Source organism: Monodon monoceros, unplaced genomic scaffold (assembly GCF_005190385.1).
Source record: "Monodon monoceros isolate NGI ecotype Baffin Bay Population unplaced genomic scaffold, NGI_Narwhal_1 Super_Scaffold_18, whole genome shotgun sequence".
Classification (NCBI taxonomy): domain Eukaryota; kingdom Metazoa; phylum Chordata; class Mammalia; order Artiodactyla; family Monodontidae; genus Monodon; species Monodon monoceros.
This window is the reverse complement of record NW_021703774.1, coordinates 32,664,217-32,733,860: the sequence shown is the minus strand read 5'-3', so window position 1 is coordinate 32,733,860 and position 69,644 is coordinate 32,664,217. Positions and strand designations below refer to the sequence as shown.

At 52.9% G+C, this 69,644-nt stretch overlaps 2 protein-coding genes and 1 pseudogene across 4 annotated transcripts in view; 2 read left to right on the top strand and 1 right to left on the bottom strand.

Moving 5' to 3' along the window:
• The window catches only part of NUAK2 (NUAK family kinase 2), a 17,951-nt gene extending 6,349 nt beyond the window's left edge, over nucleotides 1–11,602 (top strand). Inside the window, exons 2-7 of the mRNA XM_029229423.1 lie at nucleotides 2,717–2,837; nucleotides 5,457–5,608; nucleotides 5,963–6,028; nucleotides 7,941–8,060; nucleotides 8,616–8,748; nucleotides 9,438–11,602. Coding sequence (XP_029085256.1) covers nucleotides 2,717–2,837; nucleotides 5,457–5,608; nucleotides 5,963–6,028; nucleotides 7,941–8,060; nucleotides 8,616–8,748; nucleotides 9,438–10,501 — 1,656 coding nt within the window. The 3' untranslated portion in view covers nucleotides 10,502–11,602. The remainder of the gene's footprint in view (nucleotides 1–2,716; nucleotides 2,838–5,456; nucleotides 5,609–5,962; nucleotides 6,029–7,940; nucleotides 8,061–8,615; nucleotides 8,749–9,437) is intronic.
• A 3,075-nt stretch (nucleotides 11,603–14,677) lies between these two features.
• LOC114898023 lies at nucleotides 14,678–15,243 on the top strand (annotated as a pseudogene).
• Nucleotides 15,244–31,389: 16,146 nt separating this feature from the next.
• On the bottom strand, nucleotides 31,390–68,312 carry TMCC2 (transmembrane and coiled-coil domain family 2). Of its 3 annotated transcripts, none has more exons than XM_029230664.1 (5): nucleotides 67,630–68,312; nucleotides 55,385–55,915; nucleotides 34,461–35,401; nucleotides 33,118–33,253; nucleotides 31,390–32,856 (listed from the first exon to the last, which is right to left on the bottom strand). In XM_029230664.1, exons 1-5 carry the CDS (start codon nucleotides 67,834–67,836, stop codon nucleotides 32,545–32,547), a joined length of 2,127 nt encoding a protein of 708 aa, XP_029086497.1. In that variant the 5' UTR covers nucleotides 67,837–68,312; the 3' UTR covers nucleotides 31,390–32,544. The 3 variants fall into 3 exon arrangements, with proteins under 3 accessions (XP_029086497.1, XP_029086498.1, XP_029086499.1); XM_029230665.1 differs by lacking the exon at nucleotides 67,630–68,312 and adding an exon at nucleotides 66,557–66,596; XM_029230666.1 differs by lacking the exons at nucleotides 55,385–55,915; nucleotides 67,630–68,312 and adding an exon at nucleotides 43,502–43,660.
• Nucleotides 68,313–69,644: the final 1,332 nt, after the last annotated feature.

Below are 69,644 nucleotides of genomic sequence, written 5' to 3'. Positions count from 1 at the left end.
AACAATTCTGATTCTAAACAGTAGACTTCCAGAGTTGAAAGAAATAGATCTCAGGATTCAACTTGTACACCCTCTACCCATGCAGGGACTCCTTCTAGCACCCCTCAGAGCCCTTTATTTTTTTGAAACCTCATTTCTTTTAGGCCTTGTCTTCTTTAGAGCTCTGCTCCCTAGCCCACGATGATTTATCTCATTGTATATGTTTGTGTGTGTACAATTGTACATCCAAGATATGCCTAGTTTTTGCATATGTGTGTATCTTAAGCTCTCGGATATTTGTTTCATTATCTAGGTATGTGATTTACATGTGATTTTTTTTTTTTTTTGCTATCTGTTAATTCAGTTTTATGGGCCTTTATCTGAAGAGCTCATGGCATTTTATCTACTGTCTGTTGTTTTTTTTTAACAGGAGAAAAACAAATTTAATTTCACATGTACAGGAACCCCCCCCAAATATGTGGCTCCCCAACAGTCAGGCAACTGAGGCTTACCTGCCATCCTGAGCTAAGGAGAAGGGGGTAGGGGTCTGGCATTTGAAAGGGGAGGAAGGCAATTCACAGAACGATGGGAAGAGCGAATGCTTGGTAGATAAATGTTTGCTGGGCCATGCAGATAAGTCTTCCTGATGAAAAAAGTTATCTCTGCTAATAGCGCTCTCTCTGGTACAAGCCTCCTATCTAAATTCTTTAATGCAGTTAAGGGAGGGATAAAAAGCTCTCCTTGAGTCTGCTGAGCCTTCATTGTCTTCAGCTCAAAATCATCCACATGCCAAAGTGACAGTCTGGGGTAGCCTGTCCTGAGCCCCACCACCAAGTAATGCAATTACGTTTCAGTGCAGGCATTTATGTTCATATTTATAATCATCATAACCTTTAAAGTCTTGGCAAACATGTTGAGTTGCCACTGGATTGGTGTGTCCTCATGTACAAGTGACAACTCTCTTTCATTTGTACCTAGAGTTCATTTTTTGCAGTTATAAGACCATAATTCTTTTCTGCAGTGATAATTCATAACTGAAAAATTATTAGAACATTATGTGATATATCAAGACAGTTGCAGCTCTGGAGTTTCTATGTAGGAGAGACTTTAATGGCTCTAGTGGGTTGGAATTAGGAGCAACAAGAGTTGTCTTGAAGCTTCACTGTATTGTCTGATTTTTAAAACAAACAATTCAGAGAGAAAAGAACTAGTCCATAAAATCACCCCTTCAGGGAGAGAAAAAGGGTATGGAGAGGTGTTCAGGAACCAAGCTCCAGGCTGGTTGGAGGAGGATTTAAGCCCCTTCCCCCCATCCCCACCCCCTGGGCAATTCTAAGCCAGGGATTTTTCTGCTTAGCTCATTGGGGTGGTTTGGAGCAGAAGGGGTGGGGGGCGTGAAGAGAGCGCCTGAGGTGCAGCCCGGCCCCTGCAGCTGCAGCGTGGGCCCCTCTAGGGGCTTGGGCAGGAGACTCCATGGTGACCGTCCCTCCTGCTGCCATTGTCCTCCCTGCCCTGCTCTGGAAGGGCGAGAGAGCCGGGCCTCCCCTCTTTCATGGATGCAGCTCCAGGGGAGGAGCGGGGCGGAGGGCACGCCATCCCTGGCCTGTTGCCGGGGTGACCAGGCCCAGGGCATTGTGAGCTGCTCCTCTTACAGGATTACGGCTGTTCCGCATTCTTGTCTGAGGGGGACATAGGCCCGAGGCCCGCGGTCCGCAGCGGAGCCGGAAGCCTTTGTCTGCCTCCAGAGCCCTGTGAAAGGGGGATTAGAGGCCCCGCCCCTTGGGCTCTGGGTTCCCTTTTTTCCACCTCCTTTTGAACCTTGAGGGGAGGCGAACCCTCCTGGGAAATGAACGAAGAGCTGTTTTCCTCACCCTGTGCCTCGGGATTTCTCATAACTTGCCCGGCTCCTGTGAAGGGGAAGTCTTATATTTACCATTTGTGTCCTTGGACAGGACTTGTCAGGAACTGACCAGCCCTGTGACACCCCACCCCATACCCGCCCGGCACCTGATGCCAGCATTGTAGCCTCCGAGGGCCCCGGGGCATTTATATGGTCATTTCACAGAGTCAAAGCAGGAAAGCACCCCAGACATCTTAGTCCAGCCTGGGCCTTGCCCATGAGCACAGCAACAGAGCCTGGAGGGCCCAGGTCCCCTGACTCACCACGCGGTGTCTTCCCCACACGCTGCGTGCGCTGTTGGTACTCTGTCACCATCTCTGCTCAGTGCGGTAGAACGGAGAAGGGGGCAAGATGCCTCAGTCTCTAAGAGCTTTGCTTAAGCTGCTTCTTGGCAGTTCATTCTCCACTTCCTCCTGCCTCCCTCCACCCTTCCTGAACCCACCACATGTACCAGCCAGAGAGTTTAATCCTTAAATGGCATTTTCACCTTTACAGACAAGATAGCAAAGCCCAGAGGTCTCTGTTTAACTGTCTAGTTGTTTGTTTGTTGCTGGGGGAGAGACATTACTTACCTAGACCAAAGAGACTAGCATTTTTTTCATACCTTTTTTGGGTGATTTTTGTGTGTGTGTGGTAAAGCATATGTAACATAAAAGGTTCCCTCCAGCCTCTCTGCCGCCCGCCCCAGTGAAGGATGGAGAGGCTTCTCTGGGTGCACGCTGTGGCCTTTGTAGCAGCTGTAGGCAGATCACCAGGGTCAGGGCTCCCAGAGTGTCCTCAGGGACGCCTTTACCTGCCAGACCTTTCTCCTCACTCTCCTGCATTCTCTGCTCCCAGGTGGCCATCAAGTTGATCCAGAAAGACAAAATCAAAGACGAGCAAGATCTGATGCACATTCGGCGAGAGATTGAGATCATGTCATCACTCAACCACCCCCACGTCATTGCCATCCACGAAGGTACAGAGGCGGAGCATTTGAAGCTGTGTGTGTGTGTGTGTGTGTGTGTGTGTGTGTGTGTGTGTGTGTGTCCAGTTGGAACAGATGACACAGAGGTAAACAAGACACAGGCTTTAGGCTTGGGCAAAAGCTGGATTTGAAACCCAGCTATATGACTTTGGGCAACTAATTTAATTTAGTCTCTGGGCCTCAGTTCCTCATTTGTAAAATGGGATAATCCCACCTACATCACAGGGTTGTTGCAAAGATCAAATTAAATGTCACCAGGGAATTCCCTGGCGATCCAGTGGTTAGGACCCTGTGCTTCCACCTCAGAGGGCACGGGTTTGATCCCTGGTCAGGGAACTAAGATCCCGCATGCCCTGTGGCACTGCCAAAAAAAAAAATTCAAATTAAATGTCACCAAGTGCTCCGCTCATGGGAGGAACTCCACAGATTGTAGGCATTTTTGTTCTTAGGTTTTCCGTACTGGAACACTGTCTCCCCAGACCAATGAGATCCTTAGCAATCTGGGGGAGGCTGAAACATACGGGGACCTGCACGCGTCTCAGGTGTGTGGGTGCTGTTTTTCTTCATATACAGGAGCCAGACCTCCTGTCCTCTGAATCATTCCCGCCATGGGGCTGGCTTCTACTTCTCCTCGTCTCTTGAAGCCTCCTCTTGCTCTGACATCGGCGCTGGCTTTCCTCTCCAGCTGCCCTGTTCCCTGTGACCCAGACAACAAAGTGAGCAAGAGAGGGTGATGAGGGAAAGAGGGGGAGCAGCCTCCCACACACACCTGTCTGCTTCCAGCCTTTACATAATATCAGTTAGACAGGAAGCGAGGAATGGCAGGAACAGCAGGAAGGAGGAAAGGGAGCCTGTGGCTTTGCCCTCAGTCTGAATATTCCTGATAGGAAGAAAGAGAGGTCTCCTCTCTTAAGTTCTGTTTAGAGGAAGACTTAGGGCCTGAGCCCTAAGCCTGAGCCTTTCCCATGAGCCCTAGCAGGTGGCTGGAAGGCTACTTGTTTCTCTGTTTATCTCCCCCAGGGGGGAGTGGGCAGATGACAGAGCATTGGTTAGGCCAGGCTGAGCTTGGTGACTGGGCTGTGTGTGTGTGAATTCTTCCCCGCACCCATTATCTACAGCTATAGGTCTGGGAACTGAGCTCTGAAGCTTAGGATATAGCTGCTACTTACTGCACCTTCAGATTCAGCAAATGTTGGGGTGTCATAGTTACTGTGTATCTGGTAGACCTCCCCCAGATCCATCCCCATCCACAGACTTCAAGAGATATGGACTGGGGGGGGGGAAGGCTGCAGTCCTGGGAACTGACTTCTAACGTAGCTGCTCTCCAGAATGTGCCCTGGCTGGCTCCTGACCCCCAATTTTACGGCACAAAGTTTGCACACATCCTGCAGAGATGTGGAGAACCACAGGGGTGGAGCCTCAGCTAGGCACCCCCCAGCATTCTGGGCCACTGTGCTCCCCTAGGAAAAAGCACAGTCCTCCTGACCATGTATCCAACTGCCTGGGAGCTGGGACTCTTCTTGGGAGAAGCCTCCTCTCTTAGCTCCTTCTCACAGGCTAGACAGTAATCTCCCTGGGGCTGGCTGAGCAAGCCAAACTCATAGGACTCGTTTGACGCAAAGATGCAATATCACAGACACATGTTTTGACACACAGCCTGCTGAAGGGCCAGTTTGGTGAACCAGCCATTCCCTACTTTTCCAGGAGGCCAGACAAGGCCTGAAGTGGCAATAAGGCCCCTTCCTCACATGGAGATGAGCCAGCTGGAGTAGGCTGGCTGCCAGGAGCCCAGCCAGTCAATTAATTACCAAATATTTATTGATCGTTTCTATGTACAAAGCCCCAGCCTGGATATTCTGGACGGGAAGTCAAAGATGTTAAGGGTGATCAATATCTCAGCTCTCCATGGTACTTTACAGTTTACAAAGCACTTTCATACTTTTATTCCTCTTCTGATCCTCAAGTCAGGCATTATTATGGGCATTATTTTTCAAGTTTATGCATGAGGATGCTGATAATAAATATAACAGTAGGTACAGTCTATTGAGTGCTTACTTGTATGTCAGAGCCCACACCAGCTTGCCCCGCCAGCCTGAGAGCTGTGACTAACTTTTATCTATTCCTCGCCCCAGCTCTGTGACGTTGCTATCATTATCCCTCTTCAAATGAGGAAACTGAGGCACACTGATTGAATAAGTTGCCGTGGTCACCCAGCTAGTAAATGATGGGGCCAGGATTCAAATCCCAAACCTACGTTCTTACTGATGTATCTAGAAGAGATTTGCCCAAGGTCACGAGGCAAAAAAGTACTGAACCAGAGAGCCTGGTTTTTCATTCTCATCCAGTGATGTCTCAGAATTTGCAGGGTAGTGTTAAGAATCCTCGGAAGCCTGAACTTCCAAGGAAAGGGAGGGTGAGCCCGTTCCCTTGGCCTTAATCCGTTGCTACTGGAAGGTGTTGGGAGCATCAAAGGGCACTGTCCTGCCTCATTAGCAGATGTCTCTGGTGGGAGGTCCTGTCTGGTTTGGGGGCCTGGGAGTGATCCGTGTTCCCTAGCGGGGAGCAGTGCACTCTGGAGGGGCCTGACATTCCTGCCTTGCTCTGCCCCAGTGTTTGAGAACAGCAGCAAGATCGTGATCGTCATGGAGTACGCCAGCCGGGGTGACCTATACGACTACGTCAGTGAACGGCAGCGGCTCAGCGAGCGCGAAGCCCGGCATTTCTTCCGGCAGATTGTCTCCGCCGTGCACTACTGCCACCAGGTGAGCGGCACCTGCCTCAGCCCTGTGCTGAGGGGGTGGTTCCTGGGGCTCGGGGGCTGGTTTCACCAGAGAGATTCCATGACTGGTCCAGGATCACACAGGGAGATCGAAAGAGGCAAGACTCAATTCTGGACTCAGCCTAGGGAATGTTGGTGTCTCTGGCTTCAAGTCTCTTGGCTGGGCTTGGAAGGACCATGATTTGTTGTAGTATGTACCAGTAAAGATGGGCCTCCCAGCCTACCTGTGCTCACCCCGACGCGGCCCCCTTTGTGTTTCCCTCACTGTCCAGACCAGGTCCTCATGTCCTTCCCTCCCTGGTGGCCTTCCCCTGACCCTCCTCCCTCCCTCTTTCAGAACAAGGTTGTCCACCGGGATCTCAAGCTGGAGAACATCCTCTTAGATGCCAATGGAAATATCAAGGTGAGCCTCACTTCTTGTCTAAAGCTGCTTCCCTACCCCTCCCCAGCCTGTCTGCACTGTCCCTTGCCAAGCATCTCTAAGCCCCTAGGGGGTTCCAGAAGGAGTTGAGCAAAGCTCAGACTCTTATATGGGTACGATAAGGACCTTAGCCATCATCCGTTTCAGTACCTCATTCTATGGATTGAAAGCTGAGGCCTTACGATAAGCAGTGATTTGCATAAGGTCCCATGGCTAGCAGGTGGCTGAGCCTCAGCTAGAACCAGAGTCTTCTGACTCCCTGACCAGTGCTCTTGACGTCACAAGGCTGAAGGAGTCTAGATCTAAGGTTGGCTTCTGCTCACAGCCTTGGGACTGGCACGGAGAGGCCATGGCCTGAGTTCTCCCCACCTGCGTGCACGCACGTGCACGCGCGCATGCACACTTCAATCTGCCGCAGTTAGGCAGCCCTTTAGCACCTTTCACCACAGCAGGCACTCCAGAGCCAGCTTCCTGCTTTCTGCAGCTGCTCAATTCCCGTGTCTCAGTAGTTAAATTTAGGCCTGAGAAGTTCAGGTCGATGTGATAAACTCGGGTCTTGGGGCTGGAAGGGGAGACGGCAAGGGCTGGCCCCTGCAGATACCTGGAAGGGCTCTGACTCTGCAGTCGGACCCTCCTCAGAATCTTCCCGAACCCAGAGCATAGTCCTTTCCCCAGTGGCCCCTGACCTGTGCCCCGAGGCGCCCTGGCACTGAGTTCATTTTCCTTACCAGTTCCCGGAGTAGGTGGGGCTCTCTTTGATGCTGACCAGGGAGGGGGAAGCCAGAGCCAATAAATGCACACAACCCAGGCAGGCACGAACTGTCCCATCTGCCCCAATCACCTGCCTCGTTATAGGCTTCAACTGGTAACTGCTTGATAGGAGGCCAATAAAACCCACAGGTGAGGGAGCCAGAGTTCATAAACAGCTTCTCCCCACCCTGGGCACACGTGACCCTCTGCTGGGGATGAAGAGGTTGGGAGCAAAAGGGCATTGGCCTCAGCCTTTGCCTGAGGATAGCTGGCGGAAGGGTCTTTCTGAGGAATGAGAAGATGGGCTTGGGGCCCCTCAAACCCTCAATATCAGAGGGCTCAGGAAGTCCTGTAAGAAGATCCCTTCTACTGGGCTATAACCACGACCGTAATCTTTGTTCTTCCTTCAGTACTGCTTCTCAGCTATACTGGGCTGACCCCGGTCCCGCCACCACGTTCCTGCCCGGGTGTGGGCAGAGAGATGCATTCTTTGCTGGGAAGGGCAGCCCAAGCCCAAGTCATGGGGTAGCTTGCTTCTGAGGTTCATGGCATTGGCATGAGACATTGTCTGTCCCCCTCCAACTGGTAGACCCTTCCTTCAGTCAATAAGTGGCCATTAGTCCCACCCATGGGTCACAGCTGTGCTAGGAGTTGCAGGAGGGGTGGGGGCGGGAGGTCAACATGGGAAGCATATTGATGTGGCAGTATGAGGAGACGGAACTGACAAGCAGGGGCTACTGTGAGCCACTGCAAATTGTAGGGCTTCATGGGAGGAGGAGATCTCAGGGCAATGGAAGGCTTCCTGGAGGAGGTGGGCTTGCTGGGTCAGGAGGATGTGTGTAGGCAGAGAGAGCATCCCTGGAGTAGAGTACAGCGTGAGCAAAGGGGCCTGGGGAACAGTGAGGACCCTGGAGCTCCCCGACACCTCTACCTACACTTTCCTCATTGACACAACCTCCAAAGGGCTCTTTCTTCCAGGGTCTGAGCTGTGTTGGTGGTGCCCGGTATGGGGTAGGGGTCATGGGCACCCTTTCCTGCTGCTAGGGCCTGGGTTTCCCCGGGGTCTGGCGGGGGGCAGACCAGGAGCTATAGAACAACACAGGCCTTGGTGTGACCCCTGCCTGTGTTTGACCCAATTCTGCAGATCGCTGACTTTGGCCTCTCCAACCTCTACCACCAAGGCAAGTTCCTGCAGACATTCTGTGGGAGCCCCCTCTATGCCTCGCCTGAAATCGTCAACGGGAAGCCCTACACGGGCCCAGAGGTAAGTGTCTGGACTCCTCCGCCAGCCTGCCTCAGCTTAGATCCTGAGAGAGGGATGCGCTACTTTTCTAGTTATTCCCTTTCTCAGATCACAAAACTCACTTCCCCACCAAAGTAGTGTGTGGCCAGGTCTCTAGCGGGAGTGGCAAAACTGGAACAAGAGCTGAAGTCTTCTGACCCGCAGTCTGGTTCTGTGCCCCTCACCTTCCACATTCCCATTTCCTTTCCCAGCCCCCAGCCAGCCTCCCTGGAGGGATGGTATCTGTCACAACCACCACTCCTGGCCCAGAAGGGATGACCTCGTCACTGATCTTGTGTTTGTGGCTGCTCCTCCCAAGGGGAGGCAAATGACAGCAGCTCTCCGTGAACCTCAGTCCCTTCTGCAGCGTCACCCTCTCTGCCCCTGGGTACTAGAAGGAGGTGGTCCTCAGATACACTGGGCTCTGGGTTCTCCAACATGGGCTCCCTTTTCCCCATGGTACTGAATGAAGGTGAGGCTGGAAGCCCTCTAGCCTGTGGCATGAGGAGGTCCTGGCTGATCCTCTCTCTCCCTCAGGTGGACAGCTGGTCCCTCGGTGTTCTTCTGTACATCCTGGTGCATGGCTCCATGCCCTTTGATGGGCAGGACCATAAGACGCTGGTGAAACAGATCAGCAGTGGGGCCTACCGGCAGCCGCCTAAACCCTCTGGTGAGTGAGAGGTGTAGCTGTTCTCATCTAGGTGCTGGGTGTCCTTTGCTCATTCCTTAGGCAGCAATTAAACAGTGACAGTAAAGTGAAGAGGGCAGCCCACTGTAGATGGAGTGTACCTTCCACCTCAGCTCCTGCTGTCATCTCTTTGCCTCCTATGTCTGTGACCTCTGAGGAAGGAAGAGATAGCTCCTTCCTTCCTTTATGGGCAAGCTTTATCATATTTGGAAAGTGCTTCCTAAGGTCTAGCTTAGATCCTGTTTGCTACAATTGTCTCATTTCCTACTGCTTTTGTCCTTGTCCTTAGAAATCTTTTTGTCCTTTCACGTACGATGTGTAAGGCAAGAAGAAAGGTGTGAGGACCTTGGTTTACTCTTGAACAGTCCCTACCCTCAGAGGGTTGCGTGTCAGTGGAGCAAAGGAGGATACACACTAACACATAAACATGGCTGTGGTCCTGAGGGGTGGTGGGATGGAAGAGGAAATCCGACAGTCAATCCAGGGAAGCTGGAGACTGGGGGGCCGGCCCGGGCTGCAGCGTGTATGGAGCCCTAGGTGGGAGTGGCATATCTGACACAGGAGTGAGCAGTGTCTTAGCACAAATGGGGGGGGGGGTAAGCCAGTGAGGGGGACTGTGGGTGCCCATGCTCATGGCTATGGATCTGAAACCCTTCTCCTTCTTCTTTTAGATGCCTGTGGTCTGATCCGGTGGCTATTAATGGTGAACCCTACCCGCCGGGCCACCCTGGAGGATGTGGCCAGTCACTGGTGGGTAAACTGGGGCTATGCCACCCGTGTCGGGGAGCAGGAAGCTGTGCACGAGGGAAGGCGCACCGGCAGCGACTCTGGCCGGGCCTCCGTGGCTGACTGGCTCCGGCGGTCCTCCCGCCCCCTCCTGGAGAACGGGGCCAAGGTCTGCAGCTTCTTCAAGCAGCATGCTCCTGGAGGCGGGAGTCTCGCCCCTGGCCTGGAGCGCCAGCATTCGCTCAAGAAGTCCCGCAGAGAGAATGACATGGCCCAGACTCTCCAGGGGGACCCAGCTGCTGACGCCTCCCCTCGCCCTGGCAAGGGCAACCTCAAGCTGCCGAAAAGCATTCTCAAGAAGAAGGCATCGACCTCCTCGGAAGGGGCAAGGGAGGGCCCTGAGCTTGGCCCCGTCCCTGTGAGCCCAGGACAGGCTGCCCCCCCGCTCCCCAAGAAGGGCATCCTCAAGAAGTCTCGCCAGCGGGAATCCGGCTACTACTCCTCTCCTGAACCCAGTGAGTCTGGGGAGCTCTTGGATGCAGGGGACGTGTTTGTAAGTGGGGATGCCATGGGGCACACGCCCCCCCAGACCTCAGGGCCGCTGCTGCATCGCAAGGGCATCCTCAGACACAACAGCAAGTTCTCCCACGCAGGCCTGGAGCTCACAGCCCACACCGCTTTTGGCTCCTTGGATGAGCTGGCCCCGCCTCACCCCCCAGCCCGGGCCGGCCGCCCCACGGGGGCAGTGAGTGAGGATAGCATCCTGTCCTCTGAGTCCTTTGACCAGCTGCACTTGCCCGAACGGCTCCCTGAGCCCCCACTGCGGGGCTGCGTGTCTGTGCACAGCCTCGTGGGGCTTGAGGAGCCCCCCTCAGAGGGCCCTGGAAGCAGGGCCCTGAGGTGCTGGCGCCAGGACCCCCTGGGGGACAGCTGCTTTTCCCTGATGGACTGCCAGGAGGTGACAGAGGCCCACCAACAGGCACTGGGGGTCTGCTCAAAGCTCAGCTGAAGGTGGGGGGCGTTGCCCCATCCCGGCTGGCTCTAAGATGCAGCTGGCTGCACGCTGAGGGGAAACTGCCTTCTTCCCTGCCTCCCAGGACCAGCATCCCAGCCCAGAAGGCTGGGGTGGTTTGCCATTGAGCCCTGGGGAGGGCTGGATGTGGGAAGTGGGCAAGTGAAGTGTACTGAGGGTTCAATGTCTTCAGCCACATGGAACCAAGAAGGTAGTAGAAGGGAAATGAGTAGAGAAGTAGAGAGGAAGGCCCAAGGCTGAGTCCAGGTTGCCTGTTTCTTGTACACATAGTAGGGCCGCAGAGAGCTGGAAAGAGCGCTCCCAGCGCCCAGCTCCTATAAAGAGTAAGTTTTGTGCAGGGTGCCGTCCTGCCAAGGTGGGGATGGAAACTCTTTAAGTTCACATACACATTCCCATCTCCACCAACCACTCAAACTGGAGTGTGGCACCCCCCTAATGTGCCTGGGGTGTCCTGGGAATGGTCTTCTAGAGTGTGCCCTTCCTTATTTATCTGAGCAGCAAGAGAACACAGCCTCTGTTTCCTCAAAGGTTCTCTCCCCTTTCGCATCCTCCAAACCTGGCCCAAGCCTCCTGGAGTCGCTGCTATGAATCTAAAAGACTTGAAAAGGCTCGGGCTGCTATTGGACATCATCTCAAGGGGCCCGGATTCCCCTGGACCCCACCTTGGACCTCAAAGACTCTGAACTTCTCTAGCCTCCAAGCTGCTCCTGCTACTGAGAACGGATGTGTCTGTTTCTCTGGGCTTTCAGGGCCTAGAATGTTCTTATTTATTTTTATGTTTTCAGCTCTGCATTTTTAAAATAGTGAATCTTACTGTTTTCAATAATGTGAATACTATGTTCTGGGGAAATGCACTATGACATCTAAGTTTTGTGTACAGGGAGATATTTTTGCAATGATTCCCTACTGATCAAGGGGAAGCCAGGGGCCTTTTATAAATCTACATGTCCCATCGCTGTATCTGGAAGGGGTCTCTGGCTCCCTCACTCCACGCCCTGATTCTATCTACCTGATGGTCCCTCTTCCCTTCTGTGGTGGCTAGAAAGAGCCACCCCATTAAAAACCAGAACGATGATTGGAAAATAGCTTCTGTGGTTCTCTTTGGGGAAGTGGGGGCACAGGTCTTCGAGTTTTCTCTTAACACACACTCCCTTGGGCTCTCACAGATGGAAAAAAGAGAACCTGCTTCATAAAAACAGAACACACACCAAAAACCGAGCTCTTAGCTCCAAAGGACTCCCTGTTACACCTCCATCAGCGGTTCTGCCCTTGTAAACACCCAGCGGGGAGGGTGCCCTGGGCTAAGGGTCCCAATTTGCTCCTCCTGCCTTTAGCACTAAAGAACTGGGTTTGGCAGATTATACAGCCCTTCCCCCTCCTCTCCCATCCCTCCCCCATCTAGCTCCGTCCCCTGCTGCTTGTAGGCACCTCCACCGCCTTTATTCTCTCCCTCCAAAGAAATCCCTTTCCCTCCAGTGCAGGCAGCTGCTCCCCACTCCGCCCCCCAACCGCCTGACTCTTAGAGGAAGTAAAGAATGCTTGGAATGCCCCCCTCGTTGGCCGTCCCTCTCCACCCCCTGCAGAGCATTCCCCGGACTCCCGCTCCATTGAGAAACTCCCAGGCTCTGAGGGCTGGGATGAAAGAGAGGATAAGGACAAAGAGCAGGCAGGCAGCCGGCTGGCTCCAGCTTCAAGCAGGCTCCCTCCCCCTTACCTCACCCGGCTCTGGTGTTCGCAGGCCCCCAAACAGTCTGCTCCCCGTACACCTGCCCTCCTACCGGCCTTCGGTGCCTGCCGGTTTGGAGCATCTGCACTGCCCTCCCCCTCCCTGCATCTGGGGAGCTGGCAAAGTTGCTGAGTCTGGGGAAGAAGTGGGGAGGCCAGGCAACTATGGGATCAGGATGGGAGAGTAAACAAGAAACCGTTTAGGCTACAAATGGGGTATTTCAGTCTGATAATTTTGAAAAGGCTCCACGTCTCCTGGTGATGGGGTTCCCACTTCCAGCCTTTTCATGGAGACTTTTCAAAGCTCTTCCAGCCCCGAGGCTCCACCACTTGAAAACAAGGCAGGTCCAACTGAGTGCTGGAGCTCTGGGCTAGACTGTGGGTAGACACAGGAAAAATATAAGGGAGGGTCTTTACCCAAGAAGCATAGAGTTCAGATGTGGAGTTAACTGTGTTCATTTATTCATTGACTCAGGAATCAAGCCCTATTGTGTGCTAAGCTCCGTGGAAGATAGAGGTAATTGCTCTGTTCCTGGTGCAGCGCATAAGATCCTAACCTCAGAGAGGTTGCAGACTGAACAGCAAGCCAGCATGCATAAAAATAAGTAAAATTCAACAGAAAAATTTTTAGTTCAGAGAATGTTGAAGGGGAGTTGGGATGATGAGAGGGAAGAATTGCAACTTAGGAGGGCTACCATTTTTTAAGTGCTTATGTATCAAACACTTGATATGTTATGTAATGCCCAGGAAAGCCTTGTTAGTTCGGCACAATTTTTATCATTCTCGGGTCACAGAGGAAGAAACTGAGACTCAAAAACATAAAGTAACTTGCCTAGTTAGCAGGTGGGAAAACTCAACTCAAATCCAGGTCTGAGGGATGCCAAATCTTAGCGGAGTGGGTGACGGGGGTGGGGGGGGGGCTCATTTAAACTAGATTGGGTTTGGAGAGTTGGGAGAATATCAGTGAATGGAACTACAAATACTCATTGAGACACTATTACATGCCACACTCTTGTCCAGGCACAAGGAGAACGGCAATTCCTTCTGCCCCAGATGCCTTCCCCTTACCTCCAAAACCCCAAAAGGGAGCTGGGAAATAAAGGGTGAGTGAGAACACGGAGAAGCTAGAGTGGGGAGACAGGACAGGAGGAGAGAAGGGACGCCAAGCCCCTGCAGCCCATCCTACTAACACTGCTGGCGGGGCGGATTTCTAGGAAGAGGAGGGGACGCAAAGGTACCTGGTCCTGAGATCTTTGTCCTCTTTGAGGTCTGTTTGCTTAACCTCTTCCAAGCCAGGGGCTGGGAGGGGTGGGCAGGAGAGGGGATGGATGTGGCGGAAGCCCGCTGGGGAAAGAGACTCTGGGTGGGAAGAGAATGTCTATTACTCCAGCCCCTAGAGACCCAGGCTCGGGGATTCCATTTGCACGGAGCTTCCTTCCCCTCGCTTGCCAGGATGCTTCCCCTCACTTGCCAGGATGTTTCATACCAAAAACATTCCAGAAAGCAGGCTCAAAGAGGTGACTCTGGGCCCCAGGGGGGAAGGCTGAAGCCCTAGGAATATTTAGTGCCACATCAGTGCTTCTGGAATGTGAATAACCCAGACAACCACCTGGGGCAACTTTGGTAGACAGGAAAGGGCCTTCAGAAACCAAGGCAAGAAAGTCTTGGTCAGAATTCTCACCTTAGCCTCAGCCCTTTCCTGGGGCAAGTCCATCCAGGCTGTCCCTGAGTGGAAACCCCCTCACTGGGTAGTACCGAGGCTCCTCTGCGCAGAGCGGGGAGACCCCCACAGCAGGCTTGTCAGGAGGAGCCCTTCCCTTCTCCCCAGACCCCATCCCAGTCAGGCTGCCTTGGACCTTCTGATGGGCCGGTGGGAAGGGGAAATGGAAATGCAACAGTCCCCTGCATGGCACAGCGCCCACATCCCACTAGAGCTTCTGCTCAGCTCTGCAAGCCAGAATCCAGAGACTCACTGACAGCCAGAGCATGTCTGGACTGTGATGAAGCCAGGACAAAGGGCGAGCTGAGGAGCCTGGGCATTTTTAAGAGGAGACTGGGGTTGGGGGGATACATTCGTATACAAAACGGACAAAAATCTCTACCCTTACGGGGTTTCCATTCTAGTGGAGGAAGATAGACAACGCAATAGATATAATAAATAGGTGAATTATATAGTATATTAACAGGTAATAAGCATATGAGGAGAATGGGAAGGGGACAGGGAATAACGTTTTATATCGGGGTGATCAGAGAAGGGCTCATCGAGACGGTGGCATTCGTGCAAAGACCTGAAGGAGGGAGGTGCTAACCACATAGATATTTGGGGGAACAGTGTTCCAGGTGGAGGGAACAGACAATAGAAATGCCTTAAGTGGGAGCAGGTCAGGCTAGTTCTAAAACAGCCATTGAGGTTTTCGGGCGAGCAACATGGCACCTGCCATGCCTATGCTAATGGTTCCGCCGTGGCCCGCAGCCCAGGGACTCCTCCGGAACTGTTGGGAGCAACTGCAGCGGAAACTTCGGCAGAGCCGGCCAGGCTTTCCCAGTCCTCAATGGGGACCAGCATTAGCGGTCCAAGGTCCAGCTATATTTACAGAACCAGCAAATGATACCAATGGAAGGAAGGAGATTTCAGTTTTTTGGAGAGCATCTTTTGGATGGCATCTCCCAAAGACAGACGCAGCATTGAAGTTAACAGGTGTAGGAGAAGAAACCCTCATAAGCTTATTAAAGTTAAGAACAATATAGACGTTTGTCCTGAATGCGGTCACCTGAAACAGAAACACGTCCTCTGTGGCTATTGCTATGAGAAGGTGTGTAAAGAGACAGCGGAAATCAGACGACAGATAGGGAAGCAAGAGGGAGCCCCTTTCAAGGCTCCTACCGTGGAGATCATGGTGCTGTACTTGGGGGAGACACCCTCCGAGCAAGATCAGGATAAGAGGATCATTGAGAGAGAACGGAAGTGGCCATCCTGGTTTACCCAGAATTGACAACAAACATGTTTTGAGAGGATAACTTCACATAAGACGTTTCTCCTGAAAAAGAGGAAGATTCTTTGTTTTTATGTTGGTTGTGTGCTTGTTTTTAAATCATCAGCATAGCCTAAAGCTTTCTTTATAAGCAGTTAGTTTTTTTGCAGGTAATTTGAAGAATGCATCAGGAGTAAAGTCTGAAAATGTTCGTTTATGCAGAGGCTCAATGGATTTATGTGTCTGTTTCTATTATACTATGAAGTTTTAGTACACAGAATTTTCAGGACAGAAAAATAAAACCTAATTTAAAATTCATAGCCAGAATTATGCGTCTGGGCTCTGGTTTTGTTTGCCACTGGTTTTTCTTACAAGAATACTTACTCAAATGCTTTTGTTTAAGTAACACCTGAAAATAGGTTATTTAAATTCTGGGTATCGCTTTTTTAAGATGGTAGATGTAGCAGTAAGAAAAAGTTCGTTCTCTTTGGGTTTTTTGTTTGTTTGTTTTAGCAAATTAAAATTGCCTTTGTATGGCACTTTAAAACAAAAAAAGCCATTGAGGCTGGAACAGAGTGAGTGAAGGAGAAAGTAGCAGAGAGAGGGTCAAGATAGGTAGCAGGGGTCGAGCAGTAGAGCACCTAGGGCCTTGTGAGCCATTATACAGGTTATGGTTTTTTTCTGAGTGAAATGGGGAGCCAGTGGGAGGTTTTGAGCAAAAGGAATGGCGTAATCTGACTAAGGATTTTTTTTGTTAATTCCTCTGGCTGCTTGTTGAGAATAGCCAGGGGGTGGGGGTGGCTTGAAGGACTTGAGGGATGTTGCGTCCACTGTTCGAGAGTGGGAAAGGTGGCAGGTGGAGGGGGGTGGGGGAAGCTAGGGAGCACTTCGACCTCCAGCGGCGATAAGAGGTATAAGGAGTCTGGAATTTGGGAAAGAGATGTGAGTTGGAGATAGAGATTTAGGAGTTGTTGCTAGGAAAGAATTTCTGCTCTGGGTGGAAAATCACCTTAGTTGATCTCTGAAGTTCCTGAGTTCTAAAGGTTCTAGGATTTTATTGAATGGGAAAGCAGTTATTTGTATAGCTGATCAGTTGTTTGTGAAAGCTTGACAGCCTCGACAGCGGGGGAGGTGGGTGTTGCTGAGCTGGGGAGGCAGTTCTGCCTGATTGCAACTGGCTTTCTCGTCCTGAGGAACACAACGGGGCTTCTCCCATCCTTGGGAGAAGGCTGGGGGGCGGGTTGGGGGGGGGGGGAACGGTCCGTTGTAGAACCGAGTCTTCCTGTACGAGAGGGCTGTACTAAAAGATTTCTCAAGACCCTCCCGCTCTGAAACTTTACGGCTGTGCATCTTCTAAGGCTTTTACAGGTTTTATAAGAACATGGGAAATGTCACCCTTGGGCCAGGGCTCTGCCTCTGACACTGGCAGAGGGGATGGGAGTTGCCTTGTACAACCCAGGCCCCAGAGGAGAAGCGGGCTCCCGGATTCCCAGTTCTCTTCCTGTGTTTCAGAGCTTCCTGCTTCAGATCACTGGGGAGCTTGAGCGCAGTCCACAGGGGCCTGGGAATCTGCATTTTTAACAGGCCTGTTGATTGGTTCTGATGACACCAAAGTTTGAGAACTGACTCCAGGTGAGAGCCTTAACTTGCCTCTACAGAGCTGCTGCCTTTAGAGGAATTTTATGCCACTGGGCACACAGCTTCTCTCTGGGATACAAACCTCTTTCTCTTTCTCCCTCTCTCACTCTTATTCTGCCTCCTTTCGGCTCTAAAATGCTCCCATCACTGATTGTTTCTCGGAAGAATTCCCCATGCTTTTCAGGCTCTTCCCTCCTCACTCCAGGCACCAGTCCTCTCCCCCAGCTAATCCCACCTTCTCAATTTCACCTTTTCCCCTCTGGGGGCATTTAGGTCAAGTTGGGAGAATGAGTCATCCTAGGGTTGGGGAGGGGGGCTTTAAGTCCATAAATGGGCAAAAACTCTGATTTCAGGTCTCAGTCTCTAGGAAAGAGCCAATTTCTCCCCACTGTCCCCCGCCCCCAAAGGAATTCCCCAGAGAAAAGGAAGGCGTTGGGAGAGGTACTGACCAATGAAATTCTAGAAACAGCAGTTTTTTAGGAGATAGGAGACTGACTCAGCTTCCCTGATAAACAGACAGTGCCGGCCAGGATTTTCCCAGCCCAAGAGGCCAAAATCCCATTTCCGGGCGGAAACGAGGGCCCAGCCAACACCACCCCCTCCCTACTCCTCACTGCTTTCCCCTCCTAGAAGAATGCAGCTCCAGGCGGTGCTGACCCGGGCTCTGGACAGCACAGGCTCTCAGCTATCCCAGCAGGGCTGACCACATGCCTCACCCAGACCCCGGGGAAAGGGTGCTGTGACCTTTTAAAGTTCCCTGGCTGGATTCTGAATCACCCTCCAGCCTGGCCTGCGGTGTCTTCCTGATCTTTGGCTGTGCCCATCAAGCAGGTGGGCCCCTGGTTGGTAGCAGACCAGCCGCTGGCATGGAGCCCCCCTCTATTAAGGGACCCCTGGCTTGCTCTGCCTCCCAGCCCAGTGCTCAGTTCTCTGTGAATGGAAAAGCCATTGGCCAGGTGGCACCTGGGGAGAGCTGGCTGTCTCCTCCTCAGAACCTCACACAGTGGCCAGGTCTCCCTTGAGATCCTTTCACAATTCAGGGTCTGGGCCTCACGTGGCTGCTCTAGAAACCTTGCTTGCAACAGGCCCAGGAGACTAGGGGGCAGACTCACAAACCTCCAGGAGATGAACAGACACAGCCAGAATGCCAATTTGTTGATTTATAATGAAAAATAGAACTGCTGTGAAACCCACCAGACACTCGGGTTTGCCGATGAGCACGTTCGCTGTCTGTTGGCCATTTCACACGAGGGGAAGCCGAGATTCAGTGGGACGGTTACTCGGGCAGCACAAGAGCTGGGCAGGGAACGCTGTGGCCATGAATGGTCTTCGTGGAGTACCAGCCTCTCAGCCAGGACGCACCAGGTGGCCGTGTTCAGGACGCGCTTCCCCAGTACAGCTCTGGAGGACATCCCACACATGTATTTGTTGCCCCAGAGACAAGCTCCTGGCTTAGCACATTCCTCCTTTAGGTAGAACAGAGTGCAGTCACTTAGAGAGCCCCTTTCACAGTACGCTCACACCAGTCCTGTTGCCCCAAGGATTAAACTGGATGACTCATGAATGTGCTTTGTAAGCAACACCTCCCCAAAGAAACTAAGGAGTGGGAGAAGGTACTCAGTAAATGTTTAATAAAGGGCCTCCACCTGCTGTCCTGGCCCCAGCCCCTTAGAAATGGGAATCTGATAATTGAATCAGTGAAAAGCCATCCCCTAATAAACCCATCAACGTGTATTGAGACCTTACTGTGTTCTAGGTGCTGTGGAAATACGGAAGCAATAAAGGCATGGTTCCCTCCCTCAAGGAATTTGTATATAATAAAGTTGAAGCTATAAAATAACATCTACAGGATGATCGTGAACAGCCCAGAGGTGAGTGTGCTAAGGGTGTATGTCTGGTACAAAACATGTGTAGTATGCTCATGTTCTATTGGACTTGGTTGTAATGGGTCCACTCATGTGGATGAGGGATGGACCACTGGCTGTTTTGGGTCCCCACTCTTTTGTCACTAGATTGGTCAGTAAATGAATAAGGCCCCCACTAACTAAAGTCTCTAGGTGTCTAGGCCCCAAGGCAGGGTCTCACTTGAGTCCACTCAGTTGAAATGTGAGGGCCCAGCTGTCCTTCCTCACAACCACTAGCCGTGGCAGGAAATGAGAGAGAGGGTCAGAATGAGCAGATGAACACCAGGGAGGGACGGGGGCGTAAGGTGGTTAGCTCCCTCCTTGCCAGCTATGGCTGGGGCCGGTTGGGGCAGCGAGCACACTGGTTCTTTGACCCTGTCCCCAGCAGCCCATCCATTCTTTTCTCGCTGCCTGGAGGAGTTTACCTTCTTTAGAGCCTCTCAGAGCCTCAAGATGAGGCAGAATTGTAACTCTCTCTCTGAGTCAGCTTGGTCCACTTCATAACTTGTGTGCCACCCCTAGGGCCCTTGGGTCCGAGTCTTTCTAGACCCATTTTTTTTCATCCCTGCTAAGGCACTAGACGAGATCCGGCCTCAGCCTCCTCCCACCCCCACTACTTATCTCAGAAATAAGAACCAGCTTGGAGTCACATTAAATTATGTGTGCAGTGTGTCATATACCCACCCCAAATCAATGTCAGGGGCAAGGTGCTGACACTGATCAGCACTGAAGTCTCTGGTGTTGCTCTAGAGCACCAGCTCTCAAAGTGTGGTCAGGGACCCCTGGGGGTTCCCCAAGTCCTTTCAGAAGAAAACAAGGTCCAAACTGTTTTCATCATAATATGAAAACATCATTTGCCTTTTTACTTTCATTCTCTCATGAGTGCACAGTGGAATTTTCCAGAAGCTTCATGGTGTGTGATATTATAACAGACCGGATGCTGAAGGAGACATAAGAATCCAACTCTGCACGGCAATGTGAACATACTTAATACAATCAAACTACACACTTAAAACAGTTCGGATGGTAAATTTTATGTTATGTATCTTGTTACCACAATTAAATTTTTTAATTTTAAAGAAAAGAATCTGTCTCTTTTTCATTAAGCCAAACATTAAAAACATTTGCAAAACATGTAGAACAATGCCACTCTTCTCACTATTTTTTGTTTGTTTGTTTTGGAAAATATAGCAAGTTTTTGTAAAACTGTTTTATATATGTACATGTGTAATGAGTTATTACTGTCACTTTTTAAAACTTATTTTAAAATAAATTAATAAATATTTTTTAATTTATGTTTTAATTTCTAATATGATAAACACCAGTTCACCCACATAAATGCTCTTTGAGTGTCCTCAATAAGTTTTTAGAGTATAAAGGGATCCTGAGACCAAAACATTTAATAACTGCTGCTCTACTGAGAAGGAATACAGCAGGTAGGGTTGCCAGATAAAATGCAGGATTCCCAGTTAAATTTGAATTTCACATATACAACGAATAATTTTTTAGTGTAATATTACCTAAAACACGCTGAACTAAAAAATTATTTGTTGTTTATGTGAAATTCAAATTTAACTGGGTATTCTGTATTTTTATTTGCTAAATCTGGCAACCCTGACAGCGGGAAAGATTTAGGTTAGACTGAGAACTTGAGTCAGATGTTGGGATTCTGACCCAGGAAAGGATGGAGAATTTCTGACAGCTTTGAGAAAACCGAATGGTTCTGAGGGCCCTAAATGCTTAGGGCTAGGGGTTACAGCCAGGAGGTGGGGCGGGGACAAAGGGTCTTCCCTGAGCTGGGCCCAAGACTCACTCCAAGAAACCCAGGCAGCTGGAGGATTAGCAAAAGCAGTGGAAAGTGAAACCCAACGTTGGGAGGACTGAGGTCTCTGAAGGATGTCAAAAACATGAGGCAGTGAGGTCATTCGGCTGCCCCTGAGCTCTGCTAAAAATAGTTGTGGTTGCCATAGGGGTGAGAGCTATCAGGAAGCCAGGGGTGAATCTCCATGTCTGGTTGGGGCTGTGCAGAGATATAGCTGGGGCGGTTGGGCCGTCAGGCCAGGTGGCAGGAAACCTAAGACACACGTTTGGGGCTAGAAATAACAGAGACAAAGAATTAGTCTTAGGAGCAGCCCAGGGGAGAAGGGCCCACACCTCCAGCTAGAATGGAGGCCAATGACAGGTCCCTCCTCCCATCAGCATAGGGAAGCTCTAAGAAGCTCTTTCCTTTAAGAGAGGCAGGGGTGCCCCAGAAATAAGACTAGCAGGGAGGTTTTGGTGCTTTTTTAAAAAATTATTTTATTTTTTTGCCTTCAACATGTATTTAGCATTACTCTATACTTGGCATTGTACCCATCCCTGAGGATTCTGAATTGAATAAGTGTGGTTCCCACCCTCCAGAGTCCGGTGGAGGAGACAGATGCATAAAACCAACACAAATTTATGAATTCTTTTTGATAAGGGTTAATGATCAAAGGCCCGAGCAGCAACCCACCCGCTGCAAACCAGGCCCCTCCCTTTAGCAACCCCCAGCCCCAGCCCAGGCTGCAAACCAGCTGAGGGTGGAGAACCACCCAGATGCCTGCAGAGCGACACTCCAAGTTCCAGACCCTTTCTCTGCCCACACACCTCTGCCAACTGTTTGGAGCAAAGGAAAATAACCCAGTTTGGGGAAAGACATAAAAATGACAGTTTTCTGTCTTGAACCTTCTCCCTCACCCCATCCCAGCCTGGGAAAACCTGTTAGATGCTTCTTGAGAGGGTTTCTAAAGGCCATTATTGGCTTCCAGTTAAAGTGGGTGAGCGTGTGTATGAGGCAGGCTGGCCTTCGTTGACCATGGAGGTTTGCGACCCAGTTCGAAGTGACAGAACAGGTAGAGACAAAAGACAGCCTCATTTCTGGTGTCTAGCACTTACTGAACAAACATGGATTGAGCCCCTATTGCCAGGGACCAGGGTGGGATGTCGAGTCCAGAGCTCCAGCCTGCTAGAGGCACCGTCATTACACAGCACACTGGGGAAAGCTTCATGGAGGGAGTGAGCTGCGTGCTGCAGGCTGAGTTTCCCGGGTCAAGTAGAGGGTTTTAAGGAGCAAGAATTCCTTGAAAACTTAAACACTGACTTCAGACAGTCAAGTCTGGTGCCTGTACGTAAACCTCATCCACTCAGTTGTGCTCCATATCCCAACTGCCACCCCCTCTACAGCCCCATTTTATCCTCGGATATGCTCCTGCCAAGTAAGGTGTCTGCTCTGTAGGGAGAGGCAGGTCCAGGGGCTCTTTCTCTGTCCCCTGGGTTCCTGGGGTTCAGGATCCAGGCCTGGTTTCTGCCCTTGTCTCTCCTCTCTCACAAGCTGCAGCCTGGTAGCTTGGCCCCTCACTGCTGTGCCAGGAGGGAGGCTGTTAGAAGCACAGCTCAGCACGGGGGCAGGCTGGGTGTGTCTCTCTGGAGCTGCAGCAGGACGCCGCTGGGCACGGTCAGGAGCGGTCAGGACCAATCTCCCCTGCAGCCAAGTGCAGCCGTTTCTCTGTTGTGCCTTCCCCACCGTCAGACAGACTGTGTTGGCTCCTCTGAGGCCCCACGTGAGAAGGAGAGTGTTGGCTCTGCCCAGATTGGCTGTGTGACCTTGGGCAAGTCAGTGGACGTTGACCTCCTATTTGTTCAAGTATAATCTGTACTCTAGGGTCTGCCCGAGGCAATATGTGTGAACACACTTTGTGAGCTGTAAAGCACAGCACTGGTGTGAAAGGCTGTTACTTTGTGGGAGTCCAGAGCCCCCCATGGTTAGAACAGGGAGGCTGTCTCAGAGTTTACTTTTCAGGCATCATCTTCCACATGGGGATTCCTAACCTGGGGTCTTTTGGTCTTTTGGAAGGGAATAAATTACAGCGTCTAAGCTCTATCCCAGAAGAAGAGGAAGAAGAGACAATGACCATTCCTCCCCTGGGACTCAGGGAGAATGGGTGTTGCCTTGTAGAGGGGAGAAGGGGCAGGGCAGGGAACAGCAAGCCAGATCTGGGCCCCTGTGGCCTCTGCCTGCTTTCACAAAGGAGTCTTCTCTGACTGCCTGGATCAACTGTGGTCAAATCCCTTCCTCCATGGACCCTGCTGTCTTGCACACAGCTTGCACACAGGTTTCCCACTCCTGTCCTCACAGCTCTCGGGGCCCTCCTGGCCCACCACCCAGCAGGGCAGGTCCCGTGAGTTGGCCTTGGATGGATGTTGAGGGGAGTTCGTCCACCTCCGCTCACACTTCACGAAGGATGGGGGTCCCACAGAGGAGCCCAGAGACGTGGTCTGAGGGGGAAGCTGCCCGGCCCTGTCTGGCACAGCCGAGGAGGCTGGCAGGCGTGCCCCCTCTCTAGTGACCTCACCTGAGCCTGCCAGGCGCACCCTCCCTGCCACACCCTTCCTAAACCTCCTTCCAAACCTGCCCTCACCCAGCAGGCCTGTTGAGCACCGCGCCCCATCTCAGGGCCCCAGGGGATCCTAGGGAGAGTGAGGTAACTGTGGGTCAGCCCCTCACCAGGGCCTGGTCTGGTCTGAGGGGCAGGGCTGGCCTCCTGCCTCCAGTCGATTCTGGGTCCCTGATGACTTCCGGGGTTGGGGGTCACAGAAGTGCAAAATGACAGACTGTCAGGGTTGTTATATACATGGGGAAACTGAGGTCTGCAGAGAGCAGACACAAGCAGCAGGACACCCAGTCTGCAGTGGGAAGCTGGGGGACTGCATGGCAGGGGACTGCTGCCCTCCTGGCCCCGGCAGGCCTCTGACTTGGGAAAAGTCTGAGGTTTAGAGCCACCTGACAGTTCTCCTGCTGCCTCCCTTGCTTCTTTGCTTTTTTGGACCCATATGAAGGTGTTCTGGAGCGTAGGAGCGAGGTTAGGAAAGGGATGACCCTGTGGGGTCAGCAACGTGGGCTTTGGAGCCAGACAGGCATAGGTTAGAACCCTGGTTCCTGCCACCTCCTGCCAGCAGGACCTTGAGAAGTACCTAGGTCTCGCTGAGCCTCAGTTTTCTCATCTGCAAAATGACAATAATTACTATCTAGAAATGCAGAATGTGTTACATCTATTATCTCATTTAACTCTCACAGCAAACAGTTTGAGGCAGATATTATCTCCAACGTTCAGATGAGAAAACTGAGGCTCAGATACATCGTGCGGGATCTCGGGAATCCTGATGAGTGGTAGAGCTGGGACATAACCTGTGACTGTCTGATCCCAGGGCCCGTGCTCTGGACCACTCTGCCATTCTGCCGTGGCCTTGGAGGATGGCTGGGAGAAATGACGGGGGTGAAGTAACAGGATATAGCGCCCCTTCCCCAGGCCCTGATGAGGTGTCGCAGGGAGCAGGGCTGGGTGAGGGAAGAGGAGAGAGGGGTTTCTGGGTCCAAAGCAGAGGCCACTGCGAGGGTCCCGGGCCTGTGGCACTTCGGGTTAGTGGAAGGGGAGGGACCGGAAGTCTTCTCGAAGGTGGATGAGGGCAGAGCCAGTGAAATAGAGATTCTGTGGTTAAAGCAGCCCCTCAGTGTTCCTGAGACCGTGGGGCTGAGGGAAACGCAGACTCAGGAGGAACACGTGCCAAGCTGCTGACAGTGCTTTCCCCTGCGGAGGGACAACATTTTTACTCTCTAGCCCCCATATTGTTTGCATTTTTTACACCGGCTGTGCATTATTTGAATTTTCTTGTAAAGGAAAAATAAAGGCTAGAAAGATGTATGTCAAATGCTAATAGTGGGTGGAGGGCATCATCTGTGACTGAAGTTCCCTCAAATTTTCTACGACAAACATGTATTAATCACTCTGAGAAAATATTATTTAAATGAGATTATACATGTAAAGTGTCTAGAACAGCACTTCTGCCATGATGGAAACGTGTTCTGTCTGTGCCGTCCAGTACAGCAGACACCGGCCGCACGTAGCTCCTGAAAGGTAGCTAGTGCAGCCGAGGAAATGAATTTTTAATTTTATTGAATTTTAATTAACTTACATTTAATTTTAAGTAGGCCTGGCCTTTGAGGATTCAATAAGACAGACTGTGGATGACGGTGCTGGGCTTTATTTATTTATTTTGGCCGCGCCACGCGGCTTTCGGGATCTCAGTTCCCTGACTAGGGATTGACTGAACCCGGGCTGCGGCAGTGAAAGCCTGGAATCCTAACCACTAGGCCACCAGGGAACTCCCGATGCTGGCCTCTAGAAGAAAGTTTGCTGCCCTGTCACCATCTGAACCCTTCCTGATGAGTGCCCTCTTCCCTGCCCTCTCTTTCCTCCCCGGCTTCAGAGCTTCCTCTACCTTCCGCTACTGCCTCCCCCTCAGCCACCTTACCTTCCTTCTCTGACCCTGTACAGAGCGCAGGGGTTCCTCGGTCAAACCCCTCCAGCTGTGCTTGTCGTGATGTGCACATCTGCAGGTGAGAGCCCAGGCTCAGCACCGCCTCACTGTAGCAATCTCGAGAAAGTCACTGCCTCTATCTGGGCCTCAGTTTCCTCATATGTATAATGGGAGTCTTGGCCAGAGATTCCATAAAGGCCTCACGGCCCTTTACCTAGCTGCTGAGGTCACAGGCTGGGATCACTGGGCATGGCCAGGGGTACTGGGCACTGCTGAGCAAGAGGTACTTAAGTGAGGTGACAGAAAGGACTGTCTGGCTGTCAGGATTATGAACGGGCGAAAAATGTGTGATGAAAGATGTGTCATGGAGGGAAGAGAACTTTGCTAATCCAGCTCCCCTCCAGCAGCTAGCTTCTCTTTCTTAGATCATAACTTCGTTTTAGCAGTTACCAAGCTCCACTGTCATTTTTTTACCTCTGTCTTCCTGGATAGATTTTGAGATGTTCGAAGAGAAAGAGTTTGTCTAGTTCGCCTCAGTATCCTCCATCTCTTACATAAAACAGATGTTCATGTATGTTTGATGAACAGATGAATAAATTGTTCCTTTGGATCCTCCCTCGGCTTTTCCCTCTGGGGTTGGCATTAAGCTCTGTGGCTCAAAGGACTTAGCCTTGGGAAAAAATAGAAAGTCAATGGAATTTGTAGAAAATTGTTTTTCCCTTTCTGCCTCCTTGAAAATGTTTTTTCTTCAACCTCTCAAACCCTAACCTTCTCTTTCTCTGGCAGAGTAAAGAAAGTGTTCAATGGGAAAAACGAATTCATACTAAGGTGTGAATGGCTCAAGGCTTACCCCTCGTAGGGTCACCTGCATTTGTACATGTAACAAGCAACACTTAGCCTACCTGTGGGTGTCAGGCTTCAGCTACAGCTGTGGCGGCATTGTCAGCAAGCCTGGGTTTGTCCTGGGGCAGCCATTCACCAGCTGTGTCCATGAGTAAGTTCCCCTCATCTTTCTGAGACTCGGTTTGCTATCTGTAAGTGGAGTCTTATGTCACCTCTCTAGCTACCCACTAGGGTGATGGTGGAGATAAAATGAATCCATGTACACAAAAAGCATTGTTAGCTGTGAGGTCTTGGATAGGAAAAGGGATTGATATTGCCATGACTTTGGGCCAGGGAGGAGGGGTCTCCCCACACCCTCAAAATCATACCTGAGCAGATGACAGCTGTGCATGGAAGCCACCTCCCTTTTAATCTCACAGCTGCCAAGTGGAGAAGAGAACCCTGGCATTCTCTCATCTTTTGCCCTGCTTCCGGGGGAAGGTGAGAGGGAGGCCAGGAGAGCCTTTGGAGCCAACCTTGCTCTCCGACTCACCTCCAGATGCCCTCCTCGCAACCTGGGCATCCAGCAGTGAGGACTCCCCACGGTTAGAACACCGGTCCCGACTCCTCTGTCTGCGTGCGTTCCTGCTCACAGACCTCACCAAACCAAGCCGCCTCTCCACCACACTGGGAGCCTGCACTTGAGTCTGCTTCTCAGAGATACTTTCTGGATTTCCCAGAAACTCACTAGCCTCGTCAATCTCTCCATCTTAAATTCTCCATTTGTGTGAAGGTGGGGACCCTAAGGCCCAGAGAGGTTGCATGACCTTCTCAGTATCACACAGCATAGTTGAGTGTTAGCCCCCAAGTCCCTAGCCTTCCGGATGGTCCCAGATCTTCCTGAGGAGAATGCTCACCCTTTCCCTTCTCTCCCCAAACTCCCCTCACCTTCCCTTTCTCTTTCAAGCACAAACAGCCCCTCTGAAACCCCCAAGTCCCATAAGTTCTGGAGTGGGGGTTCCCTTCCCCTCTTCCCTCTCCTTCTCACTGGAGTGGCCTTAGAAGCCCCTTCCCCAGGTATCCTGCCCTCTGGGGTGTAGCCTGGGCAGTACTGATGCCTGAAACACCACATATCCCTTCAAACCATGTAACGATGCCTCTGTCTCACCTGCACGCCCAGAACCTGACCAAAACCATCTGCTTGGGACACTCTCCGTTCTTGCCTCTTGCCCGTCCTTCAGTGCTCTGAGAAGCCTCCCCAAAGGTCCCTATCAGAGTGGAGCTCTCCCTCCCTGGACTTCCCACCCCGTCCCCTGCTGCAGCACTTATCTCTTCCTCCCTCTGTTAGAGGGCTGTGTGTGTGTGTGTGTGTGTGTGTGTGTGTGTGTGTGTGTGTCCCCGCTAGGCTGTGAGCTCCATGAGGGCATGGACCATGTCTTACTTTTCTTTGTGTCTACATGCCTGGCACAGAGCAGGTGTTCAAAACTGCATTTCTTGAATTTCATTGAACCTAAGCCTAGTGGTTTGGGCTACAGGCTACCTGGACCACAGGCTGCCCCCCTTTGACGAGAGCTCCAAGACCAGCAGAGAAGGAAATGGAGAGGAAGGAACGGGACCCCTGGTCAGCCCCTTCTTCCTCAGCATCCACGCTGCTATCGCTCAGGTCTTCCCATCCTTGGCCTGGCGTGGCCCTGCCTGACTGAGACGATGGAGAAGGGACCAGCCAGAGACATATAACAGGTCTGTGCTGGTGACTTGTCTCTTGCATGAGTTTATTTAATGCCCAGTTTCATGGGAAGTCTTCTCCTCCTCACCTCCACCTCAACTCTGGGTGCTTGGGGCTGGGCTCAAGTAGAAAAAGAACAAAGGGACCCAAGAGAGTGGTACAGAGAGAACTCAGCCTTCCTGCAGGAGCCCAGAGATCAGAGCGCCCAAACCAGCTGGAGACCCAGATCTTTCTAAAGGGTTTACTTTAGTCTTCTCTTCAGTGAGCTGAAATCGCTACAAGAACAGCCAGAGTAAGGCAATCAAGGGACCTTTAGGCTGGGAGGTGGGCGGGCAGCAGGGTCCAGGCACCCAGAGCTTGTGGAATCTCCTCCGGGTGCTTTTGGAAGCAGAGGCAACTTGGTGGGTGGCTGCCTGGGGGCAGGGGCATGGCCAAGGTGGTCTATCGAGCACCCCTGGGCCCCTCATCTTGAGTTAGACTTTGGATCGGCTACCGGGGAGGGAGGGCTCTTCTGGGAGGACCCGAGTGTGGGAAGCAGTGCCGCCGTCACCAACCTAGACTGTCCTTCTATCTAGCTGGGTGACTCAGGTCCTGCTGGCAGGTCTGGATGTGCTGGGGCAAGTCCCAGCCTTCCCTCCCTCTCCACCTCTGTCCCAGCACGTCTGGTGGAGGCCGAGCCTCCTCCTTCCAGCTCCACTGGGGGGTTGGCTACAACCCTTCAGCCTGAGGGGCCACTGCCAGCCACTCTCTCAAGCCCTGCCCCAGGCTTGGCCCCGAGCAGGTCAGAGCCCTCTGTGGGGACGCCAGATGGCCCAGCAGCAGCCTGACAGTTGTCTCCCTTAGGGAGAGAGATCTGGGAACCTGGGGTGCAGGCACCCATACCTGATATCTCCTCTGAGCCTCACGAATGCCCTGCCACTTGGGCAGCCCAGGCATCCTTATTTCGACGAGGAGACGCGAGCCTGCAACCCCCCAGCCAGCGCTGAGTGGCTGAGCCTCCACCCAAACCTGGGCCTCCTGATGCCGATTCCTGAGCACACACCTGGGCCCGTGGTCTGGAGGAGGCTGGGCCCTGAGCACTGATATACTCACAGGACCCGGGTGGAGGCAGCCAGCCTGGGCCAGGCAGGCCTCATCCAGTCCTGTCTCAAGCTGGGGCCCGACTCCCTGGGACTGGGCCGGTTTTGTCTGCAAGTCCTAGAGGAAAGGTGTCTGGAATAAGCAGGCTCTCAGCTCGCAGGGAAGGGGAGCTGTGAGGGCCTCTACTGAGCCTTCAGGAGTTGGAGGCCAAGACCTCCTCAGTCACCCTCAGCCTTGCTCGTTTCTGTAGGGTCTGCCTTAGACGTCTCTGAGCAGTTCTGCACTTGAACATCCCCTTGGCTTCAGGAAGGGGGAGGAGTCATAACTTGCCTTGGTTAGTCCCTTATTAGGTTCTAGGCGCCAGGCTAAGGTGTGACACGCAGAATGTCCTCTCTCCTGCACCCCAAACCTGTGAGCCAGATGCCATTTGCTTTCCTATGGGCAGAGGAGGAGGCTAATCTGAGACTGGAACCTTGTCTGAGGTGGGTGGCAGCGCTGGGACTGGAGCCCAGCTGGACAGCTGCAGGCTCCAAAGCCCAGGCTCTTACATTGGAAACTTGACCTCACTTAAGGGCGCCGTCACTGACGGGGGGCCTGCCACGTGGATCCATCCAGGCGTCCCGGCTAAAGCTCCCCTCCTCTCCCACCCCGTGGCCCCAGGTCTTTCCTCCTTTCCCTCCCCTTCCCCCCAGAATCACCCTTGAGTCTCCTGGAGTGGTGGGGGTCAGGTCACTGCCCTCTGCCCCGTGCCGTCTGAAGGCTTTGGTGCGGGCCCAGGCTGCACCTGCTGCAGCGCCACTGTTTCCACGAGGCTGGCAGGGAGCACCAGCTCTGCACGGGCACAGCAAACATGGCACAGCAAATATGCCGGCTCCAGGCCAGCCAGCTGCCCGCCAAGTGCTGCTGGAGCACTACCGCACCAAGTCCAAGCAGAGATGAGTTCTCAGCTGCCCCCAGCCTGGGCCACTGAGGCTGCGGGAGGGTGCTGGCCTGGCTGGGCCCTGTGAACCCCAGGTGTGGGGCTGGGACCTGCAGGACGGACCCCCGGGGAGAAAGCCTGCCTGTTGGTCCTGCAGTCTAAAGGAGGGTGGTCCCCTGCAGAGGCCACCCTGACTCAATGTCTCACCCTGTGACCCCTGGTGGGAGAGGCAGGCAGGTCCAGATTGGAGCAATTTGTCCCCTTTTTACAGAGTGGAGAGAGGCTCAGACATGAACAAGGAAGGGCAGTGACTGTCAGAGGAATGAAACCCAACTCCTAGTCGGGGCCTGGGCTTAGCGAGAAGCCCCTTGTCACAAAGAGGCAAATATAGGGTCTGCCTGTTCCGTCCTTTTTTGCAGAAGAGGGCTCTGTAGCCGGGGGGGGGGGTGGGGCTGGGGCTGATGTTCCCCTCTCCTAGGGCTGTTTACTTTGCAGCCTCAGGATCAGCTGAGAATGTCACGCCCCAGCCTCCCTCTTCCCTCCTCCCTTTCAGTGTGGACTGTGGCTGGCAGTGACATTTAAGAACCAATGCAGGGAAGGCACCTGACCTTGGGGAGGAATGTGGGAAATGTCTGCAGCCTGGAGCAGCCACCCCCACCTGGGGCCCAGGAATGTGGGCTCCTGGCCCAGAGCCCATGGCCCCCAAGGGAGGTGTGCATGTGGTTGGAAGAAATGGGGGGTGCAGGGCCCAGGAGTGACATTGTTGGAAGGCCCTGTAAGGTCACCTGGTGAAACTCCTACCCGGTTATAGAGGGTGAAGATGAACCATCAATGCTGCCCTCCTGCCAGCGCCAGCGCAGCACCCTCTCTGATCCGGTTAAGGGCACAGTCCCTGACTCCTAAAGTCCCCTAAAGCCCAAGGTCACGGATACATCTGTAACTTGACTTCTCAGACCTACAGAACCACAGAATGTCAGAGCCCTTTGAAATTAGCAGCTACGGCATCCATCCATATTACAGATATAGAAACTGAGGCCCAGAAAGATGGGAATTGGCCACAGGTGCGCTAATTATGGGCCAGGGCTCTGGGGTAGGTGCTTTCCCTACAGCCCTCCTGCTTTCACGAACTGGGGGCATCTCCTCGCAGTAGGGAGACTCAGGTGGGCCAAGTGAGCTCCCACAGGGTTCCTGCTGGGAATCCAGTGCCTTCTGTGGGTGCCCTTAACTGTCAGGGGTGGGAAATACAGTCACAGAGCAGACACTGAGGGCCTCTATGCTCAAGGCAGGTGATCTCTGCTCTGGCTGGACAGAATCGAAAGGCCAAGCTAACGCCAACAGATGCTAGTCTTTGGAGCTGAACCCTAAGAAAGTGCTGAATAAGGACTCTTCTGCCCTCCTGTGGCCATACCTGGGCATGACTGCTGTCATCGAGGCCTCCAGCTGCTTACGCTCTCCAAACTAAGGAAATCTCTCCCAATTTCCCTCCTCCTAGAAAGCACTCCAGGGAGGCTGGATGGGGTGGACATCATCTCACCTCCCTATCACCCAGGCCAAAGCTTTGGCTGTGGAAAGCAAATGGGAAGGGTGGATGACGCTTTGTTCAATGTCAGATCCTGGAGGATGAAGGCCACAGGCCAATAGGTGAGGCCCAGTCTGTGTTACCCAGAATGCTTGAGTGTTGGGAGAGACTCGGTGGTTTCCATGGAAACAGCCTAATCAACCAACGCTAGACGGGATGGTTTGAAAATTTAGAGGATATTTATTTCTCGGGAAGGTCCACAACAGCTGGCAGGCACTGCCCTCCCCTGTTCCAGGGGATTTCTCTCTCCTTTTCCGACAAATCCCCTCTCTTCTTGGAAGTGCCCTTGGGGAGGCTGGGATGTGAAGAGAAACCATACACAACACTCCACAGCCTTAAAAAAAAGAAAGCAACAGACAACCTCCCCCACACAAATACACACATACAGAATAAACAGACATATAAAAGAGGCTGAGGCGCTGCCTGGGAGAGTGGGGCTGGGTGGCTCTGCCCCACTTCCCCCAGCCAGGAGTCTCCAGATCTAAATGGCATGGAAGTGCCTGACAGCCAAGCAGCAGCCCTGGCTTCAGAGAGAGGACCGGAGGGGGGGGGGGGGGTGGGACCTCTCCCTGGAGCTCAGGGGAATAAGGGACAAAGGAACAAATAAATAAATAAATAAACAGAACCCTAAGAGCTTGGGCTGAGGCTTGGGATGCCTGGGGCCTCTTTCCCTGAAAAGAGCAGATCCAGGGACAGGCAGAAAGGATAACAGGGAACACACAAATCCAAAGCCACACCTAACTGGCCTCCAGAGCCTGCATCCTTCAGATCCCAGAAGGGCCCAACCCAGAAGCCAGCCTCAACCCAGCTCTGGAGGAGGGAGGGGTGAGCTGGGGAGCTTCCCCGGGGCCAGTGGAAGCTCTTGCCTTCATTCTGACCATCTCCACAAAGAGGGAGCCGGAGCTGCCTGAAGCATGGGCTCTTCCCTAGGAAAGCCGAGGCATGGCCCTCTCCTGCCCCTCTTCTCATTGGCCTTCCTGACCCATGGCATCTGCGTCAGCTGGGAGGAGCCCTTGTGTGACTGTAAATAATCAAAACAGTCCATCCGGGTGTCCTCTGCTCCATTTGGCCACCGACGCCCCCACCGCCTCCAGCCAGGGCTACGCTTACGGCTCCCTTCAGGCCAACAGGGAGGAGGCACTGGACAGAAGAAGCAAGGACAGAGAAGGGGGCAGAAGTTGCTGGAATGGACAGTTTGGGCAGGAGGCCAAACTGGACACATGATGAAGTCCAAGGACTCGGGAGTCCCAGGGTTCCCCCGGAGAAGCATGGCCAGCTGGGGGCTGGGGAGAGCACAGGGTCGGGACAGGCCGGCCGCTCAGCTGGGCAGTAGCACGTGCTGCAGGAGGTAGGTGAGGGAGTCCCAGTGCTTCCAGAGGAGGAAGAGGACGAGGACCAGGAGGGCAGTGCTGGTGATGCGCAGGCGGGTCTTCATGAGTGGTGTGATGAAGTTGGCGAGAGTGGACACGAACACCAGCAGCACAGCCATGAGCGCCAGGATCACGTTGATGAACTTGCCCAGCAGCGCCCGCGCGTTGGCGTTCTCCACGCCCTCCAGCTGCACCACCTGCTGCTGTTGCTGCTGCAGCTCCAGCTTGGTGACCCGGGTCAGGCAAGACTCCACAGCCTCCTGCAGGGACACAGGGGTGGGCGCACTGGAGCTCGGGGCGGGCAGACCCCCAGCCGAAACCCTACCTGCCCCTCCGAGGAGGTGACAATGCACAGGGTGCCCCCTCCGAAGGCCAGGCAGGGTAGAGGGTGATCAGCAGCAGCTAGGGGCCCGAGTCCTTTAATGATGACTATTTGGGGAGGACGGTGGGAAGTGGAAGTCTTGATTAAGGGGAAGCGGCGGAACCAGCCCACTCCCGGATTCCTCTTGAGGCTGCTGTACCTGGATGTCCCGGGCCCTTTCGTAGGACTGGTAGGCCACCTTCTCCTCCATGCTGGCCAGCTCCTGCTTCAGGTTGGTCATCTCATTCTGGTGAAGCTCGGTCAGGTCGTTGAGCTGCTCCTCCAGCCGCTCATATCTGGCGGAGGGAGAAGGTATGACACCAGTCCCAGCTCCCCAAGCCTCTTGTCTCCCCCCAGGATCAATTTCACTCATTCTCAACAATGACTCAACCCACCCCAGGTGTCCAGCCCTGTCCAATTTTAACAGCAACAACAATGAAAGCTACTACGTACACAGCACTTCTTATATGCAGGCCCTGGGCTAGGCACTTTAGCCACATTATCCCATAGGATCCTCCTCCACAAACCTTCAAGATAAGTACTAGTGTCATCCCCATTTTACAGACGAGAAGACTGAGGCATAGAGAGGTTGAGGAACTTGCCTGAGATCACAGAGCTCATGAATGGAGGAGTCAAGGATTGACTGACTTCAACAACCTCGGCCCTTAAGCCCTGGGCTAATGCTCTCCTGGGTACCAGGGACCCAGGGATATAGAGACACAATCCCTGCTCTGAAGGCACAAAATATAGAAGATGACTACTATGGCGGGCAGGGGGGGGTAGTTAGCTTTCAGGCAGGTTTCCCCCTCAATTTTCCAAAACTTCTTCACATACATAAAGAAGAAAAAGTGCTAACTAAAGAAAAGATCCCGAAGAATCCCAAGGAGCAGGTGCCAAATGGCACACGAGAGGCGCAGAGCAAAAGCAGAGCCGACAGAAGGGAAGGAGGGGACAGGCTGACCCAGCAGCCTCGGCTGGACGCTCACACGGACCATGCCAGACACCTCCATACGGTGACTTCACAGGTTTGGACTCAATCCTCACAAACCCTGTGAACAGGGATTCACATTATTCCCGCTTCACAGATGAGGACACCGGGTACGAAGAGTAGTAAGAACTTTGTTCAAGGTAAAGGGTAAAGAGTAGAGCTGGGATCTGAACCCAGGTAACCTGGCTCCAGAGTCAGTGCTCTTAGCCAGACTCTCTCCAGGTAAAAGGCCACATATCTGGCTCCTGCCTCGGTTTCCCCTTCTGTACAACAACCATGTAATGATCAAGTAGAGATGCTCAAAGCTCCTGAGACGGGCAGAGCCTTCCTTCCACAGGCCCCATAATCCTAACTTCCAGCTGCCCTGGAAGCTGGTGGAAGGGTCCTCGGAGCCTCTTCCTGGCCCCTTCCAGCAGCCCAGGACCCTTCTAGATGCTCGCCCGTCTGCTGCTACCACCAAGTCTGAAAGCCGGTGCTCGGCCCCTCTCCCCAGGGCTGGGCCGGGCGGCACACACCTGTAGCGCTCCTCCTGCAGGCACTGGGTCATGTAGGTGTAGTCCCTCTGCAGCTGAGCCTTCAGGTCCTCCATCGAGTCCTCCAGGTGGGACTGGCCCTCCTTGATCTCCCGCAGCTCTTCCAGCACGGCATCCATGTTTCCGGGGGCGCCGTACAGCATGTTCGACTTGGGGCTCCCCAGCGCCGCAGCGGGCCCGGCCCCCGAGTTGCTGCCCGCCCCAGCCGAGCTGGCGCTGGCGCTGGAGCACTCATCGTCGCTGCCGTACTTGGGGCTGGACACGAGCGTGGCACTGCCGCTCAGCGCCCGGGCCGCCTCCTCGGGGGGCCCGTCGTCCAGAGGGTCCTTCAGGTGGGCGATGTTGTCAGCGCTGCCAAACTTGTTCCGGATGAGGCTGGCGAACTCCCGGGGCTTGGACACCACGGCGGTGTGGGTGGCCTGTGAGAGGCCGGAGAGGCTGCCCTTCACGCCCTCCACCACGCCACCCCCAAAGCCGCTGATGCCGGCGCGCATGTTGGCGCCCACGTCCTTCAGGCCCTGCTGCATGTCCCGCAGCACATCCTTGGGCTGCCGCGACGGCCCGTTCTGCTCGATCTCCTTCAGGCGCCGGCGGTAGTGCTCCAGCTTCTTGTGCAGCTGGGCGATGGTCTGGGCCGACTTCTGGTTCTTCTTCTCGAACACCTGCTTGATGCGGGACACCTGCTGCTTGTCGGCGTTGTTGGCCAGCTTCAGGTACTCTGCCACATTGTCGTCCCGTGCCTCCTGCTCGATCTTGATCTGCTCTGTGATCTTCAGGATCTTCTGGTGCAGGTGGTCGATGGCGGCCTTGGTCCGCTGGGGGTCCGGGGCCCCGTCTGGCACGTCCAGGCTGATGGGGCCATCGGCGTCACCGTGGCCAGGGCCGCCAGGGAGGCTCAGGGCCGCGAGGTCCCCCTTGTCGACCTGGGGAAGAAGGCAAGCAGAAGAAGCGTAAGTCAATCAGGAAACCAAGGGAGGGGGCCCACAGGGGTCTCTCGTGTGTCCCTGGACAACTCTGGACTTGGTTTTCACTGCCTGGAAAACGGATGCAGGATGAACAGGAAACTTTAAGGAAAGAGTCCAAAAGGATAATGGCAATGACAACAGTATTCCCTCACAGCCGCCATTTAGGAAGGGCTTGCACAGCTGCTATTTACCCAATCCCCACAACACCCTAAAATGCAGTCTAGGCAGACCTGCTCCTCCTTTGGCCCAGAGAGTTCAAGCAAGTTGCTCAGGGACAAACAGCTTCAGGAAGGCAGAAGTGGCAGCCCAGAACTCTTTTTGCCCCATCACATGGACCAAGCAGGTCTGAGGCTTCACTGCAGTCACGGGGTTATTTCTCGGGGATGAGACACGCTGTCCCTCTGGACTCAGCCCTCCATAAGGCTCCTGCCTGGAGCAGGCCGCTCCCTCAGAGCTGACCAGAGCCTACACTTGGGCCCCATGCAGGCACAGGAAGCACTTCCCTGCACCCTCCCCACCTGGGCTTCCCCAGTGCAGCTCAGCAGGCCACCTGCCTCAGCGGACACCTCTCGCAGCCCTGCCCTTACCTTCCAGCTCCCTGGGGTCGTCAGCAACCTCTTCCGCTTCATGATGGTGGGAGCGCCCGGCCCTGCCCGGTCTCCCAGGACAGGGAGAGGAGCACACCCCCACCTGCCTGCTGGCTGGGTCCCCAAGGGCTCGAGTCCCAGAAGTAACCCACAGGCTGAGGGAAGCAGGGCCCAGGCTGGGGGCCTGGGGGTACCAGCCATCCAGCGTGGAAGGAGGTGAATGTGCAGGAGGGAGAGGACAGCGCCTTTTCCTCGCAGGCAGGCAGGCTTCCTGAGTGCATCAGGGTGGCACAAAGAATGGAGCAGAGAGACTGAGAAAGGATAGGGGGCAGGGAGAGAGGGGAAGGAAAGGTCACAGAAGATAGGAAAGATGGGAAGCAAGGTCGGATGAAAGCAGGAGGGCCTGGAGCCCCACTCTCCCAGGGCCAGACCCGCCTCAGCCTGTTGGAGGACCGCTGTCCACAGCCGAGTCCCAGTGTCTTATCTCCATGCAACAACGGAAGCAGCAGGAAATGGCTCAACCCCCTGTATTTTTACACACAGCACACCCTGGGCCGGTCAGATATTCGCTCTTTTTGTGTATGTGGGGGTGGGGGCAGGGTGAGGTACACATGGGGGAAGGGGTTAAACACAAAGAAAGTGGCCCCAGCTCACAGCTCACGCACCGGAAGCAGCCCGTGCCAATTACAGGCAGAAGTCACTGGGCTCCATTTCTGCCGAGGTGCAAAATTATTGGCAAACGCTGTTAAAAACAATAGCCCTGCCAAACTCAGGAGCCAGAGGAGGGTGTCTCCTCTGTGGGCTTCCTCTTCAGCCTTTTCAGGTCCCCATTCCACTGGGGATGCTGGGTACAAAACCCATCCCTTCCCATACCTCCTGAAGTCAGGACTTTCCTCTGACATGTGCTTTGGGTCTCCCCGCATGTCCCTTTGCCCTCTGCCGGGTGCCGATACCTTCAGGACCTTGTATATCAGAGGAGCCAATTCCACAGTCTCCCTTAATGACCCGTCCCAAGGTCTACTCGTTGCAGCAATCTGACTTCAAACTGCATCATGCAGTGAAACCCCTTCTTCCTGTGCTGTTCCTGCAGTGACGGCAAGCAGCCCATCTCTCGATTTTCCTGACCCTCAGTATTCCCCCCTGTAAAATGGGGATAATCATATCTCCTCTCAGGCCTTTGGTGAGGGTAACACAAGATGATGTGTAGCAAGCAGTCGGCACAGCACAGGCAGACAGAGGCACTCATCGGTGCCGCGGAGGAAATGAAGTTTATTTAAAAGATTATACCAAAAAATTTGCTCAACATTGATACTATGAGGCAAAATTTAATTCTATATGCAACACACAGCTTTTAAGATTAAAGAACTTGACCCCTTTATAAGGCCGCTGTGCTTTCCAAAGAGAGTCAACACTTTCCCTCTCTTCCACTCTCTGCGTGGGAGAAAGAATATTCAGAAAATGAGTTGGGATCTGGCGGCCTCACTGCCTGATGCTCAGCTAGGTCGCGGGCTCATCTTTATAAAGAGGAGAGCGTCGGTCCCACCTACTTGGAGGAGTGTCGGAGGACCTAATGAGACATGGACTCGCTGTGAAAAGCAAAAGTGCTTTGGACTACAAGGGAGTGTAAAAGAGCAAATTCCCTGCCCGTCCGGGCTCCAGTCTGGCAGCTTAGAGCCTTTTCCCCCTCAATTTGGTGGCTGTCTGGCTTACAAATAGAAAAGCAGAGTTGAAGCTGGCTGTGAAATCCCCATGAATGAGAGAACAGACACTCCAGGAAAATCAGCAGGGCCTGGTGGTGAGCTGACGTGGGCTGCAGTCCCACCCGTTTCCCCACCTCCCGCCCCTCTTCTCTGTCCTGGGGCCCAGACTCAAGCCTGGGGTTCCTGCAGTAGGACCCCAGCTCCTTCCTGCCCCTCCACTGGGTCTACAACGCCTGGAGCCTCTGGCTGGCTCCAGTCACAGAACATGCCTCTTTGTCCCTGCCCCCAGGGAGTTCTCCACTCCCTCCTCTCCCTAAGCTCACCGCCCCCCCCCCCCCAAGGCTGCAGCGCCCTTTCAGGACGAAAGGGAGACAAGGTGACCAGGAAAAAAGAGCCAAGGAGGCTGCAGACAGACAGGCAGAGGTACAAAGAGGGATTATGCTTTAACAAAGGAAGGAAAATTAGAGCATTAGAAGAAAAAAGATGAGAAAGCTGTTAAGAGGGATGAATCTAGCCAAGCATGAGGAGAATGAGATTTGCTCACACAAAATAAAAGAAGAAGAATCGCAATGAGACAGGATACAAGGCCCATGCAGGGCAATGGAAAGGGCACTAAGTGTGGAAGCAAACACCGGTTTAGAATCCTGGCTCTGTCACTTACCAGCTGTGTGCCCTTAGATATGTCATTAACTTTTCTGGGACTCAGCTTTCTCATCTAGAAAAAGGGGGTATTTCTACCCACCTCAACAGATTGTCAGGAGGATAAAATGAGACCGCGAAGGCAATGATCACAGTACAATCTCAGGGCACACAGCAGGTGCTCAAAAACAAATCACAATCAACTGGCGCTTCAAATCCACTAGCACGGCTATAACTTAAAAAGGAAAAACAACAAGTGCTGGCGAGGATGTGGGGAAATCAGAAGCTTCACACCTTTGCTGGCGGGAATGCAAGATGGCACAGCTGCTGTGGAATACAGTTTGGAGGGTCCTTAAAAAATTAAACACGGATTTACTTCATGACCCAGCAATTTCATTCCTAGGTGCAGCCCCAAGGAATCGAAAGCGGGTATTAAACAAGTACTTGTACACATATGTTCACAGCAACACTATTTACAATAGCCAAAGGGCGGACACAACTCAAATGTCCACTGATCGTTGGGTAATGGGTAAGCAAAATTGGGAGAGTCACACAACGGAATCTTATTTGATTATAAAATGAATAAAGTACTGATAGAGGCTACAACGTGGATGAATCTCAAGAGCAGTACACCAAGTAAAAGAAAACAGATACTAAAGGCCACATACTGTACAATTCCATTTATATGAAATGTCCAGGATACTTAAATTCATAGAGACAGAAGGCAGACTAGCGGTTGCCAGGGGCTGGGGAAGGGAGAAATGGGGAGTGACTGCTTAATGGGTACAGGTTTCCTTTAGGGATAATGAAGATGTTCTGGAACTAGAAAGAGGTGATGGTTGCACAACCTGGGTGTGGAAGGCCAGGGCCCTCAATCTGCTGGCCTAGGTTGCAGGGCCAGCCCATGTCCTATTACAGAGTGGGTCTGCGGGAGGGTATCTGAGTCCTTCATCTTATGGGCACATTTTTAACACAGCAGAAGCTCTAGCTGGGACTTCCCTGGTGGTTCAGTGGTTAAGACTCTGTGCTTCCACTGCAGGCATGGGGCACAGGTTCAATCCCTGATCGGGGAACTAGGATCCCACATGCTGCTCAGCACAGACAAAAAGAAAAAAAAGGAAGAAGCAGCTCTAACTCACTCACTAAAAAGAGGAGCAATACAGATCACTGAACTCCCGGTCACCAGCAGGTGAAAACTCCCAGGGTCCCCCAGCCTGGAGCACGGCAGTGGGTGGGCTACACAGGCACTGCTGTTCCTCTCTCGAAACTGTCACAGAGCCTCACACGGCCCAGGCCACCCAGCCCTCTGTCCATGCCTAGCCACCAACACCATGGCCTCCTCACCCCACTCTCCTGCCTGAGAGGGGCCAGACACTCCGCAGGCACCTGACCCCAGGAAGAATCCCTGTGCACAGGGGGGCGAGTTCTAAGAAGAGGAGAACCATGGAGAGTGGCCCATGCTTCTTCCATGACCCCTATCCACACAAGGCAACCCAGAGGCCAGGTCACGCTCCCTGCTCAGGGTGCCCACCAGCCAGGGCTGAGGTCACTGACACTGTTCTACACAGACAGTGATGTCCGAGAAGTGCTGACGAATGTTCTGGAAGAGCCAGAGCTGGGACGCTGTCAGAAGTGTCCAGGGCACAATTTTCCCTATTCGTCTCCCTGCTCTGGTGACACACACCCCTGGGAGCACCCCCTCCACGAGGCTTCACAGCCCCTCAGACTCTTCTCCCTGCCCGCTTCCAGCAGAGCTGAGCGAAGCCGGATTAGGCGCTCTGCCAGATTACAGGGCTCCCACCTCCTCCGGGGCCTGAGCTCACATCTCCATGTTAACCCGGCCAGACACGGGACATGGGTCTTCCTCTCACACACTGGCCCGGCAGCCTGGGTCCCTGAGGCAGACACTGTTGGGACAGAAGCATCCAAGCTTACATGAAGCTCCTCAGTGCAAAGGGGAAGGACGCTAGCCATGTAAACTGTGAGATGTGAATCATGGGTCTATTTCTCTAGCAACAGTACAAACACATTATAAACATGCTTCAAGATGGACCATATCAACAATCACACTTGCAAGGAATGCGTGCTCCACACCTGCGCTCCCAGGTTCCCAGGAGACCGGAGATGGCCCCCAGCCTGTGACTCCCCTCCCCCAGGGACAGGCAGCCTCCTCCTACATTTACAAAGTGCTCTCCTGTTAGGGCCCCCAGGGCAAGCTGCAGAGATGATTCCTGTCCTAGCTACCTGCTCAGGGGTTGGAAAGCCAACACTAAGGTCACTCTTGGAAAAAAAAAAAAAGAGGAAAGAAAAGAGCTTTGGGGCTCCTATGCTTCCCTTTAGGAGAGCAGGGTGGCCCTGTCATCCCGGGTCAGGTGGCCTGTGTGCCCCCTCCCAGGGTGGAGAGCAATGGAGTCAGGTGTCAACCCTGCTTTGTCTGTGGGTCTGACCAGATGGGCTGAGGTCCGTGCAGGGTGCTGCTCCTGGGCTGCAGTGACTAAGAGCCCCACAGGTGAGTGTGACAGGCCTGTCAGGCCCGGGTGAGTCAGCAGAGATGCTTCCATCTGCTGACTTCTCGCCCTGTGACTCTGATTTGAGCACCCTTCTCAGGATGGAGAACACACAGATTCCCCTCTTTCCTCGAGGGAAAGGGAGGTAAGCCAGGCCAGGATGGAGAGGAACAGCCATGGCCAGCAAACACCCCACCCCCTGCCCAAAGAGGCAGTGTGACCCTACAATGAAGCTGGGAGGGAGGCAACCTGACATCTCCCACACCAACCTGATGTTCCAGCCAGAGCAGACGGGAAAGATTACGCCAACCCTTGGTCCTTAGCCAGGGGCTGCTCCCATTCTCCCAGATAATGCAGGTGCTATGAAGCCGCTCAACCCCGGCTCTGGAGGCATCATCACGGCTAACCCAAGCCAGGTGCGGGAGGGGCGGGGAGGGGCAGGAACGGGCAGGGGGTGGGGGAGGGGAAGGCACCAGCCCATCCAGTGGTTCCATTGGTGCCTGGGAGCCCAAATGGCTTTTCTCCAGAGGGCAGGGAGGCAAATGCTTAGATAAAGGGGTACACATGGAGGAGGATATATTACATATATACACCTGGGTCTGTTCACTGGGTAAGAGTAAGATGAAAAACTCCTGCAGTGAGACCCCAGCTGCCACACGAGGGATTCAAGGGCAGGTGCGTGAGGGACCTGGCTCTTCCTGCAGTGCCCCTTCCTCGTTGCATGAGTGCCCTCAGCGGCTTTACAAGGAATTTTACACTGCTACGAGGGACTGCAGGGTGCAGAGTCCATACAGATGAGGAAACTCACTCTCGCATCCTTTCGTGCAGCACCTGCGATCTCCAGGCAGCCGGGCACTGGGTGGAGGCTTCAATCAGCCTCCTCCTGCAGCCAGCAAGTGCTTCCTCCCGCCCTGAGCCTAAGGGTGACTCTTCCTGGCAGAGCGACACTCCTCTCATCTAGCCCTCGGGTTCCAGTCCTTTCTGATAGGTCCACCCCTTGGTTCTGGTCAAAACTACATCCTCGGCTCAGCCGCCTCATTCCCTGCCCTGCTGAGAACAATGCCCTTTTGTCCACACAAATGCCCTGCTGTGCTGTTCCCTCTGCCTCCTCATACCCACACCCTGGCTGGAACCCCGGAGCTGCCCTCCCACCTTGGCGCCTCCTTTATTCTCAATCCTCCAAATTCTCCCAAAGCTCCAAGCACCCAGCATTTTGCTCCTTCCGGACCCTCCTACTGGGATCGTGCTCACTGGCCCTTCACATTCCTCCCTCCCGGTCACTGTTTCTCTGTAGACAGAGGCAGCCACAACCGGGAACACCCCTTCCGCTTAATTTCATGTCAGCTCCTCTGGCCCCACGCGTTGTGACGTCTGTAGGTTTCTGTGCCAGGGCTCCCTCACCCAACCCCAAGGGCCCTGCCAGCACCCGTCAGCCTAAGCCTGGAGGCCTGGTGTTCACCCCTCCTCCCTTCTCCCATCTCTATAATGGAGAGAGAAGAGGAGAGGGGGCCACAACCCAAGAGACTGGAGGGGAGCACAGCCCACCTGACGAACTCCAGAAATGGCTTTCTTCCATCCCCCAACCCCACCCCCATCCCTACCAGGGCCTCACCTGTGTAGGTACCGTTTCCCAAAGCCGTGCTGGTGTTGGGGTACCAGGGGCCCTGAGGCCCCAGCTTTCTGCAGGCTGTGCCAGGCCCCCGGGATCACAGTCCCTGGGCAGCACTGGGCTTGCCAAGGAAAGCCGGGGTCTGCGAGCAGGTGTGCCAGAGCTCCCGGGCTCTGCAGCCGCCATCTCCAGTCTGAGGCCCAGCCTGGGGATTAGGGGCGGATTGCGCTGGGAGATTTCTCCCTCCCTGGGGCTCACGGCTGCTCCTTCCCATCTGGGAGGAGAAAGGGAGGATCACCAAGCGGGTGCCCTCCTCTACCCTGCCCATCCCCAAGTCCAGCTGTTGCCACTATGAGTCCAGTGTTCATGAGGACATCCAGGTGTGACAGACAGCAACTCCTGCCTGGGGGGCAGGTTGGGGAAGCACATGGCAACACGTGCACCTGCATCTTTCACCCAACCAGATGGATGCCCCTCCCCTCCCCCCCCCTCCCCCCCCCCCCCCGCCCCTCCCCCCCCCCCCCCCCCTGCACACACATATGCCTCACACACAAATGCCTCTCACCGTCAGAAGCCTCTCTCACAAACAGGCACAGTCCCATCAACTCCCTTCTTCAGCCTCAGAGCAGAAGTGGACCTCCTAGCCAGGCTTCCAGGATGGAGGCGAGCTCTTCAAAGCCAAAAAGGCTGGAGCCTGGAGGGGACTCCTTGGCAGATGCTAACACAGCCAGCTCAGCCTGCAGTCTTCTGCCTCTTTCCCCGCTGCCCTGCCCACAGGCTGAAGGCACCATCACTCCCAAGGCTTCCTCCCTACTCTAATAACTGCCTGGAGGAAGCAGACAGTAGCCAGCCTCACCAGGGGATTTCCTCTTCTCTGAGATCCTAGAAATCGACTTTCTGCTCTGGACACCGCTGCCAGCTACTTCCCCGCTAGCTTCTACTTCCCATTCGTCACACTCCCCTTCCACCACCCCCCAGCAAAAACACCCAAGATAAAACATGGATGGCAAACTCACAGCCGGCTCTTCCTCCTTGGACTTCATCTTGACAGTCCCAGCAAGAAATCCCGTGAGCGGCCAGCAGAGGGGGCGAGAGACCCACAGTTGCGGAGAGCAAGCTGTAAGGAGGGTGCCGGGGTGGCCAGCAGAGTTCAGGGATCTGCTGGGCCTCTCTAAGGGCAGCTTCCCACAGCAGAATCACCAAAGACGACGCAGATTCTGCACCCACTTGAGCCTGGTGAGAGACTCAGGGCTTAAATATTAAGGATCGGCATGGATCACGCTGACGGGGCGGCCCAAATTCAAGAAGGTGCACGGAGATAAGGGCCCAGTGCTATCTCTAGGGCCCAATGCCAGGGCCCTCAGCCAGAACACCAAAAGCAGAAGTCCCCACGCCCTAGGCTCGTGGAAACTTTACAAACATTTGTGGTGGCAATCACTTGGGGTCTGTGAGGACAGGGGCCTAGCAAGGGCACAACACTGAGGTCCCAAGTTGTGGGGCTGGCTCGAGCATAAGCAGTCAGGGCCATGTGGGGTCAGGGACGCTTCCGGCAGCTTCCCACACCTGTAAATGACCTCCCGCCTACAGCACTTGATTTTTTTCTTCATGCTTTGGGCATGTGCACTGTTCCTCTTGCACAAACAAGTCTTAAGTCTTAATGATCCCAGGAAGGCAGGGATCAGATCTTAACTATATCCTGGCCCTTCACTGTGTCTAGCGTAAGACTGACCCTCCCTGGTATTGACGTCTGTAGATGACTGCCTGATCTATCCCACTGAGCTGAGATGGAAGGCAGTCCAGCTACTGTAGTCTGTCCTAGGTAGCCACGGAGGCAGCCTGGTCTTCTCACACTCAAGACATCCCTCCTCCGCCCCCCACCCCCTTCTAGGCTCCGCCAAGCTAACATATGTAAACTTTCCTTCCAAGCAAAATGGGGTGGGGAGGGAGAAGAAAAAGGAGAAGGCAGTAGCAGCAGAAGCCCAGAGGCAAGGAGGGGGCTGAGTAAGCCGAGCCCTGGGGCTCTCATGACACCTCACAAGGTCTCACTCCCCAGCTGCCCAGGATCATGAAGGCTCAGAAGCACCACGAAGAGGTTCCTTCGAGGCCTCACTGCACCACCAAGATGACCCTGAGGTGGTATCTGGCGTCTCCCTAATGGGAGGGTTCGGCTCCCCTCCAGGGACAACTCACCCATCAGCACAATAACTGAAGAGCAGGAAAAAGCGGGGTGGCGCTCAGGGTGAACCATTAGTCTGCTGAGAGAAAAGGGACAAACAGGAACCAGGGGGATGTCTGCCAGGCAAACCAGCAGCAGAGAGGTCCCTTTTCCTCCAGGGTATGTTCTTGTCTTAACATGTCTGAAACGTTCCCAAATCTGCCAAGGATGCAGAGCTTCCTGCCCTGGGGGTGGGAAGCAGGAGCCCAAGGTGCCATGACATGGTGGAAAAGGTGATGACCAGGGTGTGGGTCTCAGCTCCATACCTGCTATGGGAGCTTGGTCGAGTGAGCACAGGCTCTGTGACTCAGTGTCTACCACTGCACTGGGAGGAGTGCGTGAAGGGAGGGGGGGCGGGCTTGGAAAGCCCCAGCAGGAGAGGAGTGTGTTGCAGGAAGACACCTCGCTCCCTGGGGGCAGGTTACACCTTTCGGCCCACGGCAGAGGGCTCGGGTCAGAAGGCCTGCTGTGACTCCTCACCCCACCACTCGCTAGCAATGCGGCCTCCACAGGCCCTGTACACGCCTCTTCACAACTGCAAGAGGAGGCGGCAGCACCCACAAAGCAGCAGTCTGGAGAAAAAGGCCTCAGGGATGAGACCGGTGGCATCCGGAGCTGGAGGAGGGTGGGTGAGCTGAGCCCTGGAGATTCTCTGCAGCTCAGCTGCAAAATCATACACATGATCCTTATCTCCCAGGGCTGTAGGGAGGGGAGGATCAAATGGGAACATGAGTAAAAATGCCTGACACATCGTAGGTTTTATTGAAATGAATGACTAAAGACCCAGCAATCCCACTCCTGGGCATATACCCTGAGAAAACCATAATTCAAAAAGACACATGCATCCCTATGTTCATTGCAGCTCTATTTACAATAGCCAGGTCATGGAAGCAACCTAAGTGTCCATCGACAGACAAAGGGATAAAGAAGATGTGGTACATATATACAGTGGAATATTACTCAGCCACAAAAAGAAACGAAATTGAGTTACCTGTAGTGAGGTGGATGGACCTAGAGTCTGTCATAAAGAGTGAAGTAAGTCAGAAAGAGAAAAACAAATACCGTATGCTAACACATATATATGGAATCTAAAAAAAAAAAAATGGTTCTGAAGAACCCAGGGGCAGGACAGGAATAAAGACGCAGACATAGAGAATGGACTTGAGGACATGGGGAGGGGGAAGGGTAAGCTGGGACGAGGTGAGAGAGTGACATTCCATATATACACTACCAAATGTAAAATAAATAGCTAGTGGGAAGCAGCCACATAGCACAGGGAGATCAGCTTGGTGCTTTCTGACAACCTAGAGGGATGGGATAGGGAGGGTGGCAGGGAGATGCAAGAGGGAGGAGATATGGGGACATATGTATATGTATAGCTGATTCACTTTGTTATAAAGCAGAAACTAACACACCATTGTAGAGCAATTATACTCCAATAAAGATGTTAAAAAAAAAAAGAGAAAGAAATGACTAGTCCTGAGGCTCCTTCACATGCGTATGTACACACACACACACACGCACACACACACACACACACACACACCCCACAGTTATTCTAGGAGGTGCCTGGAAGACTCCGCCTGGGACAGAAAAAGCCAAAAAGTAGCTACATACGGAGCAAAGTTGAGAGTGGCAGGCGGACACAGGAAGAGCTGCAGCTGCACTAAAGCGACAGGCTATGGAAAGACATTAGCCACCAAGCAACTGGCCTTGTGCAAAGAGAAGTGCTGCTGGGTAACTGCCACCAAGTGTGCTTCCTGGCAAGTCCTGGCTGCCCTGCCACCTCCTCTTTGGCCTGGCAGAGACAGGCTCCACCTGAGCAGGGGGACAGGGCAGTTGCTGGCCCTTCGCAGGCTCAGGCAGCTGAGCCAAGGCAGGCGTCTCCGGCCACACTCTTTCCGCTCTCGCAAGTTACCGTGAGTCCAGGGCGACAGACGGGCTCCCGTCATCCTGGAAGGGGACCCCAGAAGGAAGCCTGGACCCTGAAGGAAGCCCAGGTCCTGTACGCCAGGCTCTCCTCTGCATGCCCAGCAGGTTTCAGCCCTCTCTTTCCCCGGGTTCCCCTTAATTTAGTTTTTTCTTCCTCTTCCCCTCGTTTTCATGCAGTGCCCCTTCTTTCTTTAATACTCTTAAATATTAAGTTTTTTCTTGTCTCTTCCTTTGCCATTGTTATTACTCTTCAGGTCCCCACACCCACCCCCCACAACACACATTCTTTAAAAAAATCTTCCTTCTTATTTTTCTTTCTCCTGGGTGGGGGGAAGCACACACACATACACGCACACACACACACACACACATTCTGAAGGGTGGGAAACCTGAGAAGTCACAGGCTTCAGGAGCAAAGACTAATGCTGAAGAGCAGCTAAATTTAGTAGCTTCAAATACAAGGTGATGTCTTCAAAAAATTTCAGGCTCCAAATGTGCTGTGAAAATCTCCCGGTTAGGATTCCTCCATGAAAGGCTGGCAGCTGCCCCAACGCTCACCTCTTGGAAATGGGTGTTTGGGAACTGGTCAGTACTCAGAGGTCCCTCCCCTAACACTCACTCTTAGAGCCAGCCAGTTGGTGCATTTTCTTAGAAACTCATGTCACCAAAGGGCCCGGCTTCCCTCTGGGGACACACAGGAGGAAGGGCCATCTTCTTCAGGGTGAACTAGAGCAACTAAGGTGGGCGCATTTCCTAGGAGCATGTGGAGAGGCTCAGCCACATGAGCTGGAAAAGCAGACAGGAAAGGCCAGAGTAGAGAGCGCTGCGGGACGTGCACACACCACACCACCTTGCAGCTGCTTCCAGGGAGGGAGGAGGCCATCTCGTTCGCCCATGGGTCCTCGGCCTGTCTAATGCCATGGACACTCCTGTTACAGAGTTCATGGTCATGAGCCAGACGCCGGGCAGTGGAGAGGACCACACCTAGGTCCCTTTTAGGAAAATCAAATCTGGTGGCAGCTGGGTAGGAAAGAGGGACAATTTCCATGCCTTCTATAGCCACTCTATTTCCCTGGGGGAGGCGACATTGGGAACAGGCCTGGGAGAAAGTGACCCAGAGAGGAAGCGGTGTCTCCTTTTTGGGCAGTTTTTAGGAAGCAAAGCGCCCTCCACCCCACCCTATTTGCCAAGAATAATTTAGAATGACTCCCTTCTAAAAGCAGAGGACTGAAACATAGAACCCTTGGGGCATCCTGCTGACTCAAGGGCTCAGAGCTTACCATGAGCTGACGTGATTCAACGAGAAATGTATGTGAAAGAAAAGCGGTCTGCAAACTGCAGCATGCTGCCCAATGGGCTCAAAGGGACACGTCAAAGGCCATGGTTGGCATGGCCTGGGGGTGTCCACAATGCCCTGAACCCTTGAGGAGCCAGTAGACAGGCATGGCACCCAGATAACATTTGGGTCTGAAGCTGCCTTCTCAGGCAGCAAAGAAACCTTATATAATGAAGTTAATATTACAGAGCACTTTTCTTTCCAGGGCAGGGTTCGCCTTTCCGGCCACCCAAAGGAGGCCTCCTGGTCACAGTATCACTTAGGATCTGATTTAGCTTCTGCGGATCATGCTGAATTATTCACTAGCTATGGATACTGGCCCAGCTCTGGGGTCCCGGTGGTGGGGTACCTGAAGTGAGCACACTCCCCAAATCCAGACTTGGAGGAAGGTCAAAGGGACAAAAGAATCAGGGGCATCAGACTCAGGATGTGGAGGGTGTGGGCGCAGGAGCTGGGGCGGCGGGAGGGCCGGAGGGCAAAGAACAGTCAGACAAGCTGCCTGCAACACCCCAGCGCCTGCCACTGGAGAGAGAAGGGAGGTCAGAGAAGGCTTCTGTTCCCAGGAACTTTGCTCACTGCCTCCAGTCCTCACTGCAGTTCAGGGGAGCCCTCGGTTCCCTAGGAGCCTAGAAGGAATGCAATGGGGTGTGTGCACTCATCACTGCTCCTGTTTCAGAGTCCTCTGCCCTGCGGTGCACAGAGAAAGCCCAAACTGTGCCTGTGAAAAGAAAGAAGCAGAGCAGGGATCAGGTAAGTGATACTGTATTTCCATTGCCTCATCTGGCACCAGAGGAGACCAGGGTCACGTTTCACATCTCAGGGATGTGGTGAATCCAGAGAGGAATGTGCCCGGTGGCTGGGGAGACCTGTGCTAGCTGCCAGGACCCATGCCCACATCACCAGCGCTGGCTCCTTGTCATCTGGAACGGATGACAGACAGCTCGTCTTGCTGCTTTTATCAGCTCTGTTATCACCCAAACCTTGAGCACACCTTCCACCGGGGCGTGTCTGAGGGGGCTGAGGCTCCTGGCGGGAAGGCTGGGGGCCTGACTGGTGTCTCCCACCCGTGTCTGGGCTGGTAGCATCTCACACCCCCCCCCACCCCCGGGGTTGTGCTTAGAGTCAGGTGGGTAGAGAAGGCATGACATCAGGTCTTGATAGGTAACTTGGACGGTATCTAACTTCACCCCCTGTACCTAGGGGAATTTTGTACTCCCAGAAGCCAGAGCTAATCCGGAGAGCACTGGGTACTTTCTATCTAGAAAGAAAGTCATGGATGTCAGTAGGGAAAAGACGAATAAAGGCTAGTTCCAGAGGCCAGCTGCCTGCTGGGGCAACTGAGTCCAAAACCCTGCTCTAAAGTCAAGAGGCTTCTGCTGTTCATGATCTCTGGTGTCAGAGCTTTAGGTAAGGGGCAGAGTCGTTTCTTCGGCCCCTCTCCTGATTGGACAGGACCCCTAAAAAGCAAGGTGGCTTCACCTGAACATGAGGAACTCAAATTGGACTAAAGGAAGAACTTAACTCACCAGGTACCTCAGATATACTGGGCAACAGGGGCTTTTAATCACTGAGACAGGGAGCAGCAGCTCATGGCGAAGCACAGAGCTGCCCTGCCTTGGCCTGGTGGGCGGCTGGCAGCGTGGGCACGGCCTTGGGAGGCCCTCCTGAGGCCGCTGGGCTGGCTGCCCCTCTGCCTAAGGAGCCTTTCCACACAGAGGAAGAGAGAAGGGAAGAGGGGATGAGAGAGGGTGGAAGACGGGAACAGAGAAGGCAGCTGTCCTCCCCAGCCACTGGGTGTGAGTCCAGGCTGGCACAGACCGGCGCATGTACACGAGCGACTGAACGGAAAGAGTGTAACGCAGCTCTAAAGGTGGATGCGTTTGTGTGGACAGGCCAATGGGCCAGCTGGACAGGGCCCCGTCGGCCTCCCACGGAACCTGGGCAACAAGCTCAGACACATCAGGAGGCCTCACAGATGGACGGTCCAGCCTCCCCCAGCTGCCGAGAGAACCTGTTTGGAAACCTCTCTCAGCAGAGCTGGCTCCACCCACCTCTGAACCGGTAGGCTTCCAGACATTAAAAAAACCAGGCTCCTCGACACCTGCCAACATCTGTCTTCTTGGCGAGAGCCTAGGGCTAAGGGCAGCCCCTCACCTGCCATTCCTCAGAGTAAACAGGGGTGCTTATTTATGCCCCTTATTTATTAGGGCAGAGGAGAAATCTTGTTGTTGGAGAAATCCGGCGGGGGAGTGTACAGGACAGGCTGTCCAGAGTCTGCTCTGGTTTACGTGATGAGCGGAACGTCCCTGGTCTCCCCGTCTGGGGCCTGGAGATAACACCTCCATGAGGCCACGGGGAAGCGACCATCGTGGCATCATCTCCACACTCTCTCCCTCACCCCTCAGCACCTGGTCCTCTCTCCGGCCCTGCCTACCCTCGAAGCCAGGGGGCAGCAGGCTGGCCTGTCGGTAAAGTCCTCCTGCCACTGAGCACTCCGTGCTGGCCTCCTAAGGCTCTGGACATCCTCTGTGAGCTTCAGGCTCCCACCACCGCAACCCACGCCGCTCCTCATCCTCTGGGGACCAGCCACACTGCACAGACGGGGAAGGATGACCAGGGCAAGGTCAGGGGCCAGGCTGGTAGAGCTGGCTGTGAACTCAGCACTCCTGCACTCTTCCTCTCCCAAGACCCTCCAGCTGGAGCACCTTGCGCAAGCCTTCTGAATGCGGCGACAGCTGCAGAGAGCTTTTGAACAAGGCCGAGAGCGAATCAATGACCAAGCCAAACGTGGGAGAACGGGAAAACAAGCCTCTGACCCCTGCAGGGGCGAATCCACTCTCTGAAAGTCTGGGAGCAGGTTATCAAGGCAGGACAGAAGAGTTGCTAGATTTTCCTGAGCGTACACTACGTCTTCTAGGAACTGCTGCTCAGTAAAAGAGAGACCGGGAAGGGGGGTGAGACTCATCTACTGAGGAACCGGGAGGTCCAACTGCTCTGCCACTGCACGTATAACCAGTGGTCCCTGCTGAAAACTCCAGGGCCCAGATTTCCAGAGGTTAAGGCCACACACAGATGGGGAGCCCAGATGTCACCGGCATTCTCTATTTACCTGCCGATGCCCCAGGGCACCAATAATGATGACTTAATTTTTCCACTTTATAGATATAAGACAGAGAGTGGTTACCTTGCTCAGTGTCACACAAACAGTAGAAAGCAGAATGGCGAGGTTGAGATGACAATCTGTTTTTGTTTTGAAAGGGGAATCATTTAAGACACAACCTTGAAGACAACCAAGTAGATCTGGAGGGAACAAATGACAGGCGAAAACCATCACTAAGACTGAGCTGCTTCCTGGGACTCTGAACGCTTCTCTGTGCCTCTGCTGCACCCCTGCTCTCCGTGGGGCTCCAGGCCCCCTACTTTCTTAGGGAGGGGCCGGGGTGAGCCTCACCGGACAGCTAAGGAACTTTAGCTGCCTCCCGGGTGTTTCAGTAATTCAACCCCTGATAGGGCCGGCTCTGGTCTGAAAGTCAGCTGCTAAGCTCTAAACAATGGCAAGGGGTGTGTGGGTAGTGGGGGAGGCTTATGAATTAAAAATAGATGTTAGTAATCACCAGGGAGCTTGCAGAGAGCATGTGGGGCTATGTTTACTAGAGAGAGAAGAATCCCTTCTATTCATGCCCAGAGACCAGGGTGGAACCACCACCAGTTTAATCACACCAGCCAACAGCCTCTGGGTTTGGGGGAGTCAGCTGACCATGCAGGGTTTACTGATGGCTGGAAGACCCCCTTCCTCAGGACATGGAGGCACCCCCTCTTCTCAGCATCCCCCAGGGCCACGGCCATCCCTGGGGGAACAGCGCCAGATCAGAAAGGATGTATAACTGAAGGGGAAATTGCAACCAAGAGATAAAGCCACCGTCCTTGGGCTGAGGCAACCCGCTCATGATGGAAATTGCATAAAATGGTCCCTGGTGGTTTTAGTGACTTCAGATCTCAGTCTGGTCTTGTGGACATGCTAGAAACATGGGGTCTAGTCTCCTCTCTGCCATGAACTGGCTGGGTGCCCTTAGGCAAGCAGCTTCCTGATTCCTATAGGCCTCAGTCTGCTCATGTGTAACATGGAGATAACAGTACGTGCTCTGACAACTTCACACGGATGTTATTAGGAGTAACCAGGGAGTATATGTATGACAAAGCTTCGAAAAGATGAAATTTCTAAATAAGGATATAAAACAGTCATAGGAATAACCATTTTCCCCATTCCCAGCCTGAACCCAGGGGCCCTTCCCCCAGTGTGCTCACCCAAGAGTCTCCTGGCCTGTCTTCCACCAGCAACAAGAACAGAACCCTGCCACTGTCACCTCCTGGATACGGTGGGGGCGGCGTAAAGACCAAACAGGAGCCTGCAGAGAAGCTCCCCAGCTGATGGGCTCCCCACCCCCTCCCCCCTGCATTCCCAGTCAGCAAACATCAACAACCCCTCACCAGCCTCCGAAAGTGCCCACCGCGCACCCGCTCGCACAGCCTCAGGACTACAAGGTTCCCATTCTCCCCCCTCGCTAAACAGCTCTAGGACCAGAGACCCTGGCTTGACAGGACTGTACTAATTTGACTTTTAAAATGTATCCGCTGACTCAGCAGTGAGAGGCGGGCTTGGCAGCTGCTGCAAACAAAATACTTGCTCACTGAGAATTCCCTGCAGTCCAGTGGTTAGGGCTCGGCACCTTTCACTGCCGTGGCCCGGATTCAATCCCTGGTCGGGGAACTAACACCCCACAAGCCAGGTTATGCGGCCAAAAAAAAAAAACTTGCTCATTAAGGGCTGAACAACTGGCTTACCCTGTGGGTCCCTCTGGGTCTCTCTTCCCTCCACAAGGCCACGTTTCCCTTTTAGCCGACACATCCAGATCTCACTCTTGGCACAGACTTCTCTGTAGTTGAAACTAAGCTTGCAGATGGTCCAGTGCCATCGTTTTAAATACTCTCTATATGCTGACAACCCCCAAGTGTCTGCCTCCAGCCTGGGTTTCTTCCCAAGACTCCAGACTCCAACATCTGACTGCTTATTTGGCCTCTCCGTGTGGATGTTCAACAACCATCTCAAACGTAACATGTCCAAAGACTAGCTCTTATTGCTGCCCCACAGCGCCTCCAGATATCTGGTCCATGTGCTGTCTTCCCCAACTCAGTTAATGGTAATTTCTTTTTTCCAGCTGACAGGCCAAAAACCTGTAAGCCATCGCTGCCTGCTCCCCTTCTGTTGTGCCCCACATCCATCAGGAACCTTTGTAGCTTGATCTCTGAAGCAAATCCAGAATCCAGCCACTTCCCCCACTCTCACCCTGCAGCAAGCCCCTGCCACCTCACCCCTGGAGGCTTCCAACAGCTTCTAGCCAGACTCCCTGCTCACACTGTGACTCATAGCCTAGTCTCCGCACAGCAGCCCGAGCGGTCTTCTTCAAGGGTGTCACTCATCTGTACAAAACCTAATGACTTCTCATCTCACTAGAGAAAAAAGTCAAAAGCCCTTTTCCTGGCCTACTAGTGATCTGTAGCCCTCCCTGCGCATCTTTTAAGAACTAACAAAAACCAGACTGCCTCAACGAATATTGGCCTCCTTTCTCCTCCCCGGAAGAGCTGACCCTCCACTTCCACCATCTCCTCAATCTACTAAAACTGGTTACTTGCCACAGTTATCAATGACCCCCACTGCTTGATACTATCTACGTACATTTCCAAATCCAGATCTGACCTGTCACTCCTGCTGCATTTCACTCTGTTGAATACTTACTTCCTCCCTCTTTAAACTCCTTTCTCCTTATACTTGGGCATCATTTCTCTTCAGGTTCACTCCTGCAGACCTGGCTGCTCTGCCCCTTATACGTCGTCTCTGTCCTTGGTCTCAGCCCCCTCGACACATGCCCTTCAACCGTCTCATCCGCACCCAGGATTTCAAGCTCAGTACTGGCTCCCAGAGTGCTCGCCCCAGCCCAGACCTCTCCCCCAAGGCACTGCCAGTTGGTGCTCTTTAGATGGACAGCTCTCAAAGGCACCCACAACTCAACATGTCCAAAAGTGAATGCATCACTTGGCTCCCAAAACATGCTCCCTCTGTGTTTCCTCAACTAAAGAATGCCCCATTCCTAAAGTTGCTAAGCCAGGAAACTAGAGTCCTCCTCTACTCTTCCTTCGTCTTCCATGTCCACTTTCTTGCCTATACTATCGATGAGAACTGCCAAAGGTCTTCTGAATTTATCTCTGACTTTCCATCCTCACTGCTGAAGCCTAGACTCCGGCAATAGCTCCAATAACGGTTTATTTGACTCCATTCCTGTCCCCCTTCCTAATCTACTGTCTACACTAAGACCCAAAGGGACCTCCTCCTGCCATTTTCCTGCCTAACACCCTTTGATAACTTCACACTACCTCAGACTCAACATGGCAAGGCCTTTTGTGATCTAACCTCTACCTACCTGTCAGCCCCCAGAAGTGCTGGACGCTCCAGCGACAATGAACCCCGGGTAGTCCTTGGCATCAGCTCGCTCGCCTTTGTACACACTATAACGTTCCTCCCCGCACCCTTCCTCCCAATTCTCTGGCTAAATTATACTCCTTCTTCAAGATTCAGCTCGATGGCTTCCTCTAGAAGGTCTTTTTCAACAAGCTCCCGTATCCTCAACACAGCCTCATCACCCTATCTTGTCCATTCACCAGTCTGTCTCCCCTCTTTTCAGTGAGAACAGTGCCCCCGGCTTATTCGTTCTTATAGCACATAACAAGTAGGCAAGAAATATCAATACTTATTATATGAATAAAAGAATGAATATAGAGATTCAGAAAGTACCAAACTAGATTTTCTCCTTACCAAACAGCCCTTCGTGGATTCCTCCTCTAACTTCTTTGGTTGGTAACAATATTAAAAACCATACTGCACCAGGCTCCATTCCAAGTATTTGACGTACATGAACCCATTTAATCCTAGAGCAGTTCTACTATTATTATCCCCATCTCCAACTGGGAAAACTGAAGTACGAAAAAATTAAGTGACTCAGGCAGTAAGTGGCAGAACCAGGGTTGACGCTAGACTGTGCTCTCAACCACTGCACGTATTACCTCTTGAGAGCATATGTTTAAGGAAAACAGACCAAAATTACTATCAGCCCGAGCAAAAGATAATTTTCAAAAACAAATCCCCAAACAAACAAAAATCAGCCTTTTGGGGATCATCTCTTGCTTTTGGCTTGTCCTATCTCTGGCTCCTTCAATGAGACACACAGCTCTGCAGATGGCAGCGCGTCCACACCCACCAGGCCAGGCCCCAGCTCAGGTCCTCAAGGCCAGAGGCCCCTGCGCAGGTGGCTCCTGCCTCTGAGTAGCCCCGACCTGGAAGGCCCTCCTCTTGCCCCGCCTCACCTTGTCGCTGAGACCCTCGGCCTCCTCGGCCAAGAGGTTGCCACCATCAGCCAGCAGCAGGGACGTGTCAGTGGTGGAAGAAGACCGGGGGCGGCACTGGTGCTGGTGCAGGATGGCGGCCAGGCTGCTGTCCTGGGGGGCCTTGCGCAGCAGGTGGGGGCTGCCACGCTGAGGCTCCAGGGAGCTGCTCTTGGTGCGCCGGCTACTGCCCCCGCTGCCGCCACCCCCGCTGCTGCTGTGCAGGCTAGCACCCCGCTTGATGGAGGGCCGGGAGCGGATCTGCTGCAGCACGCGGTTGAAGGCAGTGGGCCTGGCGGGCAGGTCGTGCAGGGACATGGCGTAGGAGACGCGGTGCATCTCCGGGGAGCGCTCCTTCTCGTCCGGGGAGTCATGGTCGGACATGCCCTGCTGATGCTGCTGCTGGGAATCCTGAGACGTCGGATGCTCCCTCTCCCGTGACCGGCGGCGGCCGTGGAACAGGTGCTTGAAGCCGTGGCCAAACATGGAGCCCTCTGAGAGCTGCTGGATTTTCTTAAGGAGGAAAGATGAAGAATCTGGTGAGCGGAAAGCTCTCGAATGCCTAGTCGGTTGCGGGCAGAGGTGAGGGGTCCCTTCCGGGGATAAGAGTGTAGCTCCTACAGCCATCTGAATCTGGAAGATCCCCATGAATGTCCTGTCATGCCTTAAAGGTCACCTTGCAGAAAGGTGGCAACCCAGACCAATTCCTCTCATTCACAAAGAAATGTACCTGTATGGCTTCCCACAGGACATTCCAAATCCACACACGGTTCAGGATTACTGGTCATGCTATCCTTGTGGCTATAGTCTGGGGCTCAGTGGCACATGCGGGCAGCACTTGGCTCATGAGGTTTATCCCTCTGGACTGATTCTCCCTCCATCCCCTAGTCCCTTTCTCCTTCCAATTAGGTCCTTCCTCCAGATGCTCTTTTGGCCCACCAAGCATCCATTTCCAAAGACGCCTCACTGCAACGCTCCCTGGGAAAATCAGGGTCATGCAATCAGGTTATACAATTGTAGGAGATACTGCTAGTGACCTACCAACGACTACTCTCCTTTCTTTCTTTCCAAATTGCATGGCCTTACTGTGCCATGCTAAAAGTTCTTGCTTCATCAGACCCCCTTGCAGCTAGGAGTAGACACGTGACATAGTTTGGGCCAATGAAAAGCAAGGTGAGCGTTTCTGGGGAAACTTTTGCTTACCTAATAAAGGTACTAGCCCTTTTTACTTTTCCCATCTGGAACGTGGAGGTAATGCCCGGAGATGCAGCAGCCGTCTTGCAACTGCAAGTAACTGGCACGACGATGAAGACCTACACACAGATGGTAAAGCCCCCAACAACAGGCCTGGGAACTTGAAGGCCTTATGGAATCACCAACCCAGCTGTGAATGACTACGCTGGGATTCTTGGTTCATGAAATAAACAAGTCTATCTTTATCTGTACAACTCTAGAATAATTTCCTCTTATTTACAGCCAATCTCATTCCTGACATAGCAGTAAAATAAATTTTACTGAAGCTTCTGAGTTGGTGAATACTTCCACATGCCAGGAGGGTGACACAACCCAGTCCAAGGGCCCGAGAAACTCCTGTACTCAAGACCTTCCAAACCTCACCGTATGTGCCTCTTCATCTGGCTGTTCATCTGTATCCTGTATAATAAACTGGTAAATGTTAAAAAAGTAAATAAACTACCTCAATGGGCATACCTTGTAGTGCGGTTGGTAACGTGACCACTTCTTTAGAATACAATCAGAATACAGTCTTAGTGTCTTTCCACTCAGACTGGAACAAACCAAAGGGGCTCTGGAGCCCAGTGCTGCACTGGCCCCAGCCTTCCCTCTTAGCTCTGCCGCTGAGATGTTCCACCTGCTCCCCAGGTAGCACTGCTCAGCGAGAGGTGGCCCAACCACCCGGCCAGGGCGAGGCAACGTGTGGGATAACTCCAGACAGCTGCTTCTGTCAGGGGGTCGGCTCATGTGGTGGAGCCGAACCCTCGGCAGAAAGCCTCAGAGCCAACAGGAGGAGGGGTGGGACTTTGAGGACCAGGTGAGAACGCCCACTCTGTAACTCCTGAGAGGGAAACTCAGAACCCAGCCACATGGGGTTCAACGTCTTCATCTGTAAAGAACAACTCATCACCTCAGGAGGCAGCCTCGGTCATCTACGAAACCTTGCCAAGAATTACAAGTACTGGCTTTTCTTTTTTTTCTAGAAACAAACTTACAGAGCAGAAAACTTGAACCATGCAGACACCAAGGAGAAAAGCATCCTCAGATCTTCTGAATTAGCTGACCCCACTCTCACTGTTAACTTTACACCTCGGCGCGGTTTGTGCAGACACTACTGTTAAGACGTAAGCTGCGCTTCCATCTGATGTCAATAACAACGCACACCATTGCGGATTACGTCAAAGTGCAGGATTTTCAGTTTTCAACTCGTCTGAGTAGCCCCACAATCCTCAAAGTAGGTGGGGCCCTTGTACAACCCATTTTACAGGCCAGATAAGTTATATCATCACAGCTCACCGTGAACTAACGGTTTACAGTTTTCAATATGCTCTTTCTCCTGCATTCTCTCACTTGATTTTCCCAGAAACTAATAAAGGCAACAGCAGCAACGTTTCCATTTTTAGGTGAGGAAATTAAGGTGACCATTACTCCTTCTCAAGAATTTAATCCCGGGGCAGCCCAGCAGATGCTAGGTTTCACAGTGCCAGGTCTCCCGATGGGAGCTACCATCTCCTCGGGGAGAGCCTGAGGCAGAGTCTGCTCAGGGTAAAACCACCACGTCCAAGGCAGGCCGGACTGAGCAGTGCACTCCGCCGGACTTGGAAATGGCCGGATCCTGCAGCCTCTGGACCAGGGACAGGCCAGGACACCCTCCTCCTCGTCGGGCCCAAGCTGATAGCAGACCATCCTCCAGGCATTGTAGATGGGGCCAGCTGGCTCTGGCATTTGCCCAGCAACTTCTGCCAAATGGTCACATTACATATTACAAATTGTCTTTCTAGCATTCTATTCCAAGCCTCTTTCTCCTCTCCCCACCACTCCTAGCCTAGTTTCTCCAACACTGAGGCCCCTCTTCCACATCCACTCAGACACAGGGTTCCCTTCAAAAGACGGCACCAGAGTCCCAAGGCATTTCCTCTCCCTGAGCCCCAGGAGAAGGGGGCAGGCGCTGGGGACAGCAGCCACCACTGTCTGCTATGCTGCTTTGAGTCCTAAAATCCTCGGTCAAATTACTTTTAATGTCATACAACAGCATTTTTCAAAGTGCTTTCCAACGTATGCGGTCACTCTAACCTGACACTAGCCTAACCCCGGGAGGCAGGATGTCACAGGGCATCAGTGTCTTCATTTTGCAGATGACTGAAGCACAAGCACAGTTAAGGGGCTCATCCCAGTCACACAGAAGAATCTCCAACTTCTAGCCTAAGTTACCTTCACTGGCTCACACACTGATTCCGAGACTAAAGCAGATACAGTATTTACATGTGTCCCAGAACAGTATCACAGGCAGGATCAAAACAAAACAAAAATGCCTGGGCCACGGGGGGTTCCGCCCCCTGAACTGCAGCGGTGAATCTTCCCGTGCCACATTGTAGGACTGGGGCAAGACCTGTAACCAGTGTGGGTTTTCCTTTCCCACCTTCCCATCTGTTCTGCAGGTAAAGGAAAGCCAGGGTGACCCCAGGACCTTTGCCCCAGCAGCGCTGAGGAGTCTGCTAAAGTCTATGGTAGAGATGAGGGAAAAGAACAAAAAAGAAGACAAAGAATAATGGGGGGAGAGAGATGGCACCAAATGCAGGGGTTTTTCCTCACTTATAAGACATGGGCTGGGCTGTTTCTGCATGTGGGTGTCAGGGAGGAGAGAGTTAAGGAGTTTTGACATAACACGGTGAGTAAGTGTTCAAAAAAAAAAAAAAAGAAAGAAAGAAAAAGAAACCAGCACATACACATAACCAGCCACAAGTTTTGGAAATGAGGAAAACCATGGTGACTAGCTTGAGGGAACTCAGCCACCAACGCGGCAGAAAGCACCACCTGCTCTGACTAACAGGTTCCAGCTACTAAATGTCACTTGCTTCTCCACATTGACTATTGCTTTTCCCCAGCTGCCAGAAACCATTTTGGTGGCCAAATGAAGCCATGTATTTATTAGGAAAAGAGAGCTGAGACGTTTCAGAGCTAGAGATGAGACACAAACAGCTCTCCTGATCCATGAGAACAAGCAAGGGCTGTCCCAGAACTGCCCAGAGGCCAGAAGCAAGGCAGAATGGAGAGCATCCTGAGGCCAGGTGCCTGTACCTGGGGAGGTAAATGACAGAAGTTTGCTGTCTTTCCCTGAACTATCTTAAAGGGCAGAAAGGGCGCCATCTCCTTGGAGTGCCATCATCGTCTCAAGAAGAAAGGGTAGACTAGATGGTTTCCGAAAGATCCTTCCTGAGAAGGCTGTGGTCTCTGAACAGTTAGGCTTCATCCCCTTTCCTCCCTGGGTGTGGGTCCCCCAAAGGGGAAGTCTGCTCCAAAAGCTGCAAACACAGCTGCATGAGGTCAAAAGTAAAATGCTTCGGGGTGCAGTGACTTTGGCACCATCTGGTTTAAAATAGCCAAAAGCAGTTTCTAATTCCTCCAAGTCCCTGTGTTCTTAACAACTCCCATTAGCGCTAAAAGGATCTTTAAAAGTGACACTAACCTAGAGTTAATTATCCCACCTGGCAGCTGACCGCAGAGCTGACTGCACATCCCCTCCTCCTGCCTGGGTTTGAAACTCCCTCTGCCCCACCACAGGTCCGGCTGGGAGGGTTCAGGGGGTGATTGGGTTACCGTGAGCCTTAGCAAGCCTAGGTCGCCAACGTTCCTCTATTTATAGGGTCTCTATGGAAACAGGGCCAGCATTAGAGAGCTAATCGCTGTAAAAAACCCACAGAGTCCTACTCTGGAGATACAAAGTGGATTGCAGAAGTCTTCAATTGCCCTTAGGAGGCCTTGGGTGGGGAGCCTGGGGTTGGAGCAGGAGAGGAACTGCCACCCCAGGTTTGGCGCTGATGGCCACAATGATGAAGAGTGAGCGGCTGCAACCGTTTCTCTTAGAAACACAGGGATGAAAGATTTTTGGAAGCATTTTTTTCTTCCCCAGCATCCCAGCTGACATTAAACAAACAGATCTCAACTCAGGGGCAAATGACTTCCCCATTCTCAATTTTATTTTAATTCCTCATTCCTTTAGGCTCAGAGAATTCTGCCTGAGCCAGTGCAAGTCAGGCAAGGTGACCTCATGCAGCGGATCTTAAGGCAGAATCGGCTCAACTTTTATCAGCATAAAAGACTTTTTTTTTAATGATTTTTTTTTGATGTGGACCATTTTTTAAATCTTTATTGAATTTGTTACAGTATTGCTTCCGTTTTTTTGTTTTTTTTTTTTTTGCGGTACGCAGGCCTATCACTGCTGTGGCTTCTCCCGTTGCGGAGCACAGGCTCCGGACGCGCAGGCTCAGCGGCCATGGCTCACGGGCCCAGCCGCTCCGCGGCGCGTGGGATCTTCCCGGACCGGGGCACGAACCCCTGTCCCCTGCATCGTCAGGCGGACTATCAACCACTGCACCACCAGGGAAGCCCTCGCTTCCGTTTTATGTTTTGGTTTTTTGGCCGCGAGGCATGTGGGAATCTTAGCTCCCCAACCAGGAATTGAACCCACACCCACCTCACTGGAAGGCGAAGTCTTAACCACTGGACCGCCAGGGAAGTCCTAAAAGATTCTGATTAAAGTTACCTTCGCGGTGTGCCCTCTCTCTGCCTCTTATCCTACACCCCGTTCACTGCCCCCCGCCCCATACAGCCCTGTCTGACCATGCCGGTCTAAAGCGACCTCACCACCCTGCTCTGAACTCCTGCTCTGAACTTGTCATCTGCACCACTCATCTCGCAATTAATCATGTCCTGCCTCGTGACACGGCTCTGCCAAACTGTTATCCAACTTTTCACCTGCTTCTGGATGGACTCCTCCATGAGCAAATGGAGGGCAGGAGCTATAACATCTATTATCTTTGTGCCCCCAATAGTAGGGGGAGAGACCTTAACACAAACATGGCCGTTGCTACTTAATTATTTTCTGAGTGGAAACTGTGTGCATCTACAAGACCATCTTAAAAAGGCGATTTAATCCTTAGACAACTATCTTTTCCAAAGATTTAAACTGCTCATTCACACAGTTTTTTGTGTCTAACCCAGATCCCTCCTGCTGCAGTTAAAACCTCGTCTCAGTCTATCATCTTAGTAATTGCCTGGAAAAAGATGAACACAGGGCTTCCCTGGTGGCGCAGTGGTTGAGAGTCCGCCTGCCGATGCAGGGGACACGGGTCCATGCCCCGGTCCGGGAAGATCCCACATGCCGCGGAGCGGCTGGGCCCGTGAGCCATGGCCGCTGAGCCTGCGCGTCCGGAGCCTGTGCTCCGCAACGGGAGAGGCCACAACAGTGAGAGGCCCGCGCACCACAAAAAAAAAAAAAAAAAAAAGATGAACACAGACCCAGGAGCCTGAATGTGTTTACTGTCCTCACAAATGGCTTAGGCCAAGGCTTAATGTTCTCACAGCCAGCTTTGTTTTCCAGGTAGACATCATTCAGCCAGCTTGGCTGGAATAAGGAAGCTTTTAGCCATTTGCTTTGAAAAGTCAAATATTGTCTTTCTCACACAATCACAAAACATAACTGCAATCCCTCAACAGCTCTGTTTTAACTTTTCAACATGCAGAGAGGCTTAAGTGTTTGGCTGATAAAGGTGGACCCTGTCCAGTAATGGCCTCATTCTAAGAATGCACCCTCCTCATCCATGAGCATTTCAAAGCGAGATGTCTTTCTTAGAGGAGAGATGAAAATAGGCATGAATTTTGAGCTGGCCTCCAAGACCACCACTGAGAAGCCACCTGAGATATTTTTCCCCCAGCTCCTGACACCCACACTTTTTTAAAACTTCAACCCCAAATTCAAATGTTTCAATTCCTTGTTGACAGAGAGATTCTTGTTAATGGGATTGGCAGTTAAGACAATTAAATACACGAAAAGCAGCACATTCTGTAAATGCCGAGCCTGCACGACAGTTCCCACTGGAACAAGGGCAGCTGGGAATTCATCTAGAACCCAACATGTGGCAGGAGAACAGACAGCTTCGTTCACCACATGCTTTCCCGTCGGCCACCAATTCCTCCTCCCAAGCCCATATCCAGCGCTGCTCTGAAAATTCCTGATGGCAGAGGGGGTAGGAGAGGGACAACCCCAGGCCTTAGGACCCTCTGCCCTCCTCACATTAGGTCCAGGTGGGACAAAAACAGGCACCCTCTGCATTCTTCACCACCCTCCACTGTCCCTGACTATTTACAGGGCTGGGGAACTGCTGTCCAGTCAAAAAAGGGCATTGACCTTACAAGGGACCTGGCACTTGCCCTTTCACTTCCCCCACTTAGAAAGTGCCCTCCTCTTCTTTGGTAATTAACGTCTCCACCCTTTAAAACTTGCTCTAAGTGCACCTCTTCTGATGAACCCCATATGTTTCTGATTCCATCAGTGATGCTCGAAGCACCCGCAAACTTACATGTGCTTCAATGGATGACTTTCTTGCAAGTGCTTCACCCTGTTTGCCTGGAGGCAGAGGCAGTGCCTGCTGCCAAAGAACTGATTTCCCATTTCCTTGTGCTTAGGTCTACCGCAATCCTACCTCCCCTGATGAAACCTCTCCCAGGGGTCCTGCTCCCACCTGAGACTGTGGGAATCTTCACACCTGAACATATCACTTCTGAAGGAGAGCTGGGGGCCTCATGACGCAGCAAGGCCACATAGAGCCCTGCCCTACCATCGGAACCCTTCCCCAGGGTCCCAGAGCACACACAACCCTCCATCCCGCCCGCATTCCCATGAAGTCGCCTGTCTTCTCCATTGAAAAAGTGGAGAAACTGAGGCCCATTAATTTTACTAAAACCCTGGGCCTTAAAAATAAATAAATAAAAGAAGAGAAAAATAAGCAGGGGCTTCTTGGGAATGTCAATGTTCTCTCTCTTAATTTGGGTGGTAGGTAGACGGGGTGTCTGTTTTGCTGTTGTTATTTAAGGGGTACATATGTTTTCAGACACTTTTATATGGATGTCGTGTTTCACAATTTAAAACATGCCTTCCCCGCTGAAGGCATCAGTATCTGTTAACCCATGAACCCCTTGCCAGCAGGCTCTCTATTGGACCGCTGAACGAACAAGGGGCATCAGGCGCAGGTGACGCATCTGTGATCAGCACAAGCTGCGAGCCAGCAAGGAGAATCATACAGGATTCAGTTGCGACTTTCCCTCAGCTCTTTGGTTTCTAATCGCTCTTCACTCTGAGCAGACAGAAAGACCAGTGAATGGTGTGGACGAAAGAACCCAAATGAGTCCTGAGTCAAAAGCACTTCAAGGGGCTTCCCTGGTGGTGCAGTAGTTAAGAATCCGCCTGCCAATGCAGGTAACACAGGTTCAAGCCCTGGTCCGGGAAGATCCCACATGCCGCAGAGCAACTAAGCCTGTGCGCCACAACTACTGAGCCTGCGTTCTAGAGCCCCAGAGCCACAACTACTGAGCCTGTGTGCCACAACTACTGAAGCCCGCGTGACTAGAGCCCGTGCTCTGCAACAAGAGGAGCCACCTCAATGAGAAGCCCGTGCACCGCAACGAAGAGTAGCCCCCGCTCACCACAACTAGAGAAAGCCCGCGCGCAGCAATGAAGACCCAGTGCAGCCAAAAATAAATAAATAAATACATAAAAATTAAAAATAAAAAGCACTTCGAACCAGGACTGGAATGGTGAAACTCAGAGCACCCCCTTCTTCTTCCAGGAAAAAATATTAGTATGGCTCAGAAATCCCTGGAGAAATTGTTTGCAGGGGCTTTTGTGAGGGGAAAGAGAACCTCAGGGAAAGTCTAGGGGAAGGCCTCCAGCCAGCAAACCCAGAGCCTTCCTTTCAGGAGAGGCTGGGGAGAGGTGGAGAGGTCTGCGATTTCCTCCCCTGCCCTCGGGATTCTAAGAGGCATCAGGACAGAGCCAGCTGACTCTCGTGCTTAGCCACTCATCCCAGGCCTCAGCAACATCTACCACATGCTGTATTTTTAACAGGAACGTGTGCTTCGTGTCCCTTTCTGCAGTTTTTCCCTGAGCCCCTCCCACTCCCACTCTCGCTGGTACTGCATTTACTTGCCGGAAAATCTTGGTGTACTTTTGGTCAGCCGACACTCTCTGTGACCAGCAATCTAGCATCTCCTCCCAACTAACAAGGAACCTGGCAGCAGCAAAGGACTGGATAATGATCACAAATGAATCAAGACATGAACTCAAGTGGTTCAACAGGAATCCAAGCCACAGGGGGCAGGGGATGTGACTCTGAATTGTTGGGCTCCTGTTGCAGGAGCATCTGCTGAGGTCACCCCTGAAGGTCACATCAAACGTGTGGAGTAGCTGAGAAGGCCCCCAAAGTACCTGCACACAGTTACAGTTTTATGAGTGCTCCTTTAAGATTGCTGCTTAATTATTTTTCCTTCTTTTCACTGGTCCCCCCCGCCCCATAATCACGGATCCCAGGTCACCATAGGAGAAATTTACAGTGCGGTTCTCCACAACACTAGAGGACCATGGAGGGAGACCACGGGAGTCCCTGAAAGCTCTGGCTGCCACTAGCTAGGGCACATTCAGACCAAAATTCTCTCCTCTCCCTCTGCACAACTTCCTCGGAGGTGCTTCACACAAAGCCTTTTTTTTTTTCCCCCCTTTCTCAAGATGATTTCCTCCATTGCACCTAATCCATCACAATGCCTGGAGCTGTCACAAGAAAACAGAAGTGGGACTTAAGGGACCAAAAGTTCCTATCTCCAAAGTTTAAAATGAAAACAAAAGCAAGCCAGAACTGCTGGTTGCTCCAGGCCAAACACAGGTATGAGACAGGGGGGGTGTTAAAAATCAAACTTACCCCGTTTTGGTACCACCATCAAATCTAAAACAAGTTAGCTTCTACCCAGTGCTAGAGCCGAAGATGGAATTTTTCCATCATTGGAAAACTGTGCCAGCACTGGTAAACAAGTTTGGACACACTTCAATATTCCTGGTCCCTTTCCCCCAGAAAAAGGCTCAGAAAAGTTGAGTGATGTGCCTGAGATCACAGAGCAAATCAAATTGCGACAGCCCCCAAGTTCATGCCTGGTTCTGAAGTCCCTACGCTGTAAACACGTGATAAAGCAGACAGAGATAAACAGGAAAAGGCCCTGATTGTCTCCCTGTGCTCCCACTGAGCAGGCAGCAGCTAGGTTTTCTCTGGGCTGCCAGCCTGGGTCCACATGGCGGTGGTCACCTCGGTGATACGCTTTCTGGTGGGGGTGGAGGATAACTTGGAAGGACAACATCTTTTCTCACACCTGATCTCAATTTTGGTTCGGGGAAAGTCAGCATTTAACATCAAATGTAGAGTTGTTGCTATGTCTGCCCCAACCAGAATGAGAGTGTCACAAAAAAAAAAAAAAGAGAGAGAGAAAAAGAGAGGGAGTATAAGAGGGTGGAGATGAACGAGCTTCTTTAAGCAGCTTTATCTACAGAGACAAAGACACTGCAGCCCCATACCACAACCAGTCCACCTTCCCTCACGAAGGCAGCTGCGGGAATGAATGGAGCTGGCCTTTTCCAGTGCTGCCTGAGCTGAAGAGTCGGGGAGTTTCCAAGGCTGCTGCTCATGGACTCAGCGTGAGAATCCCACCTGGTCAAGGAATCAGGGTTTGCTGGCCAGACCCATCTGGATCGGCCCAGAATGAAGATGAAGGCTGGCCCCCTCCCCACATCAGCATTAAGAGCAGCTCTTTTCCTTCGCCATCTCAGTTAAAACAGGAACCACACCTCCTGACCACACAGGGTGGGCTCAGAAGTGGCAGGTGTGCCAGGTACCAAGGACTTCCTGCACACAGCCTACCCAGTGGAGCTCATCTTAGACATAAGGCTAGCCCCAAAACTCTGAAAAGGACAGCAGCAAAACCAGAGGTCACATTCCAATAACTACCACAAATTTTTAAAGTACACACATGGAGGTAGCAGTCACCTTCTCACCCCTCCCCAAGAAACACAGACAGGTAACACACAGGTAAGAGCACACTCACCTGCGCTCTAAACTTCCTGACTCTGTGCCGCTCAGGCCAAACGAGGAATGTCATTGGTTTATTCTGGTGAGCTCCTTAGTGGCTGCTGCCATAGGATACAGGCTTTATTTAACATAACGGACGGAGTCCTTTTGCTCCCCTAGCTAAGACCTTGCACCCTCTCTGGAGAAAATGACCCCAGGCATCAATCTCCGATACATCTAAGCTCCTTCCTTGGGCTGACATCTCTCTCACCACTGTGGTGAGCTCGCTTGAGAAGCCTGAGCCTGCAGTCCCTGTGGCAGCTCCAGCAAAGGTGCATTATTTATCACACCTGCTGTTTTAATTAATATAGAGACATCCAATACAGCTCAATAATTGTCTCGGCAACCTCAGGCTGGAAAATAAAGGACTCCCAGCTGCATGCAATCGCCTCTTTCGGATCCTGGTTCTAAATGCCGGCTCTGCGTGTGTGCAACTTGAACCGAGGCCCCAAACCAGCCTAAGCACTAAGCGGCCACCTGTCAGTTCTCCACGCTGGGGTTGGTTTAGCAAGCGGGCAGGGATCTCCAAGCACTAGCTTAACCTCTGGCTCCACCTAACGGCAAGAAACCCACACTCCCCTTTCACAGATGGACAAACTGAGCTTCACTCCAGGAAGGTCCCCAAAGGAGGAAACTAATTCAGCAAAAGAAACTAACGGTCTTTTGCTTGGGCTCCCACGCTGTCATTGTCTTCCCCTGCCATTTTACAGGAGGGAAAGTGATGTCAACTTTTTAGTTAGCATCTTGGATTTCTCCAGCCCTTTGTCTGCGAATAGCACTTCACACACATTATTCAAACAATCTCGGATGCCTAAGTCACTAGAATGTCTGCTGAATAATGAGGAACAAACACAGAGGCCCGAAATAAGCTGAAAGAAAGAGGCACAAATGGTACCTGACGTCCAGCACAGGGTCTGGCCCAACATCTGCTCATTCTCTCTGACCTTTGTCTGGCTTCCCCATCACTTTTATCCTGTTAAAAGCACTTCTGCGTGGGGCGGGGAAAGCTAAGTCGCCGGTTGGACTCGTAAGGGGAGGGTCTGCGCTCACCTTTAAATCGGGAGGCTTGCTTCGGGGACCCGGGTTGGGCGCCGCGGCAGCGCCCGCATCCGAAGTTGGCCCGCCAGCAGAGTTAGCACCCGTGGCCTCCCCAGGCCGGAGGTCCGCGCCCGGCAGGTGGCAAGCTGCATCTTCCAGCCCAGCTCCATCCTCCTCACCCTGTTGTTGCTGCAGCTCGTCCGATTTGCACCTCTTCATGGTGTATGTGGGTCGGCAAGGGGAATCTGTCCTTCCAGCGCGCCTTCTTGGGGGAGACCGCACCCCCTCTTACACTCAGAAACGAGGCTCGGGGTCTAAATTATTAACGAGGAGGGGAGTCGGCGGATCACAATTTCTTGAATTAAAAACATAAACCTTTTTAAAGGAGGGTGAGAGAGGGGAGAGGAGGGGAGCCTTGGTTACAGCTTGGAATAGTTCATTACGACCTGGGGAGCGGAGACAGATCACAATCGAGGCTGGGCAGCAGGAGTCCTTGGGCAGTCATTGGAGCGGGAGGAGATAGCCCCCAGCCCCCAAACTTTCTGCTTCAGGGCAAGGGCCGGGCGGAGGGAAGCTGGGCGGCACAGCGCATCCCTCCCGGCGGGCCGGGCTGCTGGGCGCGGCAGGCATGGCGCGGCCGGCCGGGCAGGTCCTCGTCGGCAGCCCTCGGCGCCGACTGCGGCCCCCAGCCCTGCCGCGAGCCCCCGCCCCACACTGGCCGGCAGCGCAGCCCGCAGTTCGCCGCGCCCCGCCCCTCCCCCGCGCGCGCGCGCTAGACCTACTCCCCGCCCTCCGCGCCGCCTGCTGCAAAGCCTCGACCGCCGCCAGAGCCAGCGGCAAGCGCGCAACCTACCCCGCCCAGTGCCTCGGCCCGGGAGGGGGAAGGCGAGGCAAGGAGGGAGTGACAACGGCAACGGGCCAATGGGAAGCCCGGAGGGCTGAGGGGGGCGTCGCGCGGCCACGTTTTTAGGGTTGGTTGCATCGTGCAATCCCCCAGGAGAGGTCTGGAGGGCAAGGCTGCTGTGTTTTAGCATTGCATGCAGAGAGCGGGCTGCGGACTAGAGACTAGGGGCGGCTGGCCAATGGAACGCGGTTTTAGCAGATGCGTGAGGATCTGCTAAAACTCACTCAGATGCGTGAGTCTTCCAGGAAGGACTCTGTCGGGGTTCCCCCCACCCACTCATTTTATTTGGCGGGGAGAAGACGAATAGGGATGCTTATCATCGCTGCTTTTTTGCTCTAACTTTGCACATTATAACATCTCTTCAATGAGGAAGACGCGGATCCCCTCTGACACTTGACCTGAAACACCTACCAATGCCTACATTCAGAGCTGCGAATGCAAGCAGAAGAAAGCGGGTGTTCTGCCCCATCGCCCCTTCCCTTCCCCCCACTTTAAGTAAACTATCTTATGAGTCTCAGCTTTATGCTCAGAAATGAGAATGTATTTCATTTTTGAACACAATAATGTATGTGAGAGTTTTTTGCAAACTGTGAAGCAGCTTTTAAATAAGAAGGGGTATTTATGGCAGGAGGTTGAGACATGGAAGAGAGGAAAGGAATGCAATCTCTTTTTCCCATAAATCTCAGCCAAACTGCGCCGACTAATCTGGAGGCACAAGAGAGCAAATACTGGGGTTACCAAAACATTCAGCCTAGTAATAATAACAACCCCATATGAGTGCCTACCCTGTGCTAACTGTGGATACCATGGTTTTTGTCCACCCAGCAGCCTAGACGAACAGTTATCAAAGTAAGGTCCTGGGACCAGCAGCATCAGCATCGCATCACCTGGAAACTTGATAGAAATGCAAATTATTGGACACCATCCAGACCTACTGAATCAAAACTAGTGGGCCCCAAAATCTGTTTTAACAAGTCCTCCAGGTAATTCTAATGCAAGCTAACATTTGAGAAGCACTGGCCTAGACTGTAGTGAAGGGGCCACTCAGTCAGTGAGTCACAGTGATCTCTAAAGTGTTTCACAGTTTCCCAGTCTCTTTCACACCCATCATACCATTCTGGCC

Excerpts from the sequence above, each read along its gene's own strand:
- TMCC2 (XM_029230664.1), bottom strand. The coding sequence starts at position 67,836 with ATGAAGAGGTGCAAATCGGACGAGCTGCAGCAACAACAGGGTGAGGAG. Across the intron at positions 55,916-67,629 it reads GCAAGCCTCCCGATTTAAAG|AAAATCCAGCAGCTCTCAGA; the intron begins GTGAGCGCAGAC and ends TTCCTCCTTAAG. Across the intron at positions 35,402-55,384 it reads CCGAGGGTCTCAGCGACAAG|GTCGACAAGGGGGACCTCGC; the intron begins GTGAGGCGGGGC and ends CTTCTTCCCCAG.